Below are 60,948 nucleotides of genomic sequence, written 5' to 3'. Positions count from 1 at the left end.
CTGACTACCTGTAGTAGATTTTTCCACGCTGAAGACCATTACGGCATCCCCATCATCAAAATTCAGACACTTGTCAGGAGGAAATTATTAAGAAAATATTGGAATGTGCTGAAATGAGTAGATTGACATTTGAAATTAGAGAACAAGAGGATAAACAATTTTATAAAATTTGGGATCTTTTCTATCAATGGTTAGATAACAAAGTACAGTAATGAAATATGTAGATTTTTAGAAAAATAAATAAAGATGTACTTTTTCGTATTAAACTACAACATGATTTAGGATAGATTTGGGATGATAATTTGAACTGTTATACAATAAATTAAGTAAATTATGGTTATCTTGTAAAACATGAATGAATAAAAGTATGGTCAAATGATTGATTAATAATGATATTAAGGTATTTAGTTTTTGATTGACAATATGAGATTATATGTAATGTAATTGTAATTGAAGACTACGAAATGGAAGCAATTTGTAAACCAACCGGCACACTCTATGTACACCTATGGAAGACAGCTTGATGTTTTTATGTTTTGTTTGTTTATGTTTGTTTTTAAAAACCAATAAAATCTTTATAAAAAAAAATTGAGAAACTTGGCACAATTCAGACATATTTATGACGGTTGCAATATTCCCCGGATCCCCTTTTGAGACTTCCTGACAAGCAAAGCCAGATTCACTTAACAACAATGGTGATTCACTCAACGACTGTGGCAAGGTCGGTCATAAAATGAGGCAAGGCTCACTTAATGATCTCCCTTAGCAATAGAAATCTGGGGCTCACTTGTGGGCGTAAGCTGAGGACTTACCTGTATTGGTACCTCAGTGGTCCCAACCAGTTTGATGTAATGGGCAAGGCTAGAGACTGGGAGATTGGGAGTTCTACTCCCACTTTGGGAGTAAAGTATAAAATAAAAGTAAAATAAAAATAAAAAATATAAAATAAAAATATAAAAGTAAAGTATAAAATAAAGCTACCTTGGGCCATTCACTCTCTCAGCTTTAGAGATAATGGCAACATAGGCCTGCAACTTTGCCAAGCCATCTGCTGGGACTTACCAAGCATCAACACTGACTCAAAAGCACATGCTCACAACACACACACACACATGCGCCCACGCAAAGGACCTGCTCATGATGCCTCAACTTGACTGCAATGACTTACAACTTCAATTCCAGTCTCAATTACGGCCAGGAAGACCAGCTTATACCAGAAGTCAACACGGACTCAAAAGCATGAAGAGTCAACACGGACTCAACATGCTCATACTTGCTCACACACACATACACACTAGACATATTGGGTCTCAGGTTCTTTGTGTGGCTAATTCTGGGTTGCCGATGTTCCCACAACTGGAGTGGACACCCAGCCCATTCCGTGGTGAAGGCAGCATCTGCGACACAATGGAGAATGTTCTCCTATGACAGAAGCGTGCAACTATAGCCCTTTTGTGACCTGTGGACTTCTACTCCATGTTGGCTCAGGAATTGTGGGAGTTGAAGTCCACAGGTCCTAAAGGGGCCAGAGTTGCCCACCCGGATTATGCTCCATATCTTGCTTTGAACATTGCAGTGATGGTCTTCTAGAGTCCACTGCCCTACAAGACAGAGGAGCCGCCCTCCTGTAACACACTCCATCTTTCCTCAGCTTCTTTGAGCAATTAGCTAGAAATCCCTTCCCTGCACCGCCAGCCCTTTTCTAAAATTGGATTGTATTTTAACAATTGGGTGTTGGCCAGAAGAGGGTTAATGGAACAGAGATATCCTTAATGGTCCTATCAGAACTGCTTAAATACAGGCTGGCTTATCTTTTAAGTAAGTCTAACTTAAGAAGTATGAACTTTTGGTAGGTGAAGAAAAACTGCAATGGGGGGGGAAACCTATACCCAAAGTGTAGAATTTGGGTCCCCTGTCTCAAACCTGTCAATAAATCTACTACTACTTTATTGTCAAAGAGAAACCTAAACAAGGATCCCTGGGATTTTACACGTGTTGCTTTGCAACAATCCTAGTTTAATCAAGCTAGCACAAGTATGCCTTTTGAAGCTAATTTATGGACACTCTTTTTAGTTCCCTTTTTTAAAAAGAATATTTATTATTTAATTATATGTATGTATATGTGTGTGTGTGTGTATGTATGTATATGAAATGATTACAGAGAAATCTGGAATCAATTTAAAGATTATCAATCCGTCTACTGTGTTGTTTGCTTACTCTTACTACAATATCAGCTCACCTGCCAATTAAGAAAGGACTTACTTCTTTACTTCCTTGAGAAGCCTGCTGTGATCCAACTGCTGCAGGGCTACCTTGCAAAGTTCAAGGTCATTTAATGCTAAAACTGCAGTGGTTGGATCAGAATTGAAGACTGTCCCAATTCTGGTTTTGGTGAGGGGTAATGACGCTGTTTAATCAAAAGTTATGGGTTTGAGATGATCAAAAAAATATTTGCGTTCTTCCCCCTTCCTCCCCAATAGTAGATAGCTACACCGAAGAAATTGAAGATAACCCCACCTTATCAAGGGGGTTGCCTCTCCCCCCTGAGAATCTTCTGCCAGATTTGCTGGACTTCAACCCCATAATCCCCAGCCTCCAAGGCATATCACTTAGTGATTATGGGAGGTGAAACTCAACAGAAATGAAAAGAGATTGGGGGCGGGGAGGAGATGATAAAAGCCATCTGAACAATTCTGGAAATCACAAATATTTTAAGTCATGTCTACTAACGTAAGATATGAATGTAGAATGATATTTACTCATTAAGTCACCTGGTAGTAGCTCTCTCCTTTCCTTTGTGACGGGTGTTGTACAGACCCCACTGAAGTCAAGTGAATTATCGAGCATGGCGTTTATTCGTCGAAAAATGTCAGCGTTGCTGCATGTACTGAGAGCTGGAACATCAGAATTATTCCAGCAATCCCTGGTGATCCTTGCAACACCTTCCTTCTAGGAGAAAAAGACAGAAAAATAAGATTTAAGCCACAAACTTTTTAAGCTTACTCTGAAAGCACCTGAAATACAAAGGGTTGCATCCAACTTGAATAAAGGTTTCTGTACACACACGTATATAGGCTACAATTAGATGAATAAAATTTAATTACTGTTCTAGGGCTAACATTATGCTTTCCTGGGTCTCCAAAGTCATTCCTATGCTCACATCCATGGTTACATCATATAATCCACCCAACAAGTGCTGCAAATCACTCACATCCACAGTTAACACTTTAGCACCATCTGCTGCTTGCAATTAAGGGTTTATGGTACTAGTAAAATTACAATGAAACCAAGTTAAATGGTACTCATATCACCAAATAATAAATGTTCGTTTATTGTAATGTGTATGTACTGGATGTTATGCCTTAAGCAACCAAGTCATATGACTAATATAAGCATTTGCAATAAATAAATTAGCAACCTACAACTGGCTCCACAACCAACAAGCCTTCAACAACATTACAAGCACTCCTTCCTTATACATTTATTAATAACTGCATTAAGCAACCAAGGGGACTTCACCATTTACTGTCTATTTAATCTCACAGGTTTTACAGCCACCATGTAACACTTTCAATTAAGCAGGCAACCTTGCAATTCCATATTCATGTAACTTATTCCATAAACGTTGCTTACTTTCATCCGCATTATCTAAATCAATTACTTTCTTCCTATTCATCGATTTCTCAATGGCCTGCTCAAGAGCAAGAATTTGCACTGCCCTTTCCAAATTTTGCACACTGTTGTCTATTGTAGTTTTCCATTTCTGTTCCTGACACAATAATTCCACTCTACTTGGTACATTCCCTATTGCTCCCTTCCTTGTGCACACAATGACGGTCTTCAAACGCAAGTTCCATTAAGCAACAAACCAATTATCTATTATGCTCTTTAGCTAGTTTAGTGTAGGGGTTAAAGTATTAGGTTAGAAACCAGGAGACAAGAGTTCTAGTCTTGCCTTAGGTCACAAGGCCAACTGGTGACCTTGGGCCAGAAGAAGGCAATGGCAGACTTTGCCAAGAAAACTGCAGGGACCCATCCAGACAGTGTCAGCACTGATTTAAAAGAACCCAAAGTAATAATTTAGCTAGTACTGCCAGGTCTTTATTATATATAGTCCTGCCAGGTCTTTATTATAGCGGCAATCAAGAATTACACGCTGAGTTCTAATCATCCTATGGAAGTGTTATCTCAACCTTGGCAACTTTTAAAATGTGTGGACTTCAACTCCCAGAATGCCCCAGCCGGCCATGCTGGTTGTGTTTTGAAGTCCACACATCTTAAAAGTTGCCAAGGTTGAGAAATACTGTCCTAGAGTCTGGAGTGACTGCAAATTTTACAACCTGGAGTAGAAACTGAATTGATTATTAATATCAGTTTAGCATTTTCCTATCCACAATCAAACTATCTTGGTATCCACTACTCAAACCAGCAAGGTTGTGTTCCTTCCGTCCCCTCTTTAACAAGAAGAGTATACTAAGACAGAAGTTAAATTGGGGAAAAAAAAAACCACCCGAATTAGTGCAGCTATTAAGTTAATACACTGCATTTCAAGGTTTTTTGCAAGGTTTCTGAGCCTTGAAATCTTAGGACAGAGTCACCATGATTTTCTGTCCTTAGGAGGCTAAATTACTTAGCAAGAGGGGAGAGAGCAGGAAATTATTACAGCAATACTTTCCGTTTACACCAAGACACACAATAATGATTGGAGGGGGGGAAATACTGGCCAAGCCATTTAACCTTAATTTTCCCAACTACGAAATGGGCAGTCAAGATTTTGGAATTTAAAAATCTTCTCCAATTCAATCCAGGCCACTTGGTTGTTAAGTGAAGCAGTCACTAAGTGGAACCACAGCTTATTTCAGCTACCTTTCACGTTGCAGAGCTGCAATGGTGATAAAATTATTTTTTCATCCTTGCAATCGCAAATGGTTACTAAAAGAGGCAGTCAGTGAGTGAGGATTGATTACATACATATGATTACATACCTATGTGTGTGTGTTCGTTTTCTTATATATATATATATGCATTTATTCTCCTTTTCTGGGATAAAGTCCCTATATCAGATGAAACCAGTTGTACTACATGAAATCCAACTCAATAATAACTTTATAGTCTTTACTCCCTACATATGCTGTTAGTCTTTCCCTGAAGATCCCCTAGATACAGATCTAGTTTAAAAATTGTGATCTCCTTCCTTTTTTTAAAAGCTGTAGTAGTGGCTCAAGGAATTTCTCACGCTGCTACTAAAACCTGCTCGAACAGAGAAAGTAAAATAGATTGCAGAAGCCTGCAATTAACTCTGAAACAGGCTTGAGCTTCACGAAAACAAATGTAATACTGTTTGCAGATATGCATTTTCCCATATGGCTTAGCTGCAACCTATCACAGGCACCAAAATTGATGCCAGATTATTCTGCTACTTTCCCCGACATCTACATTTAAAAGGCAGCAGCTGTTCTTAACAGAAAACCTGGCTTCCTCCCTCCCTCCTTCCCCTTCTAAATCTTGTAATGGCCTTCAAGGATATTTTGGGCATAAGGATTGTTCCTGGGACAGCTCCCATTTTTAAGGCTATCTCAACCTCACACAGGCTTCGCGTGCAAAGGAGTGTAAAATGCAGATTCTTGTATCTTTCACACTCGCATTTAAAATAAATAAATAAATAAATTACAAAAGGCCCAAATTAACAGAGAGGGAATTAAATTGGAAGAATAAAATTTGGGGCAAGCTGTTTGTTTGCACTAGTGGCAAAAATCTGCTGTAGGCCTTGGCTTCAAGCCTGGAACAGGTGATAGTTAACGGTAGATAAGAACTGACATGTTGGTTCTCCTGGTTGTAAAGAGGGGGGGGAGTGGGCTGGAGGGAGGGAGAGAGAGAGAGAGAGAGAGAGAAGGAAAGAAAGAAAGAAAAAGAAAGAGCAGAGAGGAAAGATGGAGGGAAGGAAGGATAGACAAGGAAGAGAGAGAAGAAAGGATAGACAAGGAAGAGAAGAGAGAAGGAAGGAAAGAAAGAAGGAAAGAGGAGAGGAAAGATGGAGGGAAGGAAGGAAGAAAGGATAGACAAGGAAGAGAAAGAAGGAAAGAAAGAAAGAGAAAGAGAGAGAGAGAAGATGGAAGGAAGGATAGACAAGGAAGGAGAGAGAAGGAAGGAAAGAAAGAAAGAGGAGAGGAAAGATGGAAGGAAGGAAGGAAGGATAGACAAGGGAGAGAGAGGAAAGAAAGAGAGAAGAAAGGATAGACAAAGGAGAGAGAAGAAGAAGGAAAGAAAGAGAGGAGAGGAAAAGGAAGAGAGAAGGAAAGAAGGAAGGGAAGGAAGGAAAGAAAGGGGGAGGAGAGAGAAACAGATTCAGCTATAAAAAAATCGACAAGATTCTCTGGGTTTCTCCTGGTTGCAAAGAGAGGTGGGAAGGGAAGAGAGAGAACTTCCAACTCAATATTAATGGTGCAGGGTTAGCAGTGGTGAGGATTCATGCCATTTTGAGGGGAAAATAAGCTGTAAAGCAGGAGTGGCCAACCTTGGCAACTTTTAAGGCCTGTGGACTTCAACTCCCAGAATTCCCAATGTGGATTTCATGGGGAACTCTGGGAGTTGAAGTCGCAAGCCTTAAAAGTTGCCAAGGTTGGTCATTCCTGCTTTACAGCTTATTTCACCACCACCACCCCATGGCATGAATTTATCCCTCACCGCTGCTAACCCTGCACCATTAATATTGAGTTGGAAGTTTGCTCTCTCTCTCTGCAACCAGGAGAACCAACATGTCAGCTCCCAACTTTATCTACCATCGGTTCCAAATGAACTAGCCCTGGTTCTGGGAGTCGAGGTCCGCCAGTCTTAAAAGCGGCCAAGGTTGGGGGAACCCCTTGCTGTAAGCAAAGATACACCCCTTACCCGCTTCAAACTTTCCGCTACCCATCGCAACCAACCTCTAAAACAAACTTGGCAACTTTTTAAGACTTGTGGACTTCCAACTCCCAGAATTCCCCAGTCAGCCATGCTTCCCCAGGAAGTCCACATATTGACTGGGGAATTCTGGGAGTTGAAGTCCACAAAGCTGCTAAGTTTGGGGAGCCCTGCTTTAAAAGGTCCAGCCTAAGTTTGTAAAAAACGGAGCCTATTTACTCCCAGGGTAATTATCCTTTATTTCTAGCTGGAGGGGGGGGGCTTGGGATCCCCCACAAGGGCTGCTTTGGAGGGCCTCTGCACCCCCAAAATAAGTGGAGGCTTTCACCACAGCAAATGGTGGACTCAACAAGGGAAGTTCTAGGAAACTCACTCTTTTGGCTGAGGCTAAAGCCAAAAAAAAAAAAAATCCCACCCCAAATTTATCCTTTAGAAAAAGAGAATGAAAATGGCAGGAAAAAATAATATTATGAATCAACCTGTTAAGAAAAGGGGAGGAAACAAAGGCAGCCATGTGGAAACCCAGATATATAGGGGAAAATAAGAGAAAAAAACCCATGCAGGCACATATATTTTAGGCGTGTGTGACTCCCTGTGAATGCATAGTAAACCAAAATGCAGCCCGCAAACCCAGCATCCCCCAAAGGGGGGAAACCAAGCCGCGCTTGAAGCGAACACGGTTTCGTTTAAAACAAAAAAAAATCGTCAATCTCGGCTTAGTAGGAGTTGGAAGGGACCCTTCGAGGTCTTCTAGTCCAGCCCTTGCTCAAGCAGGAGAACCCCCCACCCCCAGGGCTTCGAGGCCGGGCAGGCAGGCAAACGGGCAGCCGAAAGGAGTCCCCGGAGCGCGTTTCCTTGACACGTGTCGGGAAGGGACACAAACCCGTGAAGGGCCAACCCTGGAGGAGCCTTTGCAAGAAATCTCCTCCTCCTCCTCCGTCGCCGTCTTCTTCTTCTTCTCCACCACCGCCGACTCTTCCCGGGAAAGAGCGAGAAAAGGGGGAAAGGCAGAAAAGACACGCGTGTCTGCTGAGAGTCGTGAGAAGCCACCGCCAAAGGAGGGAGCCTCGAGAGGGGGAGAGAGACACCCCTCAGCCTGCAAAGCAGCCTCGGTCGGGAAAGGGGAAGGAAGCCTAAACCCCGGGGCAAGAGAGAGAGAGGCACATGCTCGCCGGCGCCGCCTTCCCACCTGCGCGGTGGCGTCGGCGGTTCCCTCGCCTCGACGACTCACCGGGGGCGGGAAAGACATGTCGACTCAAACGCTGCGGAAATCCCGCACGAGCGCCGGACGCGGGAGACTTATAGCCCCCGGGGGGGGCGGGCGCAACTCCAGGCGCAAAAGGCCCCACCACGCCCGCGCGCGACCCGCCCAGGAACCCCCGCTGGCTGCCTTGCGCGCTCGCCGGCCTTTGCAAACGCTTCCCGGCCCGGGGCGGTTTCCTCCTCCTCCTCCTCCTCCACCACCTTTTGCACCCCGACCACCCAGCCCACCCCCGCACCCAGGCCCGAGGAAAAGGAGGGAGGCTTCGCAGCACGTGCACCCGGGGCAGGAGGGGGATTGGAACCACCCAAGGCCGGAGGGAGCCTCCGCCGGGTTGCAGCGGGGTCTAGAGAGACCCAGAACGGTTGCAAAACGGGGAGCGGGGTGGGTGGGGCGTTCATTTTTGCCGAGCAAACTTTTAAAAAGAGGAAAGCAAGAAAGAGAAAGGAAAGAAAGGAAAGGAAAGGAAGAAGGAAAGGGAAGAAAGAAAGAAAAGGAAATGAAGAAGGAAAGGAAAGAAAAGAAAGGAAACAAAGAAGGAAAGGAAAAGAAGGAAAGGAAAAAAAGGAAAGGAAAGAAGGAAAGGAAAGGAAAAGTCGGGAAGATTAATGGATGGAAGGTCTGATCGCCGCGTTTTTTGCAAACCACCGTGGTGCAAAGGTTCACTTTGGGAAGCGATGGCGGGTTTTTTTCTCAGGAGCCAGCAAACTCGCTGTTTAAATAAATAAATAAATATTCATTTGTTTTATTTTATATTTTTTAAAATTCCTAAATCGCGCGCGCACACACATACACATTTATATATGCATATAAATCGCCAATATATAAACTACATATACGTGTGTGTGTGTGTATATATAAAAAAATGCGATTTGCGAATTTAAAAAAATACAAAATATAACGTTTTTTTGTGTCTTTGTTTTACAAGGATTTCTGGAAGAAGCGGGGGGCGGGGGTACGTTCTTCTTCCAAGCCGTGGCTTAATGAAACCCTGGTTTGCTGAATGAAAACACGGGATGAATGATGTGGTTACCCGCCTACAGGTAGTTTCGATTCCCAAATAAACTCCAGGGCCCCGTTTAGTGCAATACACAAAGCTGATATTACAGGCTATTTGGGCGATTAGGAGGGGAGATCTTACCATAGCCCACTTCCCCAACCCGTTTTCTGCCGTTTACTTGCTAGATAACTGCAAGGCATTTAAACCTCTGCTAAATACGAATTGAAGGGAAATTGCATTCTTTTAGACAGGTGCAAAACTAACAACTAGATAATGACCAATTAAACCGGGAAATGGGAAACTTACAAAGGGTTTACTCTCGAGTTCCTCTGGAAATGTTGCATTAGAGGGGGGGGGGGTCCCAACCGAGGAGCGCAGGCGATATTCCAAGGGGTGCAAAAAACTTGGGTTTAGAAGTTTCAAAATTATAGTTTTAATTATATGTATATAATTTATTTTTTAAGGGGTCAGAAGCATTCTAGGGGTGCCAGGTATAGAAACAGTTGGAAACCCCTGCATTAGAGGGACTCTAGTAATCCTACACCCTGAAGCAGAAGGACTTGCAGGATTTCAATTAATTTCCTCCATTTTTACTTTCCTTGACATGAGCTGGCTTTAGCAGATTCTGGCATTTGCAATTTTGCAGGCCTTTTGAGCCTGGAAATTGTTGCCTTGGTGAGCCTGGCGCTTCAAATAGTTACAGCTGGGTATAGTTAAATGAATAAACCTCACGAATGAAGGTGAATAAATGTGTCCCAGGATCTGCTATATTTGAAGGCACGATGCAATCTGGGTCAGTCACTTGGATTTGTGCTGGAGGCTATCTTCTCTCCACTGGAATGAATAATGATTGAAGCCTGGGAAACGGGTCCTTTGTCATTCAACAGGACGGCTGATTTACAACCAGCTTATCAGGTACTTTAGGAGTCAAGGACTTGGCAGCTCAAGGAAACAACAGCCAAAGACAACAAAGGTTTGTTAATATAGGATATTGGTGGGCAATTCATTTTCTCCAAGGAGCCGCATCAGAAAACACTTTTGTCGAGCCTGCAACCAATAGGGCTGCAAAGATATGTAGGCATGGACACACACAGACATACGTGCATTGAAATAAATAAATAAATATCAAGTTTTCACGGGTACTTACATGTGTGGCATTCAGCTTTGTTTGGGTATTTTCCCACGTCATTGTAGTTGTGCTTTTAAAGTTGTAGCAACGTTTCAATAGAATCTCATCTGCCATCATCAGGCTTCTGTATAGTATATACTATACAGTATACTGTATATACTATACAGTATACTGTATATACTATACAGTATATACTATACAGTATACTGTATATACTATACAGTATACTGTATATACTATACTGTATATATACTATATATACTGTATATACTATATACACACACATATATATATATACATATACATACATACATACATGTATATACACATACACATTCAGCTTTGTTGGAGTATTTTCCACGTCATTATAGTTGTGCTTTTAAAGTTGTAGCAACAGTTCGGCAGAATCTCATCTGCCATCATCAGGCTTCTGTATTGTGTTAGTCTGAGTCAGACTTTTACAGTGGTTTCAGTTTTAAATTTGGGGCTAGCCTACTGCTGTGCCAGAATGGTTTTTCTTCATCCTGATTGGAAAAAAGCCATTCTGGCACAGCAGTAGGCTAGCCCCAAATTTAAATCTGAAACCACTGTAAAAGTCTGACTCACAGACGAACACAATACAGAAGCCTGATGATGGCAGATGAGATTCTGCCGATTCTGTTGCTACAATTTTAAAAGCACAACAATGACGTGGGAAAATACCCAAACAAAGCTGAATGCCATACATGTAAGTACCCTGAAAACTTAAGAAAAATATATATTTATATAGTTTTATAGTTATAGTTTAGTTAGTTATAGTTATATATAGTTATATATATATAGTTATAGTTTAGTTATAAATATATATATATATAGTTATATATATAGTTAGTTATATATTTGCCTTCAAAGTAAAAGCAATCCATACCGGTTGGATGTGGCTTGGGAGAGGGAGCGTAAAATGCAAAATAGAGGGTGCTTCATATAGCCACTTTGTGATTGGCTAGGTTTTAGTTCTAAGGATGTACGGATGCATCCTTCACCTGAAGAGATTTCGGTTGTAGGGAAATGTAAGCCCAGTCCAGATAACATGCAAACTCATTTGAAAGTACGAAATTCAAGCCTGACCACTTTGCTAGATCATCATCTTTTAGCCAATGGGCAACTGAATGGAGTTGAGTGTTTACTGGCCGGATGCCCTTCCTGTTACCAATGCAGTTTTGTTCAGCAGATATATTCTCATTGTGCCCAAAGAGAGAAATATATGCCTCTACTTAGGATCGAACTTAAAGCCTCCTGATTGTGAGGCCACCACACCACTTTGTCCATTTTGTTTAAAATGAGACGTGCAACCATCTTTTAATGACCTGTTAAACAGCAGAATCTGGTCTGAGTATTTGTCTAGCATAAAGCTGCCGTTTATTTCCCAAACTTGTTCCTTTCCTTCGGAATTCTTAGGAAAAAAAAACTTCCCTAACATACATTACAAATTAAATTCCTGTAGTTTTGCACTTGGGAGTTGTTATCTGTGCCTCTGCTGTCTTTCAAGCATCGGGTACCGATGTACTCTTCTCATGTTAAATAAATAGTGCACATTTTCTCCCCGCAGCAGTTAGGAGGATGACTCACGGACTAATAAGAAGTTGGCTTAAATCCTGTCCTTCTAAGTGATTTTTTTTTTTTTTGCTACTACCCAAAACAGCCAGCAAACAGAAGCCAAATCCAAGAAGCCATTTTATTGAACCTTCTCTGCTCATAATAAATAGAGCTGTAGAACAGAAGAATGGAGAAGGAAAGGTGCGCGTTACACAAGAAAGGCAGTGGAGTCATAGGAATCTTCCCTGTGTTCTAAATACACACATACACACAACTTCACTCTCCTCCAAGCATTGCTTTCCACGTGGACTACAACAGAAATATTGGGAGTGTAGGCCTCGGCCAAGAGAAGCGCTGGCTAAGATAATTGATATTCCTGGGAGATGAGAGATGGACTCCCCGTTCCACTTGGATCACTCCTGGGTCAAGGAGTGGATGATGTCTTTCACCAGCATGGTACCAATCAACATCTTTTCACTGTTGATGGTCAGCTGGGCCGTGTTGTCCGACTTCTTCTCCAGGGTGATCAAGATGAGACACTCGCCGCTCACTGTTTTAGCAGCAAACCTGGCCGGGCGAAAACACCAAGGAAACCAGCAACAAAAACATTTAAGAGCGGCTGCAAATATTAGAATAACGTTCCTAACGAATATCTTTCTGGACGTGCACGGTCTGTAATCTCCCAAGGTAGAAACCCAGCAAGATTAAAAAGGCAGAAGTTGGTTGGAGAAAGGAAATGGGAGTTTGCAAGAGTTTGCAAAATTCTAAGAGCTAGGAAGTACCTAGTGAAAGGCAGTTTTTATTTATGATTTTTTTTATTTGTTAGATTTTTATTATCCTGCCTTTATTTTTACAAATAATTCAAGGTGGCAAATACATTTAATCCTCCTTCCTTCTCCTATTTTTCTCATTACAACAACCTGTAAGGGGACTTGGGCCGAGAGAGGGGGATTGGTGCAAAGTCACCCAGCCAGCTTTCATGCCTAAAATGGGACTAGAACTCACAGTTTCCTGGCGATTAGCCTAAAACCATCCAGCTGGTTTTCATGCCTAAAACAGGACTAAAACACAGTTTCCTAGGGATTGGCCCATAGTCACCCAGCTGGCTTCTATCCCCTATAATACCACACTATAAAAAAGGTGTTGAGGCTCTAGAAAAACTGCAGAGAAGAGCAACCAGGATGATTAGGGGACTGGAGACTAAAACATGAAGAACGGTTACAGGAACTGGGCCTGGCTAGTCTAGGGAAGAGAAGGACCAGGGGAGACATGATAGCGGTCTTCCAATATTTGAGGGGCTGCCCCAGAGAGGAGGAAGGGGTCAAGCTATTTTCCAAAGCACCAGAAGACCAGACAAGGAATAATGGATGGAAACTGAACAAGGAGAGATTCAACCTGGAAATAAGGAGAAACTTTCTGACAGTGAAAACAATCAACCCATGGAACAGAAGTTGCCTTCAGAAGTTGTGGGAGCTTCATCACTGGAGACTTTCAAGAAGAGACTGGACTGCCATTTGTCAGAAATGGTGTAGGGCCTCCTGCTTGGGTGGTGGGTTAGACTAGATGACCTACAATGTCCCTTCCAACTCTGATTATCTGTATCCCCAAACTGGCACTAGAATTCACTATCTCCTGGTGATTGGCTAAAAGCCATCCATGTGTTTTCATGCCTAAGATGGGACTAGAACTCACTGTCCCTGGCTTTCTACCTTGACCAAACTGACTCTGTTTGGCTGGAAATCTTTAGCAAAATACTGTAGTGAGACGTCCAGATGTACTTCCAAAGAGAGGATCCGCAATGGATCCAAGGAATCTCTCCTTCCAAGGGAGGATCCAATAAAGGTGGCCAAGAGTAGGGGAAAAAAACAGCAGCCATTTTCTTCACCTGTATTCTTTGTCCGATCCGCAGGGCACCCGGCTGACGTTGGCGGCCGCTGTCACCTTTTGCACAATCACATGGTCACTCTGGCAGGTGTCTGGAAGACTTAGCTTCTCTGTGATTTCACTCATCCCTGTTAGCTTCCCTGGAGGTTAGGAAAGACAGAAACAATTAACAATTCAGGCATTTTTTTCAGTGCCATTGTAACTTGAATGGCCACTAAGTGAAATGATTGACTAAGTGAAATGAGGACTTACCTGTACTGGGCACTGTGAAATGATCCCCCTTCATGGGCTAATGTGTTTCAAAAAGGATGCCATCTTGTGCAGGGATGGGCAACGATGCCAATTTTACAATCCGTGGACTTCAATTCCCAGAATTCCTGATTTGGCATGGCTGGCTCAGGAATTCTGGGAGTTGAAGTCCGTAGGTTATAAAGTTGGCATTGTTGCTTACCCTAGATGGTGTCTACGTCAAACTGGGACTGGGAGATGTACATTGAAACCCACCCTCAGCTATAGAAAGGTCACTTTGAGTCAATCACTGTCCTTCAACCCAACTTTTCTCACAAGGGTGTCATGGTTGGAACAAGTCAACAACCTCTCTTAAGTTTCAGAAGAAACAACAGACATAAAAGTCAAGCAAGTGAACAATTCTAGCTTACTCCTTGCTATGTTCTGTACAGAATCCAAAAATGGCGCTTCCCCGCAGTTTAGCTGAATGAAAGATACTGATTAAGGCCTTCCAAAGTGAGGTGGAACCAAGGCGAGTCAAAAATCACTTCCAAACATGCAAACTCTTGTGGAATGTATTGCACTTCCTAGAGAATTGTGCATTTTCAACACTTAAGTGGAGACCCTCAAAAGTCAGGAACCTTTTTAATATCAAGCACCACTTCCAGAATTAGTATTTTCCATTAGTCATGGGAGCAGGCAAGTTGAGTAAGTGGGTTAATAGGTTAATTAATGGAGGAACTCGGGGGCTCCTCTCTGAATTGGGTTTGAAGAGTGAAGTTTTCATGCCAAGAGGTGCTTCGTGGGGGCATGCAGGAAGTCTGGTGCTCAACAGCAGCCAAACGGTCTGTCTTAAGACACAGGAGGCAGGAAGAGTGACCAGGATGGAAGCAACAGCAAGGTGCTCAAAATCTAACCCGGCCATCCCTCTCACCAGGAAATCTGCCTGACGTTGCTTGTGGTGAGAAGTAGGGTACAAAAGACATGCAGAGGGAGGCAGAGAGACGCTAAGGGACAACGATGCTGGAAAGCCTTAGACTGGATTCACACAGTCCACTAGGCCAGGGTGTCCAACCCTTTAAGATGTGCGGACGTCAACTCCCAGCATGGGAAATTCTAAAAATTGAAGTCCACAGGCCTTAAAATTGCCAAGGTTGAATGCACAATCCCCCCCCGCACTAGGCCATGTTACCGTGATAAACCAGAACTGGCTGGATTCAGACGACACGTGAAAATCTCAAAAACAAGCAAGCGTATTTTGGTATGGTGTCCTGGGCGTGCGGTCACATGATCAAATTTTGGGCGCTGGGCAAAAGGACCACCCTGTTGGCTGCTTTCTGCGTCTCACAGTCATGTGACGGGGTGTTACGAGAGTTTTTGCCAAACCCCAAAGTGACTTCCAGTTTTTTGGCAACACTGAACTTCTTCTGACTGAGGAAGCTTCTTGGATGAGAAGCGAAACGTCTTCAAGGAAAAAGGAAGTCCGGTTGAAGCCTTTTGAAAAAAAATCACCTTTGGGACTAAATGACTGCAGGGTTTGTTAAAGAACCGCACAGCGCCTTTACGACTTCCGCAAAAAAAGGATGGTGAAATTGTAAAATGTGACCGTCACGACCTATGACCGTGATGGGCAGGCTCCATTTCTGTGATAAGTCAAGGACTACCTGTATTGATCTTTAATTAGGAGTGCAGGAGAAGCAGAGGGCAGGGGCTCGGGTCTACAGGGAGAGGCAAGAAGGGTGTCCAAGACAGAAGCCATCCTAGCGCCAGAAAGAGGGAAAGGGTGGGGCCGGCTGTTTGGAAAGCAGCGCCTGGGCTTAGGGCCAGGCAGGAGGGGAAGCGGGAGAGCGGCAGGGCTCTTTGGGCAGGAAGAAGAAAGAGAGAGAGACAGAGACAGAGAGAGAGACAGAGACAAGGAAAGGAAAGGAAAGGAAAGGAAAGGAAAGGAAAGGAAAGGAAAGGAAAGGAAAGGAAAGGAAAGGAAGGAAGGAAGGAAGGAAGGAAGGAAGGAAGGAGGAAGGAGGAGGAAGGAAGGAAGGAAGGAAGGAAGGAAGGAAAGAAAGAAAGAAAGAAAGAAAGAAAGAAAGAAAGAAAGAAAGAAAGAAAAAGAAAGAAAGAAAGAAAGAAAGAAAGGGAAGGAAGGGAAGGAAGGGAGAGAAAGAAAGGAAAGGAAGGAAGGAGAGAGAAAAGAAAGAAGAAAGGAAGAAAAAAAAAAAAGGAAAGAAGGAAAAGAGAGAGAAAGATGAAAGAAAGAAAAAGAAAAAGAGAGAAAGGAAAAGAAGGAAGGGAGAGAGAAAAGGAAAGAAAAAAGATAGAAAAAGATAGAAAAAGGAAGGAAGAAAAAGAAAGAAAAAAAGAAAAAAGGAAAAGAGAGAGGAAAGAAAGAAAAGAGAAAAGAGAAAGGAAAAGGAAGGGAGAGAGAGAGAAAAGTAACAAAAAGAAAAAGAAAGGAAGAAAGAAAAAGAGAAAGAAAGGAAAGGAAGGAAGGGAGAGAGAAAAGGAAAGAGAAAGAAAGAAAAAAGGAAAGGGAAAAGAGAAAGATGAAAGAAAAAAAAAGAGAGAAAGGAAAAGAAGGAAGGGAGAGAGAAAAGGAAAGAAAAAAGAAAAAGGAAGAAAAAGAAAAAGAAGGAAAAGAGAGAGGAAAGAAAGAAAGAAAAAGAAAAAGAGAGAAAGGAAAAGAAGGAAGGAAGGGAGAGAGAGAGAGAAAAGGAACGAAAAGAAAAAGAAAGGAAAGAAGGAAGGAAGGAAGAAAGAAAGAGAAAGACAGACAGACCATTTGGGGAAGCATGGCTAGTAGCATTGGGGCCAAAGGAGCAGGGAGGTGTAGCATCTGTGGCTGGCACTTACCCACGGCCGTCCTTAACAGATGCTCTATGGAAAAAAACGGGGGGGGATGGAGAATGCACGAGGCAGCGGAAAAGAACAGAGCACAACCATTAGCACCAGCAGAGTCCAGGGCTGCTGCTGCCCCTACAGCCAAGCAGGGCCGGAGGAGAACATGAGGGGTCCGGAAAGACATTCTCCTCCTGCGGAAAGAGGCGTCTTTCCCACGTCTCTGTTGACCAAGGAAGGGCGACACCCAGAGTAAATTCACGAGAAGTTTAGGAGAAAGAGAAGGTGGCACAGGTAGGTGGAGCACAGGGTGGGGAGGCCCTCAACCAAGGAAGGAAATCCATCTATCCCGGGTGTTTAAACACATCTGCAAGGAGCATAAAAAGTAGGCAGAGCTTTGAAGGTGGCCAGCAGAGGTGGGTATTCAGCTGGTTCTGACCAGTTCTGGAGAACCGGTAGCGGAAATTTTAAGTAGTTCGGAGAACTAGCAAATCCCGCCTCTGACTGGCCCCGCCCCCATCTATTCTCCGCCTCCCACTGAGTCCCAGCTGATTGGCTGGGTCTCCTTTGGTTGCCCTGCACAGGAGAACGGAGCTGAAAAGCAGGCTAGCGGGGTGGGAAGGGAAGGGGGATTTTGCAGGATCCTTCCCCAGCCCCACCCACCAAGCCACACCACGCCCACCAAGCCACACCACACCCACCAAGCCACGCCCACAGAACTGGTAGTGAAAAAATTAGAGTCCCGCTACTGGTGGCCACCATCTTGATGTTTTTGACCACATGCTGCAGAGACCTTTCCCCCATCTACCCCATGGTTCTTCAGAAGTATATTGTCCATAAGATTGTCTCCCAAGGAAGTCAAATGGTCACCCTCCCCATTTCAAGAGGCTGGGGTCTGGTTGGCCCTTGGTCCTGGATGGGAAGAGTTCATAGGAGGCTGGAGAAAGCCACGAGGAAGTCAACATGGACCTCCTTGAGCAGAGAGGTTTGTGAACCTGTTTATGTGAACAGCATGAAATACCTGGGCCTTTCCCCATTTCTCCTACGCCCCAAAACTCACTCACCTTGCTCCTTCTTGAATTCGTTTTCGCTCATGAACACTGGAGCCATAAGCTCCCCAACGGGTGATTGGATGGACAGGTAAAACTGGCGGGTGTGTGTGCTGGAGACAGAAACACAGCAGCCAAACTTAAGTTAGCATTTACAGTGCCTGGAGAAATCAAATCGCTTGCAAAATTTCTGCAATTTGTCTCTTTCAACAGCTGTTACCCCTTCCTATTCTTTCTACTGGTTTCCTGCTCCCCCGTTTAATAAAATTCTTTCGTACTGTTGGCATTTTGGAAAGGGGAAATTCTCCGTATATTCCTTTCCAAGATCCTGTATTTTGTTTTAAGTTTCCAAATTGGAAGACAAGCAGATGGATGAACTAACAGCCAGAATTCTCCAGCCAGCGTTGTCTCCTGGGTTGAAAATTCAGGGAGTTGACATCTACATTGTGGAATAGAGAAACACCAGCTTAGACTCAAAATTATACCTGCCATTGCACACCTTCAATCCGTATTTTGTTTTAGTTTTTCAACTGCACTTAAAACTCACACCTGGTTCTAGACAATCGTAAGATTTGGTCACCGTATAAACAAATCTTCAAGCTGGATCTAATTTCCCCAGGCCATCCCTTGCCAGCTGAGATTTTTAAACTTTTCCTTCTTCTATCACTTTCTCAAGCGCCCATTTTATAGAAAGCAATATTTAAAGAGAAAGCTTAACGGGAGAGAGCTTAGTCATGAATGCTGTTTTATTGATGCTTTGATTTCCAAAACTCCCTGGGGTGTTTATGATTCAGCTTGTGACTCAGCATGCAAAGAGGGCAAACCTTTGAACCCTGAGCTGACAAGACAAATGTCTCAGCGCTGGCCGAGAAAGCTTGGGGGAGGGTAATCCTTCGGCTTCTGACTACAATGGAGTCCAACATTTCTATTGTTGAGCGAGACATTTGTGACGTGAGTTCGCTCTAGGGGTGGGATCCGACCGGTGCAACTACTGGTTCAGTGAATTTTGCAATTTGTGTAAATGGCCGCTTTAAACCAATATTTTGTAGACTCTTAATCAAGGAAAATGTGGGAGGTTTCCATGCTCGAAGCAAAACATCCACCTCAGGTGTGACATTATTTGCAAAATCGGGGGTCTCTGTTGTGGTTCGCTGGCAGCCTGTGCAGACAGCAGCAGAATCGGACAGTGGGGAAGAACGGGGACCAGTCCAGGAGTCTGGAGAGGACTCGGATGAGGGTCCTGCATCCGATGCAGGGATGGGACCAGGACCATCTGGGAGTGGGGTGCTGACTCCGGAGCCACCGGAGTCTGGCAGAAGCGAGGAAGAGGATTGAGGGGAGCCTGTTCCCAGTGAGCGTATGCAGAGCTGCTAGAAGGCGAGAGCAGCTGAGACAAAAGGGGCGATTCAGAAGTAAGGCTGGGAGGTGATTGCCCCTCCCATAAGGTATAAAGGAGGTGCAAAGGTAGAGAAACCTTTGCAGGAAGCAAAGTCGTTCACTCTGTTCGGATTAAACCTTGAAGCTCTATGTGGACTTTGTACTTTATTTGGCTTGTTACTGTTAATGTGGCACTTTAGTTGTTGGCAGCAGCTCAAAGGAGAGACAGGTGGGTGCTTATCTCGAGGGACTATTTGAGACTCATTACAGGCTGGGAATGAATATAATTCCCAAAGCTGAAATAAACCAAGAGTGGTTTTAACTAAGTGTGTGCTTAATTACGGTTTCGGGAAGCCTTGGTCAGAACAGTCTTTAACCCTCGCAACTTGAAGTCTGCCAGGCTTCAAGTTGCCAAGGTTGGAGACCCCGGTCATAAATATTTTTTTTTACAAAAATCAAAGGTGGGTGACTTCCAGCCAGAGCAGCAGCAGATCATCAGTTACAGCAGAATTTGGTGGCACCCCTGGAAAATTTGAAACATCAGAGTTGGAACAAGCTGTCCTGGGGAAAATTTATCTACACGGTCACAAAGACTCAACATCAACTCAATGCAGGTAGTTCTTGAACGAGTCCCCGAGTCATGTGATCACCCTTTGGGATCTTCTAACAAGAGAAGTCAACGGGGAAGCCAGATTCAACTTAACAACCAGGTTACTTAACTTATCAACTCTTCGCAACTCTTCAAAAGTTGTAAAATGGGGCAAAACTCACTTAAATGCCTCCCTTAGCAACACAAATTTTAGGCTCACTGGTGGCCGTAAGTCAAGGACTACTGCCTGTATAATCGATCGACTAAGCTCTTTGGGATGGAGTAGGCTTCTGAGAGCAATCATTCTGAGAGCGCCTGTAACAGCCTCACAACATGTGTCCAATGGTTCCTCCCAATGATTGCTGAGACCTAGTTTAGATGGCAATTATGGGATTCGTTCCCATCATAGGTGGAGATGGCCATCCATTTTTAACACAGGGCTAGGCAAACTTTAAGGGACAAACTCTAACGGACGTGGTGGCTCAGTGGCTAAGATGCTGAGCTTGTTGATCAGAAAGGCTGGCAGTTCGGCGGTTCGAATCCCTTTGCCCCACGTCACAGAGTGAGCTCCCGTTCCTTGTCCCAGCTTCTGCCAACCTAGCAGTTTGAAAGCAGGTAAAAATGCAAGTAGAAAAATAGGGACCATTTTAGTGGGAAGGTAAGAGCGCTCCGTGTGCCTTCAGTGTTTAGTCCTGCCAGCCACATGACCACGGAGACGTCTTCGGACAGCGCTGGCTCTTCGGCTTTGTAACGGAGATGAGCACTGCCCTCTAGAGCCAGAAACAACTAGCACATAGGTGCAAGGGGAACCTTTACATTTATCTAGACAAACTCATGGCGGATTGGCCCTTCAATAGCAGTAGCTTGGTTGCTATTCCCAGAAGCATAACAAATGGCTGGAGGGCAGCCCTGGAAAGCCCTTACAAATTTCTTAAATCCATCTGGTTGGCATCAAAAGTAGAACTTGATTTCTTGATCTCTTGCAGCAGGACTCATCCTTCTGTTCTTCAAACCCATTTGCCCTGACTGTTGTTGTAGGGAAAAGCACAAACTGCAGCAAAATGAACTATGCAGGGACTCACCACAATTGGAAACTGGCCACCTGGGTAGAGTCACAGAAGTCTATGCCCATTACCACGCTGACCGTTTCCCCAGGAGCCAAAGACTCTGCAAGCAGAGGGAAAGAAGCCAGAGAGAAGGATATTAGCAGAGCAATTGTCTACACTTCTAGCAGACCAAGGCAATAAAGAGATTTCCTTAGCTCTCAAACAGCATGCGGTGAAGCATGTCAAATGGCCAGGAGTGATTGTAAATACACTGGACAGTTGCATTTCTTGTCCCCAAATCAAACACATCACTAGCACTGATGATGTTACCTAGTTTGGGTAATGAAACATCTGCAAGAAAACAAGTCAGCTCAAAGAGCACCAAAGAGCCCTTAAACACACTGACTATAATGCTGTTTTCTCCAGCGTGGGGTTTTCCATTGTAGACTGAATTATGACTCCACCCAAACTAGAAATGCTGGAAATTGTACTTTCGATCCACTAGAGAGCAACAGGTTATGGAAGGGTCCTTTCACTAGGTTGGCCAAGTGATCATTATAGAATAGAATATTTGTAGTTCAAATTGAACTGTGGGATCCGTGGTGCTCTCTGAGCTTGGTTATTTTCTTCCATTACCAAAGGATGTCATCTAATTCAAGTATTGAAATGTCTGCAAGAAAACAGCCAAGCTCAGAGAGCACGAAGAATCCACAGTTCTCCTTCTCTTCCTCCTCATCTTCCTCCCTTCTCTTCCACTCTGCCAATGCCACTCTCTATTAGCACTGATGATGTTCCCTAGTTGAGTCATGAAATGTCTGCAAGAAAACAACCAAGCTCAGAGAGCACTAAAAATTCCATAGTCCTCCTTTTCCTCCATTCTGCAAACCCTCCTCCGTTCTAGCACTGATGTTGTTATCTAGTTGGGTCATGAAATGTCTGCAAGAAAACTACCAAGCTCAGACAGCACCAAAAGCCCACACAGTTCAACCTAAGCTACAAATATTCTCTTCTTCAGTGATCAGTATCTGTCATGCCCCTGTCGGAGTCTGAATCCGAGGAGGAAGATGAACAGCTGACAGGGAGTGTGGCTGTGGAGGAAACTGGGGAAGGGCAAAGTCCAGCTGGGCAGAGCAGGGGAGAGGTATGAAATTCAGAGGAAGATGCAGGCCCACCCCCCTCTTCATCCTAGGGCATGCAGGGAGGAACAGAGAAGGGAGCAACGTGGGTTATGTGGCTTACGGGGGAGGAAAGGGCCCTGATTCCCTTCATTAGCCACAGCTGGGAAGAGAGTTTCAAAGAGATGCATGCTGACTGCAGCAGCTGCTGGGAGCAAACATGAGTCAACAAGATAGTGTTGACTTTGATTATCTGTTCCTGGCATCTTCCCAGCCATGTGGAGTTACTGCAGTGCCTTCATGCCGGGGATTCTTGCTCCTGCCCTGTTGGACTAATTACCTCATTTTGCCTTGATTGGACTTATAGTTTTTGACCACATTCTGGACTTGATTCTCTGGAGCCAAAGGCTTGATTCCTGGGAGAGTTTTTCTCCAACCCAGCCAGTAACCAGGACATCGAGGGCAAAGTTGGAGCTAATAAAGGGACTCCTACTGATTATCGGACTGTGTTGCCTTTGTGCCACGCCCCTTTGGGCCATCACAGTATTCCGAGGCTCACCTGAAGATGCCTCCTTCCCAACACCGTTCACCACTCATTCCAGACAGAGCGTTATACACATGTGCCCCGTACCAATCTCCTTGAATTCCTGGAGACGCATGCCTGAGAGAAGTTTGGGCTCCGTCACACGGATGTTCTTCACTTCGGTTGCCATGTTGTTGCAGATCTGGATCTGCACAGCTACCATGCGGGGGTCAGGAGCAAAGGGTTGCCGGCTGAAATAGTATTCCACCGAGAGTCCTTCCCCGGTCATGCGATGCAGCAGCTTGTATTTCTTCACTGCCCCAAAGACTGGACTGATCATCTACGGAGGGCAGAGAAGAAGAAGAAGAAGAAGAAGAAGAAGAAGAAGAAGAAGAAGGAGAAGGAGAAGGAGAAGGAGAAGAAGAAGAAGAAGAAGAAGAAGAAGAAGAAGAAGAAGAAGAAGAAGAAGAAGAAGAAGAAGAAGAAGAAGAAGGAGAAGAAGAAGAAGAAGAAGAAGAAGAAGAAGAAGAAGAAGAAGAAGAAGAAGAAGAAGAAGAAGAAGAAGAAGAAGAAGAAGAAGAAGAAGAAGAAGAAGAAGAAAAAGAAAAAGGAAAAAGGAAAAGAAGAAGAAACCCAAGTTGACACAACCGCTCTTCAGATATTACTACATTTCTTTTTTGTGTGCGATTAATTTTTTTTTATTTTTAACATACAATAAATCCATTCCAAACGGGTGTCGATTAGATACATATTTCATGTGCTTAACCGTTACTAATAATATTTTTCTTAACAGTATAACAATATAATAATAATCACATTCCCATATATATAAGTAATATTCAGTATGCCTATTACACTTTATTGCTTTATAAATACGTCTAATCCCTTTTAATTAGTTTTATTTTCTAGCCATTTATAAAACAAGTCCCATACCATGTAATATTCAGATTCTTTTTTTTCTTTAATTTCTAATGTTAATCTATTCACTTTCAATTTTTTTTTTCAATTACTTTTTCCTCTGCCGGTATCTTATCATTTTTCCTATTCTGAGCAAATACAATTCTAGCTGCTGTTAATACATGTATAATTAAGTATGTTTTTTCTTTGCTATAACTTTCCTAATATGCTTATTCCTAATTAGGATATTTCAGGCTTCAAATTGATATGTTGTTTAATTGTTTTTTCCAACCATGTGTGTATTTTGGTTCAATATCTTTTAGCTTTTATACAAATCCATCACATATGGTAAAGATATTACTACATTTCTAAGGATAAAAATAAGGATATCTATGCCCAGTTAGTTTGGGAAGAAATCTATCTCCTTTTAGAGATGTAGTAGCACCTAGCTACAAATCAGGAGCTAGAAGCCAACACAATGACCATCAGAATCTCAGTTAGGGTTTCTTCCCAGTCTTGTTTGCGATGGATTGAACCTGGGATAGGCAAGGTCTTAATGCTGATATCTCTCTCTCTTCCTGGCCCCATTGAGGTCATATACTTCACACTCAAGAATTAAATTTCTAACAAGCACAGCCAGAAAAAGCACTGCACCTTTAACACCCAGGCATAGAATTATCATAACGTGGGCTGTCTTGCAGCCCATGTCAAGAAATGAAGAGCAATGCATAGTAGTTAGTACACTGGAGCAAATCTTGAGAAGTTCAGATTCTAAGGTCCAATCTCCAATCAATCAAGTTCAACTCTGGTCCCTGTTTTAAAAGCGTGTTCTATCTCACAAGTATATTGAGGGGACTGTAAACGGATGGACACCACATTTGCTGCTTTGAGATGGTCAATAGACTTTATTGTCTACCTTTCCAAACCAGAATCAGAGAGATCACTCACGGGTGTCGTTAAAGAAGTGTCCGTCAAGGTGAGTCCTTCCAGATCGGTCACGAGGCTAGTGGAGAGAACTGGGCTGCTGGTAACCGGCTGCAAAGATGGGGGTGTGACTGTGGGTTGAAGAAACAGAAAGCCAAGAATCAATATTGTATGCTTCAAGACTGATTCAAAGTGGAGAGGGAAAATAATGGAAATTAGACCAGACATGGTTGAGAACAGCTTAGAATAAAGCAGTCACTCAATGCAAGCTAGATAGACTTCAGCACCATGGACAGATCTCATAATTTAGATAGCCATGGACGGCCATTCATAAATTACTATGGAGGCATTGATGTATCTCCAAGATATGTTGAGTAGATAATACTCAGCCATGGATGTGTTATAGGTCCATATGAAGGTATGGGGGAATATGACTGTGTAATTAAATGCTTCTGCATAAGGAGTTTACTAAGCATAAGTAAATAATAATATAATGTAATAATTTGATAATTTAATCATATAATTTAATTATATATATATATAATATAATCATATAAATAATATAATTTAATTATATAATTTAATAATTAATAATTTAATAAGCATAAGGATTTACTAAGCCAGTGGTGGCTAACCTTTTTGAGCTCCTGTGCCAAAAAGTGTGTGCGCGCTTGCATGCTTGTGCTTGCGTGCCAGCACCCAGAAGGCAATGTGTGCCCACCCACACCCTATACATGCACACACAATCCCCACTCCCCACCCCCTTACCTGCACTGCACCTCACAGCTGATTTTCAGCAAGCTTGAGGCCTTTCTGGGCCTCCCAGAGGCTTGAGGAAGGCTTCTGCAGGCTTTGCAGGCCAAAAAGTAGGCCCGTTTTGTCACTTCTGGTATTGTTGGAAAAACAGGAAGTGACAAAATGGGGCTAGTTTTCACCCTGCAAAGCCTGCAGAAGCCTTCTTCAAACCTCTGGGAGGCCCCCAAAGGCCTCAAACCTGCCGAAAATCAGCGGTGAGGTGCGCGCATGTGCAGTGAGGTAAATTTGCCTGCAGCTCACGTGCCAGCACAGATGGCTCTGTGTGCCACCTGCGGCACACGTGCCATAGGTTCGCCATCATGACACTAAGCTAAAGGTCTCCAAACTTGGTAATTTTAAGACTTCTGGACTTCAACTCCCAGAATTACCCAGCCAATTCTGGGAATTGAAATCTACAAGTCTTAAAGTTGCCAAGTTTGAAGACTACCGTCCTAAATTTTGGAGCCCCTGGAGGAGGAAATCTCCCATCATTCATGGAAAGAAGACAAGTTTCCTGCAAGGGAAGGAACACAATGAGAGAAAAAAAATAGGTACGGAAGAACAACCCAAAAAATCCAGATTTATGGCTCTTGGACCTATAGTGAAACAACCACCTGGAAGCTCATTTAAAGGAGCCGCCCCAAAGCTCACACTTTCCAAATGCATGGATTTCAAATCCTAGAACTTTCCAGCCAACACAACCATTGTTAAGGATTTGAGAAGTTTAAATCCATACATCTACCAAGTGCCCGGGCTATGGAAAGCTAAAAAGGAATAAAAGTTATCCTAGGGGGACAGTCCTGGAGAAGGTTTAAGAGAAAGATTAAGGAGGAGGCTGAGAAGGAGGGCTGGTTGAAGGATGCTTACAGTCATCCAGATCAAGCAGAGAGATTTCCTTTGATCCTTTCTTGGCTGCTTTAGCAGGTGGTTTCCTGCTGGGAAGCTGAAAGAGAAAAGACAAAAGGAAACAGAAGCCAGAGATGGAACCACAACTCCAGGCAGGCCTGGTGAGGTTGGGAACCGTAAGAGACTCCAAACAGCAAACGGAATTAGATTAAACTGGAGACCTGCTCAATCACGGAGTTAAATCATATGTTTTTAATTTTATTTATTTACTTATACCCCACCTTTATTATTTTTATAAATAACTGAAGGCAGCGAACATATAAAATGCTCCATCCTCTTCCCCACAACAACCCTGCAAGGTAGATTGGGCTGAGAGAGGGACTGCAAGCAAAATCACCCATCTGGATTTCACGCCTAAGGTGGGACTAGAACTCACCGTCTCCTGGTGATTGGCCCAAGGTCACCCATCCAGCTTTGTCTAAGGTGGGACTAGAACTCACCGTCTCCTGGTGATTGGCCCAAAGTCACCCATCCAGCTTTGTCTAAGGTGGAACCAGAACTCACCGTCTCCTGGTGATTGGCCCAAAGTCCCCCATCCAGCTTTGTCTGAGGTGGGACTCGAACTCACCGTCTCCTGGTGATTGGCCCAAAGTCACCCATCCAGCTTTGTCTAAGGTGGAACCAGAACTCACCGTCTCCTGGTGATTGGCCCAAAGTCCCACATCCAGCTTTGTCTGAGGTGGGACTAGAACTCACCGTCTCCTGGTGATTGGCCCAAAGTCACCCATCCAGCTTTGTCTGAGGTGGGACTAGAACTCACTGTCTCCTGGTGATTGGTCCAAAGTCACCCATCCAGCTTTGTCTGAGGTGGGACTAGAACTCACCATCTCCTGGTGATTGGTCCAAAGTCACCCATCCAGCTTTGTCTAAGGTGGGACTAGAACTCACTGTCTCCTGGTGATTGGCCCAAAGTCACTCATCCAGCTTCGTCTAAGGTGGGACTAGAACTCACCGTCTCCTGGTGATTGGCCCAAAGTCACCCATCCAGCTTCGTCTAAGGTGGGACTAGAACTCACCGTCTCCTGGTGATTGGCCCAAAGTCCCACATCCAGCTTTGTCTGAGGTGGGACTAGAACTCACCGTCTCCTGGTGATTGGCCCAAAGTCACCCATCCAGCTTTCATGCCTAAGGTGTGTTAGAACTCGCTTTCTCTTGGTGTTTAGCTAAAAGTCATCCAGCCGACTCTCATGCCTAAGGCAGGACTAGAACTCACCGTCTCCTGGTTTCCAGCTTAAGGTCTTCCCCACCAGGCCAAACTGCCCTTGCATGAACCTGGTGCCCACGTTTTCCATCCACGCCCACCCTTCTCACCCCTTACCAGCTTTTTCTTCTTGGACTCCTCTGGTTCGGACTCGGACTCCGATTCGGTTGAGCTACTTTCAGACAAGCTGTCCTCTTCGGATGAGGAGGAGGTCGAGTCCTCCTTTCCTCCCTGGGGAGATAGTTTTTTCTTGCTCCTTTCCTTTCCTCCTCTTCCTCCTCCTTCCTCTTCCTCCTCACTAGCATTTAGAGGAAAGAAATAGAGAATTGAAACATGGGTTGTCTCCTTATTTCTTGTTGAGAGGGAGGACGTCTTTTCCAAGTCCACATTGCCCTGTCATTGGCTCCGAACTCCATTTAGAATAGAATAGAGTTGGTTGGGACCTTGGAGGTCTTCTAGTTGAGCCCCCTACTCAAGCAGAAGAACCTATACTATTTCAGACAAATAGCTGTCCAGTCTCTTCTTAAAAACCTCCAGTGAGGAAGCAGCCACAACTTCTGGTGGCAAGCTGTTCCACTGGTTAATTGTCCTCACTGTTAGGAAGTTTCTCCTTAATTCCAGGTTGCGTCTCTCCTTGACTAGTTTCCATCCGTTATTTCTTGTCCTGCCCTCTGGGGCTTTGGGGAATAATTTGACCCCATCTTCTGAAATACTGCTCTCATGTCACCCCTAATGTCACACCTTCTACAGAGGAATTATTGAGTCTATCATCTGCACCTCAAAAACTGTCTGGTTTGGTTCTGCAACCCAACAGGACAGACACAGACTTCAAGGGATAATTAGGACTGCAGAAAAAACAATTACTATCAACCTGCCTTCAATTGAGGACCTGTATCCTGCATGAATAAAAAAGAGGCTGTGAAAATATCTACAGACCCCTCACATCCCGGACATAAACTATTTCAACTCCTTCCCTCAAAACGACGCTATAGAGCACCGCACACCAGAACAACTAGACACAAGGACAGTTTTTTCCCGAATATCACGCTGCTAAACAAATAATTCCCACAACACTGTCCAACTATTTACTAAGTCTGCGCTACTATTATTATTAATCTTCTCATCACTCCTTATCGCCCCTCCCCTCCCACTTGTGACTGTATGACTATAAGTTTGTCGCTCGTATCTTTACGATTTATATGGACTGTTTCCTAGTATGATTTGATTGCGTATTTGTACCCTATGACTATCATTCAGTGTTGTACCTGATGATTCTTGACTCTTGACGAATGTATCTTTTCTTTTATGTACACTGAGAGTATTTGCACCAAGTCAAATTCCATGTGTGTCCAATTACACTTGGCCAATAAACCTATTCTATTCTGTTCTGTTGTGTTCTGTTCTGTTCTATTCTATTCTATTTTTATTTGTATTTTTGTTCTATTTCTATTCTTATTGTACCCTATGACTATCATTGTGTTGTACCTGATAATTCTCGATTTCTGACAAATGTATCCTTTCTTTTATGTACACCGAGAGCATTTGCACCAAGACAAATTCCTTGTGTGTCTAATCACACTTGGCCAATAAACCTATTCTGTTCTGTTCTGTTCTATTCTGTTCTATTTTCTATTCTATTCTATTCTATTCTATTCTATTCTATTCTATTCTATTCTATTCTACTCTACTCTACTCTACTCTACTCTACTCTACTCTATACCAGTCCAGTACATACTATTCCATTCCATATATTCTATTCTATTCTATTCTATTCTATTCTATTCTATTCTATTCTATTCTATTCTATTCTATTCTATTCTATTCTATTCTATTCATTCTTCTTTTCTCTAGACTAGCCAGACCCAAATCCTGCAGCCATTCTTCATATGTTTTAGTTTCCAGACCTTTGATCAACTCCAGCTAGTGTGTCTGCAGAGAGGAGGTCAAAAAAGTCAAAATGGTGGCTGCAACCATGTAATTGAAGCTTCATCCCTTTTTATGTATTGTGCAACACACTTTTTTTTAAAAAAAAGGGTGGGCTGCATTTTTGTCTTTGTGGCCCAGTTCAAGTAGCAGAGTTGACTTCCCAAACTATCCCTGTTTGTCTGCACTCAATGCCAGCCTCGCCCGGGGACTCTACCTGCCAGCGCTCTCCAGCAGACCTTTCCGGGGAGTTTCCCCCTTCTTCTTCTTTTTCTTCTTCTCTTCCTCTTCCTCTTCCTCCTCCTCCTCTTCTGATTGGTCTTCGCTCTCTTCCTCATCCTCTTCTTCACTGCCGGATCCCGATCCACTCTCACTTCCGCTTTCGGAGCCACTCATGGTCTCAGGGTCTGCAAGCAAAAGAGGAGAGGGGAGGAATCTAAGGTTAGCTATGTTCTCCGCCTTGAGGATTATTGATTAAAATAATAAAGGCAGGATTTAGGAAAAAAAACGATTTAGTAAACAGCCATAGAACTTAAGACTTCTATACGACTTCACGGTGCTTTGACAGCTCCCTCTTTTATTTTTTAATTTTAAAGTAAACTTTATTAAAGAGTAAAAAGAAAAATATATACAGTGTAAAATACCATGTTTCGTTAGAAACGAAAGCAATATATAAATATCGACATCAAACTTATTTCTTATCAGCTAAGATGGCGTGATCATTTCTTGAAAACCATTTTACTAATATTCATTTTCTATTTTTGGTATGTGCTCTTAGTTTAACCATTTCATTTTTCAAATCTTTTAATTTCCTGGTTTTTCTCCTTTTTTTCCCAAGCTCTAGTATATTTTGTGTCTACCTCATCTCTAAGTTTTTGTGTAAGTAGGTCCATTTCAGCGCAGTCAAGAACTTTCTTACAGCCTTCTCTGACTGGTGTACAAAGTCAGCCTCTTGCCCCCAACAATCTGGGTCCTCATTTTACCCACCTCGGAAGGATGGAAGGCTGAGTCAACCTTGAGCCTGGTGGGATTTGAACATCCGATAGTCAGCAGTTATGGTCGTAACTCAAGGACTACTTGTACTTCAAACAGTTGCTAAGTGAACAGTCATCATAAGCTGAGTGTCAGGATTCCAGAAGTTACCCCAATTCAATTATGAGTCTCGAGCCAAAACTTCAAAAGGATTTATTGGGAGTTAACATGTCCGGCACTGCCTGGGTATAGCCGACTCTGAGACACATAATTCATTGTCACCCTTGACCTGGTTTTCCTCCACCCCCCCGGGTGGATCATAATTCATATTCTCCAATGGGACACATCCATAGCCAAGAGTCATCAATCATCTTCTCTAGTTAGAATTTTTGCGCAGCAGAAACTTCAGTTACCTAGTTACTATCTTTGAGCACTATTTATGGAATGCGCTTTCAATTTCCAAGCTGCCGCACTGCTCCTCCCCTCCCTTTCTGTTGGCAGTTCTAAAAAGACCATAGAAATATTTTACGAGTGGACACGGAGGACGGCTTGCGCTCCACTTGAAGCCCTCCTCCTCCGCCATTCTCACCACTGTCCGCCGATTCCGTCGCTCCCGATTCTCCCTCTGAATCTGAATAGAAGGGTTTCTCCACCTTCTCCTTCCTCTTCTCACGGCTGGTGCATTTGGTCCATTCGGGGACCTGGATGGAGCCATGACGTAGGAAACATCATTGCAAAGACGGAGCTGGGCAACGTCTAAAATAAACCTACTACACAAAGGAGCAAAGAAAACGAGACTCGGACGCTGGAGGCCATGGATTGATTCCCTGCACAGAGGTTACCCTGGTGCAAAACAACCAAACGCATCAACATGCAGGAGAGGAACATTCCGTGGCATCTCTTTGGTTGCCGCTGGTAGTGCATGTACGCCATGAGGCCACGAGAGGGAAGAGGCATGCGCCCTTATCGGAGGGGGAGGGGTCTAGAAGATGTTCATGGGATGCAACCCTCAAGAGGGTCAGCTAAGGTGAGAATCTGAGTGATGAGGCAGAGAAGATTTGCGTTATTCTGCAGGTCGGCATGATCGCCATGCACTAATAGCTGCGTGGCAGGAGCTGTGAACAGCCACAGGTTCAGTGACCTTTCAGTCTTAGTGGCCTGTGAATACGGTAAGACGTGGCATGCAACGGACCAAATTTCCACCACAAGACTTGCAAGAACTCAGTGACGAACGTGATTCAATCCATCCTGCCTTGAATGGACATTGGTGAAGACCTGGAGGCCGCTTCCCCCACACCCTGTCCAATAAAATGAGATTTCATTGCACCTGAAAAACAGGCCTGTTCTGGAGGAGGAAAAACTTGGAAGTTCTCCTGGTGCTGCTGGACAGCAATTCCCACAACGGCCCCCTTGGCTGGGATGTTGGGACACTGTACTTCAAGACCCTCTGTCTGGAGCATTACAGGTTCCTCACACCCTTGCTACATTTTTACTCCCCCTAGCATCCCTTCAGAAACCCCAAATCTCTTCCCATCACCTCCTAGCCTAGTTCTTTCAACTCAGGGCTCTCCAAACTTGGCAACTTTTAAGACTTGTGGACTTCAACTCCCAGAATTCCATGCAGGCTGGAAAACTCTGGGAGTGGAAGTCCACGTGTCTTAAAGTTGCAAGTTGGAAGACCGTTGTTTTAACTGCCCGGGATAGATTTTTGACCACGATTGAAACATTTCCTTGGGTGACATAAAGTGTGTGTCACAATTTAAATCAGAGATGTCCAATCTTGGTGACTTTAAGACCTGTGGACTTCAACTCCCAGAAGTCTGACACTGAACTGAAGAAGCTTCTTGGATGAGAAGCAAAACGTCTTCAAGGAAAAAAACAAAACAAAGGAAAGCCCGGTTGCCTTTTGGAAAAGCCCCATGGGGCCAACCATGACCTGGATGATGGAGAATTTCTATCGACATCCCTCTCTGATTTGCTGTGAGAATGGAAATGTGGAACGCCTTCACTAAGAGAGGCCCTGTAGCTTTTACAACCATGCTTTCAAAATAAACCCAGAAGCTAAATCCGGACCCTTTTTTTTAGTCCATCAAAACGTACTTTCAATCTTTAGGATTGAAATCCTAACTAGCACACAGTCAAGAGATGCACAGCACAAGGGAGAGAAGCTGGAAGAGGAGGAGGAGGAAGAGGAGGAGAATGGAAAAGCATAAACTATCACTGCACACAACAAGCTCCACCTCTTTGGGTCCACCCAGTAGCCCAATGTGGCTTCCTCTAGGATCAATGGAGTTTTCCTAAAAAAATAAGCATGGGGTGTAGGAACCAACCTTTCATCAAAAACAGAACAATACATACCACTGGATTATGCAAGCATAGTAACCTGAAGAAGGTACGGTGGCCCTCATCTGCCACAACAAGAAATGACTCTTGCACAAGTCAAAGATTGGATCATTGACATGTTGACACCCAACGTTTTCAGACTATCAAGGAGTAGAACCAGCTCCAAGGGTCCCCGCATCCCATCATCAAGAAAGAGAAGAGCTAGTCCTACCTCCACGTTGCGCACAGATGGATCTGGGGCTTCGCTTGGCCAATCGGGAAGCTCCTGGTAGCCCACCGCTTTTGCATTGAGGAGATGTGAAAGGGAGCCCAGCTGGAAGTGGTCGCGATCTGGAAGGGAGAAGCAACTGGCAAAGTCCACCCCCGCCGTTTTGAAGGCCATACGCCACCACGGTTCTTCAATGGTTCCTGTGCTTTTGGTCTGTTGCCATGCCTTACCTTTGAATGAGGACTCCAAAATGGGAGCAGGCTTTTGTGCCAGGAAAAGCTTCTTGGCGTACTTGCTGAGGGCGCCGCTCTTCTCCGTGGGCACGATGAGCTGGCGTATGAAACGGGCACGATCCCGAATGTCATAGTTCTGGTCATACTTGGCCAAATTCAGCACATACTGGGTCAGCAGCTTGCTCTGTAGGTGCCACAAGGTGGAAGTGATGGGTTAGTCTCGAATTACTAGCTGGGCCCTTTGCGGACAATTCCTGGCAACGTCTTACACCGAAGGCCAGAAATACTGGAGATTTCAATTACATGCATACATATAATCAATAAAATTAAAATTAATAAAATCAAAATGTATTCAATACATAACATTAAAATGATTCAATATAATCAAGTTAGATCTTCCAGCTGTAAAACATGTTAATCTCTTCCATGGAGATAAAACATCGCTCTGAATATTGCAAGGAATATTATTTTATATAATTGGACTCTGGATTTTCTTGGCTTCTTCCAGCTTTTAATAGCCAGAATTTCCATCTGGAATTCTTTTGGCTTTATTTTTAAAAATACGTGCCTTGCAAGGATCTCTGGCTTTGTTAAAATACAACTGTTTCTGTATGTTTTTTCTTCTTCTTTCCATCTACTAAAACATGTAAGTGTTTAAGGTTAGAATTGGATCTAAGTCATAGCTGGACTTTCAAATTGAGTGAATCAACTCTTTACTTATTAGAGTTAACATAGCTGGCCTCTCCAACAGTTTCTGGACTTCTTTTTCCCAAAACTTCCTGATATTTGAACCTTTGATGGCAAACTTATTATGTATTAATAGTTCCCTTTTTGAAATATTTAACTATCATCCTAAGACATGGAATAGTTCCAGTATAAAACATGTCTACCTACGTTCTGTTTTACCCAAAGTAAAGGAGACATTTGATATGTATCTCCTTGACTTCTCTATGGCAGAACTTCTAGGTACCAGCCAAGAGACCTACACTACCTGGTTATCTCTAGAAATGACCTTACCTGCTTAGAGTTGGTCAGATAAAGTTTAGCTGCCAAGTTGATAACCTGCAGCTTCACAATGTCTTCCTCACTGGTGAAGGACTTGGCCATCTTGCGCAGAACATCTGGGGCAATCTTGGGCACATGTTCACAGTATTCACCAATCAGCCATAAGATGCTGGCCCGGGCCATGGGAACCTATACACAAAAGAAAGTGATATCTGGCCCTTCGTCATCTTTTCATGGTCCGTCACATGCCACCCAAGTAGAGGCTGGAGAGTCCTCTTCCTCAGCTCTTCTTCAAACCTGGATGTTATCTGTCAGCTTCGCCATGTGCTTGATGATCTCACTGTGTTGAGATGGCTGCATCTGTAGAAGCTTCTTAATGACCACCACCGACTCGGCCACGACCAGTTCTAAGTAAGACGACAGAGAAGATCCAAAGGCAGACATAAACCAGAACAGTTCAACTCTTAATGAGATAAAGATCTTAGGAGATCTGAGAAAGTCATCAACAGGCAAGTTGAAAGTCATCAACAGGCAAGTTGAAAGTCATCAAGAGTTCCTCTCATGGACATGACGATGGGTCACATACCTGGCCTCCCTTTCTTAACCTACGAAACCCAGAAACAGCACAGGATTCTAGTTTCTGGTTTAAGTGGGGATCATCTACATGGATCCAGTGCACAGTCTGAGAGCCAAAACTAGACTTCACCACCTCCAGAGCACCTTTGAAAATGGGCCACTAGCTTCCCATTTCCATGTGAGGGAAAATGGGCCATTTTTAATGGAATTGGCGGGAAGGATGGTGGGAAGGGAGGAGGTATTACAAGGCGTAGTGCACAGCAGTGATGTCCGATGTCTATTAATTGCTGTTGTAGTCTAATTGCACTTGAATTCTTCTCTATATTGATATATCTGTCATCCAGAGTTTCATTGGCGTGAGCTGGGAGGAAGATTTCAATTTAATCAATCAATCTATCAAAAATATTGCCTGCGTCACAGTTCTATCCATTTTTTGACCCTCATCTTTGGAGTATAATCGAACACACACACACACACACACACACACACACACACACACACCCCTAAGTATGTTCCATGATTCGTCCACACTATTGCAAGTCATTAGCTCATTTCTAAAAGCAAGATCTCACCATCTCGGTTGGAGAGCAACTGAACGAGTCCGTTAAGACACGTGTCTCTCACTCGGCCAATGTTAGTGGCGCAACGGCCAATGGCCTGGATTGTGGCTGCCACAAAGTCTTTATCCATGCTCCGGATGTAAGTCTGCAGAAAGAGAAGGAAGAAATGGGGGTTTTTAAAACAAAAATTTATCAAAACCAAAAGAAATAAGTGCTTCGGATAGAAAAGTTCATTATTATATATATTATATGCCCTGAGGTAGAAAATTACCCTGGGCTACAATTTTCTATATATTACCTGAAATTCCCGCAAAATTGTAGAAATGTTGGTTTCGTTAGCCAGGTTGGTCAAAACTTCCAGCTGGCAGGATGTGGGGAGGGAAAAAAGCAGAACAGGTGAGGTTTGAATGTCTTTTAACATCAGTGCTTCTTTGAGCGTGCAGAAATGCAAGCCAATAATTAGAACTGAGCCAAGTAAAGATTGGCAATTTACAGTATTAGGGCACAGCAAAATTCAAAGTAATAGAAGAAATTGGAAGAGAATTTGCTAGCTGTTCTCTAAAGAGAAGAACAAAACAGCCAACTATGTGTTGGGGTAACTATATGTTTTCCTTTTGATTGGCCCACAGTCAACCAGAAAACTATACGTTTTCCTTTTTCGTTCATTTTTGCTCTAAATCAAGGGCCTTCAAACTTGGCAAGTTTAAGACTTTTGGACTTCAACTCCCAGAATTCCTGAGCTAACATGACTGGAGGAGGAATTGTGGGAGTTGAAGTCCACAAGCCTTAAAAGCTGTCAAGTTTGAAGACCCCTGCCCTAAATAATAAACTTGGAAGTAAATCTCACTGTTAGGTTTGCAGCTGGTATATGATTATGCACCTCTTATTGAACCTTGGCTTAAGTACATATAGTCTGTTTTTGAGAAGACACAAAAAGACCTTAGGCCAAGGTTCAATAAGCAACGTGGCCTGTTTCAGATGTAACATTCAGCAAATGAACTAATGAACATAGCTGTGGTCCAAGTTTAGGATTAGTGTAAACAAGTCACATTAGTTCTTTGTATCGTATATAATTTTCATAATTATTAACTTCATTAACATACAATATTGTCAATCTTCCACTTTTTTCATCTCTACTTTAGTTGGTAGTATTTTATATTGTAAAGAAAAAAATGCATTATTTGGAAGCAGATAAATTTTGGGATATCTGAGCATCTGATATACCTTGAGGATCTTAATCTGGGTGGGATCAGTTGATCGGATGTAGAAGCTTTTGAGGTAGGGCTCAAACATTCCCTGGAGAGAGGAGGAGGAGGAGGAGGAGGAGGAGGAGGAGGAGGAGGAGGAGGAGGAGGAGGAGGAGGAGGAGGAGGTGGAGAAGAGAGGGGGAGGAGGAGAGAGAAACAGATTCAGTTATTAAAAAATTCCCCAAGATTCTCTGGGTTTCTAGAAGTCAAAAAAGATTCTCCTCAGGATTTATAGTCGCTCCCTCTCTGACAAATGGAATAAGCTCTGGCTGATATTGATTAAGTGGAATGTGGCAAACCTCCATAAAATCTGGAGCCACGTTTTGTAGTAGGGCCATGTGAATAATTCCCACCTGGAAAAGAAAAGAGGTGCTTACCCTACGCTTGATGGACATGGTGGCCACGTTCTGAAGCACTACATATTGTACCTCACTGCAAGACAGACAGACAGACGTTAATCAGGTTGGATCTTCCCGAGATCCTCTATCATCAAAAATAGCGTTAGCCTTAGATTGTACAAGAACTGTAGTGAATATCTGCTTTTCTCAAACTATTCCTCTCCAGAAGCAGGAGTGAGATTCTCCTGGTTAGGACTGGTTCGGGTGAACATCTAGCGCCGACGATCAGCTGTTGAGTGAACCAGTTCTCTCCGACAATCAAATCATCCCACCCCATCCCTGCGCTGTACTGACCTATGTCCTCTCAGCTGATTCGCGCGGCAGAGCGAATTGCCGTGCCTCAGCTGCGTTACTCCCCCAAAATAACATAGAAGATAAGCATTGTTGAAAGCTGGGCATGAGCACAAAGCGCGCGACCACTGAACTGGTTGTTAAACCGACAGCATCCCATCACTGTCCAAAAGTGATGGAATCACAACTCCCATTTCTAACCAGCAGATAGGAGTTGGAATACCTGCGTACTGTAGTACTAGCTTGGGAAAAACTTATTAAACTGATGGCTATAACGGATAGAAACTGAGCGTCTACAAATAGTACGCTTTGGGGGAAGTGGAGATGGAAAAAAGGGAAAAAGTGGATGGAATGGTACCTTGTGGAAGGTGGGGAATGCCTGGGACATTGAAAAGAGTCACCTTATACCATATTTTGTCCCTTTCTAAGGGACACCAAGTTCCAAACATTGAGACAAAACAAGATGCAATCAAGAGTTGTTGGAAACTGGCAGAAATGTCCTGATTTGGTCACTTCGTTAAAAGAACACATCAGAAAAAGGGAAAATGAGGTTCTGGGGTTGTAGAAAGTGGGAAGGAAGCATCCGCTGACCTGTGGCTTCTCAGGAGACGCACCAGGGCCTTAGCGATGACTCCAACTTCAGCCTTGGGGGCAAGATGGAAGTAGAGTTGAGCAACTGACATCACCACCTGAAAAACAGAGAAGGCCATTGTGTCACAATCTGGTAGAACCACCAAGATGTTCATCCACTTGTTGTAGTCACCAAAATGAAAATAAGGCCATCAAGAAGAATCAGCGGAGTGTAGAACGTCCAAAATCCCCAAATGCAAAGAATCCGGATCGCGGACGAGTAAGAAAAAAGAAAACACTCTTTGGTGGAGAGGAAAACCCAGGAATCATCTGTTCTTCTTGCCCCAAAATTTTACATAATGCCTGAAATTTGTGTCATAGTTATCAATTCTTGGGATAGATAAGAGAATTGACACCAGATAACTATCCTTTTCTCACAGAATAAAGTCAAGTTTCAGTTAAAGATGTTCAAGACTGAGAGAAAAGTAAGAGCCATGGTGGTTAGAATGCAGTATAGCAGGTTAACTCACTGCTCTCGCTCCAGAAGTTCAATCCTGACCAGCTCAAAGTTGACTCAACCTTCCATCCTTCTGAGGTCGATAAAATGAGGACCCAAATTGTTGGGGGCAAAATACTGACTTTGCAAACTGCTTAAAGAGGGCTGTAAAGTCCTGTGAAGCAGTATATAAGTCTTGAGTGCTATTGCTATCTTTCTTCCCTTCCTTCCTTCCTTCCCAGTGGTTAGAATGCAGTATTGCAGGCTAACTCTGCCCACAGTCAGGAGTTCGAGCCTCGCCGGCTCAAGGTTGACCCTTCCTTCCTTCCTTCCTTCCTTCCTTCCCTCCCTCCCAGTGGTTAGAATGCAGTATTGCAGGCTAACTCTGCCCACAGTCAGGAGTTCGAGCCTCGCCGGCTCAAGGTTGACCTTCCTTCCTTCCTTCCTTCCTTCCCTTCCTTCCTTTCCCTCCCTCCCTGCCAGTGGTTAGAATGCAGTATTGCAGGCTAACTCCTGCCCACAGTCAGGAGTTTGAGCCCTTGCCGGCTCAAGGTTGACCCTTCCTTCCTTCCTTCCTTCCTTCCTTCCTTCCTTCCTTCCTTCCTTCCTTCCTTCCTTCCTTCCTTCCCTTCCTTCCCTTCCTTCCTTCCTTCCTTCCTCCCTTCCTCCCAGTGGTTAGAATGCCTGTAGGCCCTTGCCCTTCAGGAGTTCGAGCCTCGCTGGCTCAAGGTTGACCCTGCTTCCTTCCTCCCTCCCTTCCTTCCTTCCTTCTTCCTCCCTCCCTCCCAGTGGTTAGAATGCAGTATTGCAGGCTAACTCTACCCGCAGTCAGGAGTTCCAGCCTCACCGGCTCAAGGTTGACTCTTCCTTCCTCCTCCCTCCCTCCCTCCCTCCCTGTGGTTAGAATGCAGTATTGCAGGCTAACTCTGCCCACAGTCAGGAGTTCGACCCTCACCAGCTCAAGGTTGACTCAGCCTTCCATCCTTCCGAGGCCGTCAAAATGAGGACCCGGATTGTTGTGGACACAGATGCTGACCCTGTAAACCTCTTAGCAAGTGTTTGTTGTAATAGCACTATGAAGCAGTATATAAGTCTAAATGCTATCACTATGTTCACTTGGGTCCAGCTAGCTCCACCCCTTTCCTGTTGGCCCTGCCCCCTTTTCTGAGAGTAACCACAAAATGGCATGACTGTCAAGTTCAACTGGCATGACTACGGAGAATGCTCTTGCGCAGGGTCTATTTCCCTTTCTTCTTTTCTTCACCCATTTTGGTGACCCCCCCCCCAAGGCAGGGCAGGGGACTTCTTAATTTTCAAGGCAAGCTTCCCCCCCACCCCCAAGAAAAGGGCTTACTGCGGCATTGCGGCTTTGCAACAGGGGTTTGGTGTTGCGCAGTAGTAAGCGGTGGTCAGGATCCATCACGTAAGGCTTGCGCTTTGCCAAGGGTGTGGACTTCGCCTTGTCGTCTTTGGCGTCTTCTTCTTCAGATCCGTAGAAGGTTTTCTCAGCGTTCTCCTCCAGGAGGGATTCCTGTCCATCAGAAAACAACGGAAGGTATTTGAGGTTGAGTACGTGGACCTTTCCCCCCCGCCACCCCGCAATCTGCAAGCCACTTCTAAACTGTTCTACGTCGCTCCTTAGTTGGGCTCATTAAGCCATAAACTCGATCGTCCGATTTAGTTCCCATCTCTACGTGAAACAAAATGGCTTACTTTGCACAAGACGCCACGCTCCAAAAACAAATAAATCACATGTCGGTTCAGTAGGGATGGCCTGACTCACCCGAGTATATACAAAGACAATTGTGCTTCTTGCAATCACAAGCTATTCAGCTCTGTTCTAGTCAAGTCAAACACGTGGTGTGAACTGGGACATCCTGTTCTAACAACATTACAAGATCCGGGGGGTGGGGGGGCCAGGTTTGCGCAAAAGCAGGTACGGTGCCCTTGAAATGTGGATGTTTCAAGTTCTCACAGCTAATAACTCTGACCCCTAGTCACCCTGACAGTATAATGGCTGGATGTTTTAATTGAGAAAGATTCAAGGAATGTAAATAACTGGTTGTTGATTTCTCCATAACCTTTTCTCCAGTGCGCTATAAGTCTCTGAAAAAGAGATTCAGAACATTTCCATTCTAATGTCCTCTGAGATATAAATTGATTCTAAGATGAAAATAGGTCCCCTTGTTGGGGTTCTTGTACTGCCCCTGCCTGTCAGGTGCCAAGAACCAAGAAAGACCTGTGGAATGACTCCTGAGCAATTTCCTTTATCGTTCTCCTCACCCACGGATAGAAATCTTGCCAAACCAAAGCAATTATTATATACTCTGATGATGGCTTCTTAACTCCTTTTTTCCCCCTCCCAACCAGAGTTGCCATCTCTTACTCCACTGGAATGCGGCTCCTCCTTCCAGGGAATCCAGACCGCATTCCACCACGCTACCCTTTCCCATCTCAATTGCATCATGTCAGAAGCGCTGAGGTGCTTCCTGGTTGAAAAGGATTAGCTGGTGACATCATCGTTGCCTGTGGGATGCCCAGTTTGGGGGTGGGGGGGGGAGGTCCTTTCTTGTCCCCAGCAGGAGCTGGAGCAAAGGATGGGGAACTCACCCCGCCCCATGGATGCCCTTGGGTCTCGAACACGGGCTTGCTAACCTCCAACCCTTCTCAATGAATCTTGTTAAACAGAAACCCCTGAGAATCGTGCTTGGATAAAGCACCACATTCTATTCTGGAGGCCATCATGGCCGAAAACAGAGCCTCGATGAGGGACGTCGAGCTGGCCACGCCCATCTCAGGCACCGCCACCCCCAGCCCGCTAAGGTCAAACACAACCCTGATGTGGCCCTCAATGAAATCGAGTTTGATACCCCTGTGATAGGTCATAGAGGTCACCTGCTCCTGGACTCACGTTCAGGTTGGGGCTGAGGAACTGGGTGCGAGCGTAGCGGGTGAGCATGTTAATAATGACCACCTGGCCCCACTCCTCCACATCAATCAGCAGGTTGCACAACTTGCGGTAGTTCTTATGAATGAGGTCGATGCGCTCAGGGCAGACTTCCTCGAACGCCATCACCACGCTGCCAGCCACCAACTGGACGAGAAGACAGAGAAGAGAATTCACACATTAGGAGACTGTGTGGATTCAGAGCGGAGAAGCAAGCGTCTTTTTATAGATTTCTTCGACAATTGTCAGAAGGCTCTTTCTTGGCTTTCTTCTCTATTAAAGAAGACAAAGTGATTGTCAGTCCCTCCTTTTTAAAAAAAAAAAATTTCTTTTTTTTCGTTTTCCCTGTCGGTTCATCCTCCTTTAAACTCTTGTAGCACCCTGAGCACAAAAATAAAGCAGGAGATTTTATGGATTATTATCCGGCGCCTGATAATCCAAGCAGTATCACTTGGCCAACCTATTAATCTACAACAGTCATGCTCAACAGGGGTGGGATTCGATTTACTACCGGTCCTGTGGGCATGGCATGGCGGGCATGGCTTGGTGGGCATGGCTTGGCTGGCTGGGGAAGGATACTGTAAAACCTCCATTCCCTCCCCACCTCACTAACCTGCTTTCCAGCTCCATTCTCCTCTGCAGGGCAACAAAAGAAGACCCAGCCAATCAGCCGGGACTCGGGAGGCGGAGAATGGAAGGGGGCAGGGCCAGTCAGAGGCAGTATTTGCCACTTCTCCAAACTACTCAAAATTTCCGCTACCGGTTCTCGAGAACCGGTCAGAACCGGCTGAGTACCCACCTCTGATGCTCAACCCTATCAATGTTAAACTGTATGGACTTCAACTCCCAGAATACCCTACTCAGCATGCTGTGGAATTCTGGGAGTTGAAGTCCACACATCTTTAGAGTCAATCAGGGTTGAGAAATGCCATCTTGAGACTTCATTCCGAAAGCGTTTTGCAAATTCTTTTTTTTTTTTTCTCTTTCTCAATTTTCTTCCCTTATCTTCAACGCCTCCAGAGATAGTCTTACTCACCGTGGTCTTATCGGCCAGCAGCTTCTCAATGACCTCAATTAACTGGTCTTTCTGGTCTGAATCAAGGCTGCAAGGAACAGACAAAGCCAATGGGTGCATAAACCTTTTCTAAAGGCTGAGTCAACACACTGAGTGTCCTACCATAACGTGAATTATTTCATGTAGGGCTGAGCTTGGGCCCTGAGATGAAGACCAAGAGTTGTATTCAAACGTGATCCACTGTTTGGAATTCACATGCCAGTTTTATCCCTTCATTCACAGAGAAACATATCTGTGCTGTGTGTGTGTATGTGTGTGTGTTTAAGGCACAAAAGCCCACTGTAAAATCCAGGACCATATGACACCCTCAAAAGCTTTGACAATCACTCCAGGGCTTCTCCCAATTTTTTAGCACAAAAGGAGACAATCATTAAACACATTAGAGAAATCATGTTAACTCTCTTTATTGAAAATGAATTTATTTATTCTATCCATATTTATTTAGCTTTTACCCTGCCTTCTGGTGTATTTGCCTTTGCTGTGGGAAGGCACCTCCTTCTCTGCTTTTGAAAGAACAAACATGGCCCTGAGCCAGAAGTTTTGCACACCCCTGTGCAAACAGGCGAGCAAAAAGATGTGAGCCAAGCACACTGGGATACAGTATTTAACACCTGTGTGTTAGCCTCTTGGTCAATTGCTTTAACACTTAGATATCTAACTGATTAGATTTAGATCTTTTTAAATCCTGCATTTATTTCGTTTATAAATAACTCAAGGCAGGAAATATATCTAATACTCTTTATTTTCCCCACACAACAACAACGCTGTGAGGTGGATTGGACTGAGAGAGAGAGAGAGAAAGAGAAAGACAAAGACTGGCCCAAAGTTACCCGGCCAGCTTTCATACCTAAGACAGGACTAGAACTCACCATCGCCTGGTGATTGGCCCAACTCACCCAGTCAGCTTTCAGGCCTAAGGCAAGACTAGAATTCACAGTCTCCTGGTGATTGGCCCACAGTTAACCAATTGGCTTTCAGGCTTAAGGCAGGACTAGAACCCACCATCTCCTGGTGATTGGCCCAAAATCAACCTGCTGGATTTCATCCCTAAGGTGGGACTAGAATTCACAGTCTCCTGGTGATTGGCCTACAGTCAACCAATTGGCTTTCAGGCTTAAGGCAGGACTATAACCCACTGTCTCCTGGTGATTGGCCTAAAATCAACCTACTGGATTTTATGCCTAGAGTGGGACTAGAATTCACAGTCTCCTGGTGAGTGGCCCACAGTCAACCAATTGGCTTTCAGGCCTAAGGTGGGACTAGACCCCACCATCTTCTGGTGATTGGCCCAAAATCAACCTGCTGGATTTTATGCCTAAGGCAGGACTAGAATTCACAGTCTCCTGGTGATTGGCCCACAGTCAACCAATTGGCTTTCAGGCCTAAGGTGGGACTAGACCCCACCATCTTCTGGTGATTGGCCCAAAATCAACCTGCTGGATTTTATGCCTAAGGCGGGACTAGAATTCACAGTCTCCTGTTGATTGGCCCACAGTCAACCAACTGGCTTTCAGGCCTAAGGCGGGACTAGAACTCACCATCTCCCGGTTTCTAGTCTGATGCCTTCACCTCTAGACCAAGAAACCTCAAAAGGCCTTTGGTTTTTGCACCCCTGCCTGGTGCCCAAATCTCTCATTAGGAACCAGCTGCAATTAGCACAACCAAGACGTGGTTCTGAAGAGATCCCCTTTACCTGTACAGCTTAGGAATGGCGTGAGCGGCAGTTTTGCGCACATATGGAGACATGTCTGATGCTGCCTCCTTGATGGCCAACATCATGATGGGGACGATGATGGGGACACGGATGCTGGAAAGGACCCGGAGGGCGCTGGCTCGAATCAGCTGATTGGGATCCTGGAGCCAAGAAGAAATTGAGACGAGACTGGAAGATTTCAAGCTAACCCCTGCTGTAAGACCACCCCTGCATCCAGTTTTGGTCACCACATTATAAAAAAGATGTTGAGACTCTAGAAAGAATGCAGAGAAGAGCAACCAGGATGATTAGGGGACTGGAGGCTAAAACACACAATAAACGGTTGCAGGAACTGGGCCTGGCTAGTCTAGGGAAGAGAAGGACCAGGGGAGACAGGATAACAGTCTTCCAATATTTGAAGGGAGAGAGAGAGAAAGGAAAGAAAATGAGGAAGGAAGGAAGGAAGGAAGGAAGGAAGGAAGGAAGGAAGGAAGGAAGGAAGGAAGGAAGGAAGGAAGGAGAGAAAGAAAAAACAAAATGGGATAGAAAGAGGGAGAGAGAAAGAAAACAAAAAGATAGAAAGAGAGGAGAGAAAGAAGGAAGGAAGGAGAGAAAGGAAGGAAGAGGGAGAGAAAGGGGGAGAGAGCAGGAAAGAGTGACTAAAAGCTAAAACATGATGAACAGCTGCAGGAACTGGGCATGGCTAGTCTAGGAACTAGGGAAGACATGATAGAAGTCTTCCAATATTTGAGGGGTTGCCCCAGAGAGGAGAAAGGGGTCAAGCTATTTTCCAAGGCACCTGAAGGTCAGACAAGGAATAATGGATGGAAGCTGATCAAGGAGAGATTCAACCTGGAAATAAGGAGAAACTTTCTCACAGTGAGAACAATCAACCAAGGAACAGAAGTTGCCCTCAGAAGTTGTGGGAGCTTCATCCCTGGAGGCTTTCAAGAAGAGACTGGGCTGCCATTTGTCAGAAATAGTGTAGGGTCTCCTGCTTGGGTGGGGGGATTGGAGTAGATGACCTACAAGGTCCCTTCCAACTCTGATTATCTGTCCTAAGGACACAGATAAAACCTGTTGAAGTCAGAGGAAATCACCTCCAGTGCTCAAGGCATTTGGGCATTCCATTCAACCCCTGTCCCCATGACAAGTAGTCCTCGAATTACGACCAGTTGGTCAGTGACAGTTCGAAATTACAACAGGTACCCCAAGAGCTACTTATATATAACCTGGTTTTCCAACATTGGGTGCTTCCCCCGTGGTCATGTGACCACATACGGAGTACTCAGCAACCGGCTTGCATTTACAGTGTCATGTGACCACTATTTATGATGGTTTTGCTGGTCCGTAGTGAACAATGGGCTTGCTTAACGACAGGCTGCGTTTGCCACAAAAGAAAGGTGACTGTAGTTGCAATTGCAGCCATAATACAAATACCTTCTATATCAGCACATGCCCTACAAGAGCGATTGAGTATCTCAATGACCAACCTTGAGTCCTCGCTGGAAAGTCGAGATTGACAATAAGGCCAAATCTTGCTGTTCTTCTGCATACCGGACAAGGTAGACGTAAACCAGCTTCTTCACCTGGCAGGGAAACGGCGTAAGGATCAGGCAGGAACTTGAGAACTTGGCTTATGTTCTTCCTGAACTATCAACCCTTCCCCTTGGATGGACACGACTTAGCAACTGAACAACAACAACCAACACCCACAGGGTTAAGCAGCGGTTTGGACCAAGACAATTGCTTCCTGGTTCAAACTTGGAAGTCCACAGCAACATTAGCATATATGCAGAGGTGAGATTCTACCGGTTCAGACTGGTTCCATAGAACCGGTTGTAATGATTCTGCGCAGCTCAGAGAACTGGCAAATCGTGCCCCTGGCTGGACCTTCCCTTCTCCATCCTCCTCTCCCCTCCTCACCCAGTCAGTCCTTATCATGCTTGCGCGACATCATTGACTGCGTTTTTCCCTGCCTGATCCCTCCTTAAAGTATTTCTTTTTTTTTTTCCTCCCAACGATCAGCTGTTCCGGTGATCAGCTGTGCTGTGCCGGGATCCCCCTTGCTGTCTTACCGCTTTGCCCAGGAAGCTTCCCTGAGGCCCAGGAGGTCCAAAAAATAGTAGGGGGGTCCGCTGCAACAAAAAAAGCCACCCACACCCAGTCACATGGCCATGCCCACCTAGCCACACTCACCTAGCCACACCCACATTGCCAGTTGTTAAAAAATTTGAATCCCACCCCTGCGTATATGTCACATAGGACCTTTATTCAGAAAACAATGTGAGTTTACCAAAACTCCCCTTATTGCATAACGTTTACTTAGGAGAGGCAACCTGGTGCCCTCAGAGTCTTTTTAGATGGCAGCTCTTCCCGTTTGCTGCCATGTGCTTGGATAGATAAGAATTACCGTCTGAAGTGCTGGAACCCATGAAAAAATTTGAAGAATCTTCAGCAGAGAAACACCCTTAGCTGGCTCCCCTCCGTTAAGTATCCAAGTCCACAGTTTGCTAACCACACCACTGGAGTCACAGAATATAATCTGTTCCAAACATCTGAATTTTTTCAGTTTAGTTTAGTCCAATGTGTAGACACAGGGAATGCATGCACAAGTTGACTTACCTCTATGTTCTTGCAAGCCACGTTTTTGACCACGGCTGGGAAGAGGTCTGATGCGTTCTTGCCTCGAGCTATCATCTGGGGGCAGGACAAACAGCCATGGGATTAGTTAGTGGAGAATGTAGGGCAGGGAACTTCCATCATCAAATGTCGTGGCCCCTTTGGAACCTTCTTGAGATGGCCTCCTACTCCTCTCTCAATACTTTAAATCTACGTTTCTCAATTTAGCAATTTTAAGATGAGTGGACTTCAACTTCCAGAATTTCCCCAGCCAACCCTGGGTTCTGGGAGATGAAATCCACTCACCTTAAAAGCTGTTAAGGTTGAGAAATACTGCTTTATATAGAAGGTATGAGATGACACACTCTCGTGGTCATTTTTGGCTTCAAGATCCTGCTCATCAAACCTCGAGGGATTGTATTTTTTTTGACAAGGAAACAATCCCAAAAGGTTATCATTAAATGGAGAGGAGAAAAGAGAAAGGATAACCTTCGCACAAGTCCCTCAACCAAGAAAGGAGAGGATGCTAGATCTTTGACTCCTTAAACAGAAGGAGAGAACTTAACACCAAAGAAAACTAAAGAACTTATAATTGACTTCAGGAGGAAGAGAGATGTACATTTACCATTATACATAGATGGTGAGGAGGTGGAATGGGTTGGTAATTTTAAATTTCTGGGCACTTCTATCTCAGAGGACCTCTCATGGACTATGAAGGCTAACATGCTTGTGAAGAAGGCACAGAAGAAGAGGCTGCACTTCCTGAGAATGCTCAGGAAGATAAATCTATCTCGGCATCTACTTCGGTCCTTCTACCGCAGCACCATTGAGAGTGTCCTGACATACGGCATCCTTGCATGGTACGGGAGCAGCTCTGCAGCGGACAAAAAAGCTCTACAGAGAATCATTCAAACTGCCCAGAATATCATCAGGCTCCAGCTCCCAGCCCTGGATGACACCTTCGCATCTCGCTGTTTGAGGAAGTTGCACCACATTCTCAGAGACTCTTCCCATCCTGCTCACAATCTTTGTGAACTGTTGCCTTCTGGCAGAAGATGCAGAAAAATGAAAACTCGGACCACACGTTTTCCTAACAGTTTTTATCCCAGAGCTATAATTGCCCTTGACAATGAACCTAAGGGCCACCATCAGTGAGCTGTTGGACAGCATTACTTAGTCTGTTGTGTGGATGCTGGTGTGTTTTTAGGAGGTGGGGAATTTTGGTGTGTGTGTGTGTGTGTTTGGGGATTATCATGTGTGCGTGCATGTTGAGTCTGGTCTCTGGGTGTTATGTGAATTTTGTTGTATGTGTATACTGTGTATATACGTACAATGACAATAAAGTATTATTATGATTGTTATTGTTCTGGTTGTGGTTGTTATTGGTTAATCTTTAGTGAGATTCACAGCCTTTGGGGCTGGTTGATAGCTCAACAGCTCCAATCCTAACCAAGGACCTAGGAACTGTTAAGAGGATATAAGCTGTTATTATTATTATTATCATCATCATCATCTTCATGCTGGACCACAAGCTGGGTCTTGGCCATCATAATCAAAGGATGAGTATCTTAAACAGGCGTGATAGCACCGAAGAGATACTTACTGCCACAATCCTCTTCATTGCTTCCAGCTTCAAGGAATCCTTGTTGCTGTCCAGCATCTCCTTCAGATCGTCATGTCTGGAAAGAAACACAGAGATGGTTGCAGGAATTCAAAACAATGGGAGCCCCAGTGTATTTGTCCCAGCATCTGATGGACTTGGTAGACTTCAGGGCCTGAATCCTCACCTCGGTTGAGCTGGGAGCTATGTCCAACTCAGTGGAGGGAGCCAGGGAAAAGAAAGGCGGATGGTAGGGAAGAGAGATTAAGAGATTAAGTTCCCAATTCCAAACTAAAGAAAACCTGGAAGAAGGAAGTCACCATTTTTCAATCTCCATCATTTTAATCATGCTGGCTGGGGCAATTTAGGGAATTGAAGCCAACACAGCTTAAAGTTGGAAAGATGGAGAAACACTTCCCAAAACGGCAGCTCAATTGCTGTCCACCTTCCAAAGATTAAAGTTCATTATCACTGGGTGAAAAAGAAAGATACTCACAAAAATAGGTGCCAACTAAATATATGCCAGCCTATTTAGGCTTAATGAAAATAACAAAGGGTAACTCTATGAATATTCAGTCCAAAACAGAATTCAACGCTCTTCTTCCCACCATAAAAGTCAAATCTTTCAATTGGGTTTATTCAACTGGGCATATAAGCAATTATGGGGTTTGCTCAGATTTTAGCTGAGGGTTACATGAATCCAACTAATCATGGTTTAGCCAACCAACCACGGCTGAGTTCATTCGTGAACACAACCATGGCCAGGATTCAATCATGCAGAGCCATGGCTTGGTCAAAAGGCCATAATGCTGAGATACGTACAAGCCATGATTCATAAAATATAATGGCTGGATTCATACACCTTCCTCAATCCCTACCCACCAAGATAGAGGCTTACTGCCTTGTGTGAACCCCACAATTGTTCCTTTGACCTGGGCTTGGCAGGAGACTCCAAAACATGGCAGAGACAAGATGGAGAAATACAGGTAAACCTCGTCTTATGACCAGTTGCGTAATGACAATTTGCAGTTACGTTAGGACCCCCCCCCTCCCCAAAAGCTACTTATGATCCAGATTCAAATTTGGCTCGTGGTCAAGTGTCCATATCCCAGCCCAAGTTTACAGTCATTTGCAGATTTTTGCAACCACACCACCACAATTTACAATGTTTTTTTTTTTTTTGTCAGAAATTGTCTTTTGCTTCCGGTTTCCTCAGCAAAAACACTCCACAGCGAACAATGGGTTCCTTTAATAATCGCAGTATCCACTTAATGACCGCTGCAAAATAGGTCATAAAATTAGGTGCGGAAAAGAAAGGCGGATGGTAGGGAAGCGGGAGAAGAGATTAAGTTCCCAATTCCAAACTAAAGAAAAGCTGGAAGAAGGAAGTCACCGTTTTTCAATCTCCATCATTTGAAGCATGCTGGCTGGGGCAATTTAGGGAATTGAAGGCAACACAGCTTAAAGTTGGAAAGATGGAGAAACACTTCCCAAAACGGCAGCTCAATCGCTGTCCACTTTCCAAAGATTAAAGTTCTTTATCACTGGGTGAAAAAGAAAGATACTCACAAAAATAGGTGCCAACTAAATATATGCCAACCTATTTAGGCTTAATGAAAATATCAAAGGGTAACCCTATGAATATTCAGTCCAAAACAGAATTCAACTCTCTAAAATTAGGTGCGGCCACATGTAACATGCTTAAGGATCATCACAACTCAGGACCAACATATTGGGTTTAATTATGGTCGTTAAGGCCAGGGCCTTAGAAGGGATCTTATCGGTCACACCACCTGGAGAGGAATTTGATCTCAGGGGCTGGTTGAAGGAATTTGATCTTCTCGGGGACTTGTTTATACCCAAGCAATCCAATCCCACAAAGGGCTGTGAAATATTTATCACACGGTGAATTCATCCGGAGCAACGTGAAAGTGAGAAGGCAGATGGAGCGAGAAAAGTAACACTAAGAAAATGGCTTGTTTTACTGTGACTGAGCTGGCTGCAGGAACCTGGCTTGATTCACAGCTCAGCAAAACTAGCAAATCCAGCCAAACAAGAGTTCGATCCAATAAGCCATAATAAAACCACGATGGTCACATCTTGCACCAAGCTGAAAGTAACATCCAAGCCAGTCAAGGAAAGCCTTTGCATGTCTGAATGCACTCAGCAGACATTGCCAATGAAACCACTGTCCCCTAGACCCTAATATAAGATGCAGTAGAAAGGTGGTAATTCAACAGTAAGAGGGTTGTGTATGAAATAATACTATAGAATGGTAACTTAGAAGAGACTGTCCGTGGACTGGAAATGCAACCTTAAAATGCAACCGATTATAAGCCAATTTTCTTCTTCTTGATACGATTAATCAACTTAGAATAATTGGACATAATTGCCCTCGCATGAATGCACCCAAATATCTGCAACTGGTGTGACTAAGTCCTAGCCCTCGTTTTATAAGCCACAATGGCCGAGCTCACATGGTCTGTTATGACAGAAAGAGACCACGATTAAACAAGCCATGATTGATTACAGGGGTGAACCCAACAGATGAAGGAAGTAAAATGTCTGAGCTGACTCCGTCGGAGCTCCAGTAAGGAAATGCAACAATACTCTGGATCAGCGGTCTCCAAAGATGGCTACTTTAAGACTTGTGGACTTCAACTCCCAGAATTCCCCAGCCAGCCATGCTGGCTGGGGAATTCTGGGAGCTGAAGCCCGCAAGCCTTAAAGTGGCTAAATTTGGAGGCTCCTAACTCTGGATTATCCAGTTTAGGGAATCACTCTACGAATGTGCGATTATCAAATTATCCTGCTGTCTCTGGGGTCCCGCATTAAAATACAAACGCAGCAGGGCACATTTTGCTTTTCTCGCCTTCCTTTATAACGCATAAGGGGTTAAGCTGAATCAACACAATCCAAGATTCACCCAACACTCACAGCTTTGGTGTTTATAACGTCAGCCGTTATTTTCCCACTCCCTGAATTATAATCAGTTTTCAAGATTTCGGCAACGCAGCCATGAGCTGCAAGCTACATTTGCCCAAAGCTGTGATTCCCACTAACTCGGGTCAACCCAGCTTAGCCTTGTGAGGCCAACATAGTCACTTCCTGCATTAGGTCTTCTTCCCCGGGCTACGAGAGTTGTGTGAACCCAACCCCTCAGCCGCCTTTGCACGCCACCCAAGAGAGTTTCTACTTCACCCTTTTTTTCCTTCCGTTCTCACCACCCACCTAAATCTCTCCCAAAGGGGTCAGTTTCACAAAAACCCCTTAGCCAGGGGTTCCCCGTTGTGAGGCTGCCTCCTGTTGCACACCCCCAAAGCCTCTAAGGCTAAGGAAGAGCGCCAGCTCACTTCTCACAAGTTGAAGTCTGACACGAGAGCGAGCGGCTGGGTGGCACACCCGGGTCTACTTGGTCTTGGGAATGGAACGCAGAACTTGGGAATGCAACCCAGAACCCTCCCCCGATTGGCAGGATGGGGGGGGGAGGCAGGTTCGCTGGTCCCCTGAGCTGAGCCAAGCCCTTCCCCGCCTCTTTTCCCTCCCTCCCACCCCCCTCAACACCGCCACCTCCACTCGCTCTACCGGAGCGGCTGCACCACGCTGCCCTCCAAGCTGCGCTCCTGCTGCTGCTGCTGCTGCTGCTGTTGGCCGGCGGGGGCGGCCTCCAGGTCGGGCCCCTTCAGCAGCCTCAGCTCGTCGCCTTCCAGCGTGCGGTACCAGCTCTGCGGCGCTCCATCGGGCACCAGCACGGGGCTCTTGGCCTCCTTGGTGCCCGCCGGCGGCGCCTTGACCAAGTGGACTGCGCCGACGGGCAATTGCTGCAGCAGCTTCTGCATGGCCGGGGAGGCGGCAACAGCGGCGGCGGCTGGGCTTCCCGGAGCGGCTCTCCCCCCCGCCTCCACCAGCGCTACCACCGCCCCCTCCCCAGCCAGACGCCTTGCAAACCGCTGGAGCTCGCCGGCTCCGCCGCCCAGCCACGTTAGCAGCTCCGCCGCCTCGCTGGCCGGGCGGGGCTTCGGGGGAACGCCAGCCACTCCACTCGCAGCCCTGCAGGCTGCTCCGCTGAAACCAGACGCCGCGCCAGCCGCCGACTCAGGAGGCAGCGGCAGCAGCGGCGGCGGCGGCGGCGGCAGCAGCAGCAGTATATGCGAAGGCATTGGGCGCAGCGCCACCTGGCGGCCCAGGGAAGAGCTTCCCCGGGTCCACAGCCCCTGCTGGGGGCTGCGAAGGGTGACCACGCGCAAGGGTCCCCAAACTTGGCAGCTTTAAGACTTGTTGGACTTCAACTCCCAGAATTCCTGAGCTAACATTGACTGGAGGAGGAATTCCGGGAGTTGAAGTCCACAAGTCTTAAAGCTGCCAAGTTTGAAGACCCCCTGGAATAGATAGAGAAAGGGAGGTAGAATAGATAGAGATAGCATAGAATGGATAGGTAGGTAGGTAGGTAGGTAGGTAGGTAGATAGATAGATAGATAGATAGATAGATAGATAGATAGATAGATAGATAGAATAGAATAGAATAGAATAGAATAGAATAGAATAGAATAGAATAGAATAGAATAGAATAGAGCAAGGCTCTTCAAACTTGGCAGCTTTAAGACTTGTGGACTTCCACTCCCAGAATTCCTGAGCTGACATGACAGGAGGAGGAATTCCGAGAGTTGAAGTCCACAAGTCTTAAAGATGCCAAGTTTGAAGACCCCCTGGAATAGATAGAGAAAGGGAGGTAGAATAGATAGAGATAGCATAGAATGGATGGATGGATGGATGGATGGATGGATGGATGGATGGATGGATGGATAGACAGATAGATAGATAGATAGATAGATAGATAGATAGATAGATAGATAGATAGATAGATAGGATAGGATAGGATAGGATAGGATAGAATAGAATAGAATAGAATAGAATAGAATAGAATAGAATAGAATAGAATAGAATAGGAGCAAGGCTCTTGGCAGCTTTAAGACTTGTGGACTTCAACTCCCAGAATTCCTGAGCTAACATGACTGGAGGAGGAATTCCGAGAGTTGAAGTCCACAGGTCTTAAAGCTGCCAAGTTTGGAGTCCTTTGGGTTAGAGTTCAGCTGGGGGAGGGGGCAGAGGGCAGACTGAGAGGAGCGAATTCCTGGCATGCGGGAGGGGGGAGAGGCGGCCTTTTGGGTTCCCCTGGAAATATTTCAGGTGCCCATGCTTTTTATTTCCTCCATGCACCCCCTCCCCTTGTTAAATTCTTACAGCCACCCTTGTGTCTAAGGCCGGGGTCTTCAAACTTGACAGCTTTAAGACTTCTGGACTTCAGTTCCCAGAATTCCTGAGCTTAACATGACTGGAGGAGGAATTCTGGGAGTTGAAGTCCAGAAGTCTTAAAGTTGCCAAGTTTGAAGACCCCTGGTCTAAGGAGATTCTCAGACATCAGATCAGGGTTGTCCCTAAGGTGTTTTTTTTTTCAAGAGGCAACTGTTGTTTTTTTCCTTTTGAAGACATTTTGCTTCTCATCCAAGAAGCTTCTTCAGCTCAGAAGCTTCTTGGACGAGAAGCGAAATGTCTTCAAAGAAAAAAAACAAGAAAAGTCCATTTGCCTCCTGAAAAGGAACTTTTGGGACAATCATGATCTGGATGACTAAGAATCTCCACAGACTTCTGGACAGATTAATCTTCAACCCAGCAAGAAAGTATAAATCCTTCCCTTCCCCACCATCCAAGTCAGAGCTGAAGAAGCTTCTTGGATGAGAAGTAAAACGTCTTCAAAGAAACACCAGAAAGTCCAGTTGCTTCTCGGAAAAAGCACCTTTGGGACAACCACCCTGTGAGGTAGGCTAGGAAGAGTGATCAAAAGCCACCCCCAAATGAACAAGCTGAGCTCACTGGCCATGAACCCAACAACTGACACGTAGGGTGTATACACCAAACTAAGTAAGAAGCTCTAAGCGGCCCAATTAAATTTAAATTGTGGATTGATTCAGTGCCAGTAAGTCATTTTTGACTGCTAGGGGCTAATTAGATAGATTCCCACCCCCCAAATGCATTACTTTGTAAGGTAAAGACTGTGATGGCTGGGGATTATGGGAGTGGTAATTCCCTGGCAAGCATTTGACAGGGTCGAAAAGGGCGGAGGAGATGAAAGTTATGAAGATGGAGGCTACAACTGTACAATCGAATCCCTGGGCATGATGTCGCACAATTGCGGTTCCCAGCCTGAGTCTTTTGACCCCTTGTTCTAGATGCAACTCTTAAAGCATGCACTCACAGTGTAAAATCACACATCCCTCCCCCGAAATAAACCCACTGAGTTCACTGGGACTTCTCTTGTAGGTTGGGGTCCAGAGCCATGGAAGTGGCCTGTAAAAAGGAATTTGGGGTCCCTTCAGTTTAGGGAAGGAGACGGTACAAGCAGGCCTTGACGCAGGAGTATAACTGGGACCAGGATTCCTTTTGTTGAGCAAAGCAGGTGTTTTAAGATAACAAATAATCGGAATTGGAAGGGACCTTGTAGGTCATCTAGTCCAACCCCCTGCCCAAGCAGGAGACCCTACATCATTTCTGACAAATGACATTTCTGACAAATGGCAGTCCAATCTCTTCTTGAAAGTCTCATGACTCGTGCCCGATTTTACAATATTTTTTGCCATGGTTGTTAAACTAATCAGGCTGGCTTTTGACTCTGCTTGTTGGAAGTCAGCTGGGAAGGTTGCAAAGGAAATGGAAATTACATGACCCTCCCATAACACCACAAACGTCATAACTACATGGTGGTAAATTTTGATCACGTGGCTGTGGCAGGGTGGATTTGATTTAAATCACGATTTAAATCACTAGTAAAAAGGCTTGATTTAAATCAACTCGATTTAAATCATAATGTAGGGCAACTGTCATCTCTGCTGTGACATTGTGGGAATGCATGTTATCTCAGCTTGCGGAGCTTGGATTCACTGAGTTTACCCAAAATGTAAATATTGCAACACAGACAGCCTCGTGCTGCGTAACTGAGCTCCCTTTCATGGTGATTAAACTAAATTATGAATGTATCTTAAATAGAAAACAATCTTTAGATAGATTTTTGTTCCATGATCGTTTTATTAAAATAAATTTGATTTTAAAAAAATCAGATTTAAATTTTAAAAAAATCAGATTTCTCTATTTTTTTTTAAAAAAAATCATCAATTTTTATCCACCCTGGGCTATGGGGAGGCTGCCACGGTCATAAACGGGAGGTGCGGTTGTAAGTCATTTTTGCCAGCGCTGTTATAACTTGAAATGGTCACTACAGGAATAGTTGGAAGTCTTGTATCTTAAAATTGTTGAAGCTGAGAAACACAGTTAAAGCCTTTCTCAATAAAGTTTAATGTTACTCTTTCTATGAAGCCAGTTTAGAGGATATTTGTTATTTGGTAGCAACTCCAAGTAAGGAGTAAAGATTCCCCTCGCACACACGTGCTACTCATTCCTGGCTCTCGGGGGCAGTGTGCTCATCTCCGTTCCAAAGTTGAAGAGCCAGCGCTGTCCGAAGACGTCTCTGTGGTCATGTGGCCGACATGACTAAACGCCAAAGGCGCACAGAACGCTGTTCCCCTTCCCACCAAAGGGAAAGAGGTCCCTATTTTTCTACTTGCACTTTTTTTTACATGCTTTCGAACTGTTAGGTTGGCAGAAGCTGGGACAAGTAACGGGAGCCACTGAGCCACCACGTCCCTGTAACTCCAAGTAGCAGACCTCCATTTATTCCCAATCAACTTTCCCCACTTCTTAACTTCCCCTCAGTTAATCTTTCAGGGGTCCAGGCTGCACTTGAGGGAAGGGGCCATATTGGCTGAACAATGAAGCAAAGGCCTTATCCACACAACTCTATAACCCATAATGTGGTTTGCTTCCCTGTGACTTGTTCCCTGAACTTAGCCAACTCTGATCAAGAAACCATAATCAAGCCAAAGGCCTGTTTTGCCTACAGGCCGGAACGTCCATTTTTCTTTTTCTACACTGCCTTTTATTGTCTTGCTTTTTAAGCTACCTCAATCCTCCTTTAAGGCAGAACCTTCTGTTCTCATGTGTGTGTTTTTCACCCCCACTTGCATCAAAAGAGCAATAAATTGCTTGGCTGGCTGGTTTTTAGCCTGCAGCAAAAAAATAATAATCCATATAAAAGGTTCAGCACCATGGACAGATCCGGAGTTTTGGGCGACTTCCTGGTGCCCTGAAATGGGAAATGAGAGTTATATCGAGACAAAAATGAGGTTGGAGGTGTAGTTTTCGGCTAAAGAACACAAACCTACAAAGGGCCTGCAGATGGCCCCTCCCTGAAAGAGGGATCAGAAGTCACCCCAATAATTCCTTCCTTCGTACAACCAAGAGAAGGAAGCTGAGGGAAAGGGAAGACTGTTCATTCATCGAAGGAGCAAGTGAGCTGTCCAATGTACCACGCAGAAGGGGCGGAAAGTATATTTATAGTCTTGCTCCTAAGGGAGGAGTTTTTCTCAACCGGGATCCTGGATTTTAATCTGCCAGCTCCTTCCCCAAACACAAACACACACACACACACACACACACACACACACACACACAAGCATGTCTCGTTCGGTGACATGGGTGATCGGGAGCAGAAAAGTCAACATATTTGACCAATGCCCAGTTGAGCAAAACTCATCTTGACACAAATGACAGAATTATTGAGCAGCGGAGTTTTTCCACTGAGCAACGCAACCAGGCACTTATGCTGGTAATGTGCACAGCCAAGCAGACCCCCCACATGCCAACGGACAATTGCAAATAATATATGCTGTATGCCTCAACATTATAACAACAACTTTCCTACTTTTAACACATCCTACCAGAAAAATACAAAGGTTATATTTCTTGTAGAAGAATTCAGTATCCTTAGAAGCTCCCAACTTTCATTTAAAGTTTTTTAGTCCTTATGGGTTCAAAAAAAATCCAACCCAAACATTCCAATACACATAGGTAATCACTAACCAGCTCATGGGGAAAATATTGGTTCTCATGCAGGGGAACCCCGGCAAAAGGAAGAAAAACACCAGAAAGCACCCAATGAAAAAAGCTCATTTCTGCATGAAACTTTTAAGGAGCTGCTTTCAACCGGCAGGGATAATCTGATATTAATTTAGTCTCATATCCATCCATCTATCCATCCATCCATCCATCCATCCATCTATCATCCATCCATCCATCCATTTCCTTCTTTCTGGAAGAAAAATTCAAAAGCATTTTTAAGGACAGTAAAGAAAAAATAGCCTGCCTTGATCCAAATACCATCCCAATTATTAGGCTAAATTGGGTACTTGAGGGGAACCAATTGGCTTCTATATCCAGGGCCACAAAGGGCCTGCCCTCAGAGACTGTCTCTGCTGACACAGCCGTCATACTGCCGCCGTGTGCATTCTGTCAGGTTTTTCCTGCCCCACCAAGCCTTAGAATCTCTTCGTGGGGTGCCAAATCACTCAGTTGTGCCATACAGGTGAGTCCTCCCTCATGGGGGACTAGGCTAGGGCATGGTTTATTCAACAATCCAACACAGGCGAGGTTCTTGCAAATATGCTAAACCATAAACCATAATTTAAATCTTGATGCGTCTTCATACATTACATGAGGTCAAAACCACACTGATTTGCACTATCTTCCCAGTCAGCTAAAAGATTAGATTTTTGTGATATTTTTTTTTTGTCAAACAGTGGAATCAAAGCGTGATTTTCTTTATTCCAGGATCCTTTGAACCAAAGAGCTGGAAAAAGCAAGATTACTTTTTTTTTTCAGTACTAAAACTGCTTCAAGAGATACTAGGAGAAGTTATCTGTACAGAAAGGCTGTTCTCCCATCAGTATCTGATGCTGAAATGTGTCAGCTTCTACTTACAGAAATGGGTAACGACCAATGCAAAAACTAATACGATGACTCAATTTTACAAACACGAAGCTGTGATGCAGAACCAGAATAAAAATTATGCTTCTCTAAAAGAGATCCAAATATCAGCCAAAAGTTCTTGTGGGATGACTTTAACCATTATATCCAACACAGAACTACAATTCCCCTTCTCTCCCCCAAAGCACAGCCTCCCGCAACCTGGTGCCTTGCAAATGCACTAGGACTACACCACCCAGAATCCCCGCCAGCTGAGAAACAGTACGATCCAATGGCAAGATGGGAATTTTAGCCTCCGACCCAGGATTAGCCAAATATCTCATTCAGAAAAGTTAGGCTGATTTTACTTATTCTTCCCAACCCACCTCTCAGGATGACTGGGGATGATATTGGGGCGGGGGAAATGGAGCACCCCAGGAATTGACCCCAACAATTTGGAGGAAAGGGAAATAAAAACAACCCAGCCTTGGTGGCTCAAACACAGAATGGGATGGAAATTGCAAGTTCCTGTCCAGGTAGAAGAGAAAAATGGACAAGGTGGAACATGAAAATGAGACAAAGATAGAAAGATGATAGATAGATAGATAGATAGATGATAGATAGATAGATAGATAGATAGATAGATAGATAGATAGATAGATAGATAGATAGGCAGGCAGACTGGATGGATGGATGGATGGAGAGACGGATGGATGGATGGATGGATAGATGGATGGATAGATAGGTAGGTAGGTAGACAGACTAGATGGATGGAGAGATGGAGGGATAAATAGAGATATATAGATGTAGATATTGATAGATATATTTATAGTTTTGTGTGTGTGTGTTTTCATATTTTCACAGGTACAGGTATGTAAGTCTAGGTGTGGTCGGGTCTTTTCCTGTGTAACTTTCACAGCAAAAGACCCGAAAACACCTAGACCTATATATATATATATATATATATAGGTCTAGATTTATTAAACTTCTGGACTGCTCAGAATTGCCATCCGCCCAGGATAAAAATCAGATCAAATATATATTCATCTTTAAATAAGACACCATTCTTTGACTCAACAAGGCAGCTGCAGGTCCCACCAAGCCATCTGGGAAGCAGCTTTGGGACAGGTGTTTGGCCCGATTCCTTTTCTTGACTTCCCCAGCCTCTCCTAGAGATTCCTGGTGGTCTCTCATCCCAGCGCAAACAGGGTCCGAGACCTGCTTGGCCTTTGGCAGACCAGCCAAGGACGTTCCAGCCAAGGGAAGGGTGTAATCACAAAAACCCCTCCTGGTTTTTGGGGGTTTTTTTAGCGGGGGGCGCGGGGGGTCGGGCGGAGGGAAGCAGCCCCTTTCCTGACCCAGGTGGAGGCTCCGGGCGTCATTCCCCAGATGGGGGTGGGGTTGCGGGGGATCTCAGAAGCGGCGCCTCGGAGCAGCCCCCCCCCAAAAATAAATCTGGGCCATCCTTTGCAAAGCAGGAGCCCTTCGCCGGGCGGGGAGGGGGAAGAGAGGAAAGCAGACCCACCCACCCACCCACCCCCGTGCTCCGAGGCAGGGAGAGGCCCTGGGTTTGCAATGCGGCGCCCCCACCCCCATCCCGGTCTCCGGAACGAGATCGGGGCTGCGCTGCGCTCCCTCCCTCCCTTCCCTCCCCCGGGAGAGCCGCACCTTTTGTAATCCGAAGAGAAGATCCCCCCGCTGGCCGGATCGTGGCCGTACTCCGGCTCCCCCAGGCTGGAAGAGCCGCCCTTCTCCTCGTTGTAGGCTTGGCCGGAGGACATGGCTGCGGGCGGAGGAGGAGGAGGAGGAGGAAGGGACGCCGGAGCCGGGCTAGGTTTCGCCTGGCCTGGCTTCCACGGGGGACGCGGCGCGGCTCCAGCAGCAGCGGCGGCGGCGGAGGGGCGGGGGGGGGCTCTTGGATGCGGGCTGATGTCAGCGGCGCCGGGGAGCGGCTGCTGCAGCCGGGCTGGGAAGCGTCTCCCCGCCCCTTAAAGGAGCAGGAACCAGCTGGAACTGGGCTCCTCCGGCTGGCTGGGCCGGCTCGACCCCCGCCCCCGTCCAAGCGGTGAAGCCGGGAGCGCTGCCCCCCACTTCGGGAGCTTTGCAAAGAGGACGAGGGCTCTCAGCCTTGGGGGCCCGTAAACCGGGTTGGAAGGCTGGTGGCCGTGTCGTTGGACGGCCCACGGTGGCTTATTCGGCAAGCCAGGATGGGCATCTTGGTGGCAGTGTGACTGATTTTCTTCCCTCCTTCCCTCCCGGTGGTTAGAATGCAGTGTTGCTATTTTCCTTCCTTCCTTCCTTCCTTCCTTCTTTCCTTCCTTTCCCTTCCTCCCATTGGTTAGAATGCAGTATTGCTATTTTCTTTCCTTTCCTTCCCTTCCTTCCCTCTTTCCTTCCTTCCTTCCCTCCTTCCTTCCTTCCTTTCTTCCTTCCTTCCTTCCTTCCTTCCCCTTCCCTCCTTCCTTCCCTCCTTCCCTCCCAGTGGTTAGAATGCAGTATTGTTTTCCTTCCTTCCTTTCTCCTTCCTTCCTTCCTTCCTTCCTTCCTTCCTTCCTTCCTTCCTTCCTTCCTTCCTTCCTTCCTTCCTTCCTTCCTTCCTTCCTCCTTCCCTCCCAGTGGTTAGAATGCAGTATTGCTATTTTCCTTCCCTTCCCTTCCCTTCCCTTCCCTTCCCTTCCCTTCCCTTCCCTTCCTTCCTTCCTTCCTTCCTTCCTTCCTTCCTTCTTTCTTTCCTTCTTTCCTCCCTCCCTCCCTTTCTTCTTTCCTGCCTCCCTCTCTCCCTTCTTTCCCAGTGGTTAGAATGCAGTATTGCTATTTTCCTTCCTTCCTTCCTTCCCTCCCTCCCTTTCTTTTCCTTTCTTTCCTAGTGTTTAGAATGCAGTATTGCAGGCTAACTCTGCCCACTGCCAGCAGTTCAATTCTGATCGGCTCAAGGTTGACTCAGCCTTCCATCCTTCCGAGGTCAGTAAAATGAGGACCCAGATTGTTGGGGCCATAGGCTAGGCCAAGGGTCTTCAAACAGCTTTAAGATTTGTGGACTTCAACTCCCAGAATTCCTGAGTTAACATGCCTGCAGGAAGAATTCTAGGAGTTGAAGTGCACAAGT

The 60,948-nt window shown here is 44.9% G+C and overlaps 1 protein-coding gene across 11 annotated transcripts; it reads right to left on the bottom strand.

Annotated features, from left to right (window-relative positions):
• Positions 1 to 11,990: 11,990 nt before the first annotated feature.
• On the bottom strand, positions 11,991 to 59,756 carry AP3B2 (adaptor related protein complex 3 subunit beta 2). 11 transcript variants are annotated; one of them, XM_087941458.1, is made up of 29 exons: positions 59,511 to 59,756; positions 47,994 to 48,069; positions 46,394 to 46,468; positions 45,262 to 45,357; positions 43,769 to 43,929; positions 42,037 to 42,103; positions 40,965 to 41,147; positions 39,408 to 39,584; positions 37,579 to 37,676; positions 36,676 to 36,730; positions 36,276 to 36,347; positions 35,350 to 35,412; positions 35,064 to 35,196; positions 34,213 to 34,322; positions 33,928 to 34,104; positions 32,908 to 33,094; positions 32,681 to 32,799; positions 32,358 to 32,423; positions 30,716 to 30,827; positions 29,372 to 29,561; positions 27,349 to 27,529; positions 25,992 to 26,067; positions 24,354 to 24,460; positions 22,617 to 22,848; positions 20,907 to 20,991; positions 17,874 to 17,971; positions 16,825 to 16,848; positions 13,751 to 13,889; positions 12,138 to 12,432 (listed from the first exon to the last, which is right to left on the bottom strand). In XM_087941458.1, the coding sequence occupies exons 1-29, from the start codon at positions 59,621 to 59,623 to the stop codon at positions 12,279 to 12,281; spliced, it is 3,426 nt and encodes a 1,141-aa protein (XP_087797584.1). In that variant the 5' UTR covers positions 59,624 to 59,756; the 3' UTR covers positions 12,138 to 12,278. The 11 variants fall into 11 exon arrangements, with proteins under 11 accessions (XP_087797581.1, XP_087797579.1, XP_087797578.1 ...); XM_087941454.1 differs by having other exon boundaries at positions 32,367 to 32,423; positions 59,511 to 59,733; XM_087941457.1 differs by lacking the exon at positions 59,511 to 59,756 and adding an exon at positions 51,576 to 52,000.
• Between the last annotated feature and the right edge of the window lie 1,192 nt (positions 59,757 to 60,948).

This window comes from Pseudonaja textilis, chromosome 13 (assembly GCF_049901715.1).
Source record: "Pseudonaja textilis isolate UNSWEBS1 chromosome 13, rPseTex1.2, whole genome shotgun sequence".
NCBI classification, from domain to species: domain Eukaryota; kingdom Metazoa; phylum Chordata; class Lepidosauria; order Squamata; family Elapidae; genus Pseudonaja; species Pseudonaja textilis.
The sequence above is the reverse complement of the archived record's forward strand: the minus strand, read 5'-3'. Positions and strand labels throughout refer to the sequence as shown.

Bases quoted from the DNA above. Each gene is read 5' to 3' on its own strand.
- AP3B2 (XM_087941457.1), bottom strand. From the start codon at position 51,829: ATGCAGAAGCTGCTGCAGCAATTGCCCGTCGGCGCAGTCCACTTGGTC. The intron at 17,972-20,906 runs GTGAGTCCCTGC...TTCTGTCTCCAG, and splicing joins GTGGCCAGTTTCCAATTGTG to CACACACACCCGCCAGTTTT. The intron at 12,433-13,750 runs GTGAAGAAAATG...TCGCCCGGCCAG, and splicing joins GGATCGGACAAAGAATACAG to GTTTGCTGCTAAAACAGTGA.